This window comes from Cavia porcellus, unplaced genomic scaffold (assembly GCF_034190915.1).
Source record: "Cavia porcellus strain 051 isolate PalLab524CR breed Dunkin Hartley unplaced genomic scaffold, mCavPor4.1 scaffold_11, whole genome shotgun sequence".
Taxonomy (NCBI): Eukaryota; Metazoa; Chordata; class Mammalia; order Rodentia; family Caviidae; genus Cavia; species Cavia porcellus.
The window spans coordinates 59,767,858-59,839,946 of NW_026947494.1; the positions used below are offsets into that span (position 1 = coordinate 59,767,858).

The window sequence follows — 72,089 nt, forward strand, 5'->3', positions numbered from 1 at the left end:
CAGTGATGTCTGTAGATATTCCTGCACACACTACAACAGACCTCAGCATGCCAGATTTCAAGGTATATTACAAAGCTTCCTGGACAGAAAGAGCATGGTAGTGTCATTAGAACAGATCTGTGAATCATTGGAACAGAATAGAAAGTGTAGAAATGACCCCACAGGGCCTTGGCACTCAGGAAGCAGGAGGATCCCCACAAGCTCGAGGCCAGCCTGGCCTACACAGTCAGGTCAAGGCCAGCCTGAACTGCACAGTGAGAGCCTGTCTCAAACAAACAAACATACACACACACAAACAAACAAAAATAAAAAACAACTCCAGACACCTTCAGCCATCTGATGTTTGACAAAGGGGCCAAAAACATTCTGGAGGAAGACAGAGTCTTTAGCAAATGGTTCTAGGAAAACTGGCTGTCCATGTGCAGAACATTGAGCCTAGACTTGTGTACATCACCAGGTACTAAACTAAAATCAAAACACATCAGGTACATAAATATTAAGGCAGAATCACTTAACATGCTAGAGGACAAAATATGTACAACTCTTGAAGTCAGGGTTGTAGGCAAGGACTTGTTGAACAGAACCTAATGACATGAGAAATGACATCAAGAATTCACAAATGGGATCACATCAAATTAAAAAGCTTCTTCACACCCAAACAAACAACCAGCAGAGTGCTGAGATAGCCTACAGGATGGCAAAAATAATTCTGCCACCTATGTTTCCAATAGATGACCCATACCTGACATATGTAAACTAAGAAAGAAATTAGATCTCCCAAAATCAAAGATCAAATATGGGCAACTGACAGGAATACACACATCCCCGAAGAAGAAAGAAACCCAAAGTATACATCAATTAAAGAGCAAAAGAAAAGATAAAAGACAGGAAACAGGAATAGAGACTTTTTGCAAACGAGAAGAGGGCCAAGAAGGGAGGCGAAGGCGAGAGGAGCAGGGAGGCAAAGAGAATCAAGATGTGTCCCGCACAGGTACCATCGACCCATGATGGACACAATCATTATGTATCAAAAACACACATTACTTCCTTAAAAGGTATCTGTATTTTGCTTCCAACCTGTCCAGGACCTGAGCGGCACCTGTGCTTTCATTCTTAAAGATCTTTTCGCTGGTCCTCCTGAGGAAAGAGCAGGTTTATCAACCAAATCGTCATCTTTGGCAGGAGCTGCAGAGCCTGGCTGCCAGGGTTAGCAGTTACCCTTGTGTAGACTTAGGGTACTTTTAGGCCCCATCCCCTCGGATGAGCCAGGGAAGGGAAGAGGCTGTCCTGAAGTGTCTGTGCCACTAACCTCAACTCTCAAGCTAAGAAGACCACGAGGTACACAGTGCTCAGCCTGAGCTCCCGCCTCTGCTCACGCCAGGTCACTGCATGTCCTGTGGGCACCTCAGTTACTGATGCTTCCACCACAGGCCGGGCCTGCCCTTCTCCTGTCCAGTGCATGCCCATTCCTTGCTCACATGTTGCAAAGATACACCACACAAGCAGGCCATAGCATCTGTCTCCTAGCTGGCAACCAAAACAGAACGCTTACATACAAATTCTCTATGCCAAACATCAGAGCTTACTTTGTATTAATTTAAACTACCTTGTTATAGAGTTCAGATTTCATTGGCGCCTTCAGCTTCACTGTTAAACTTGGCAGGCTAAAGGCCCACGTGCTAAAGGTCAACCCAGGGCGGTGCCAGGGGGAGGGGTACAACCTTGAAGAGGTGTGGCGTAGTGAGAGATTTTGACTTCTTTCCATGTGTGGGGTGGTTTCTCTCTGCCACATAGGCCCACCATGCTGTGCTGTTTTCCAAGGGCCAAAGCAGTAAGAACAACAATGTAATGAACCCTGGACTGGAACCTTGCAAACTGAGTCAGTGGATATCATTACTGTATAACATCATTATCCTACACATTTGCTATAGTAGAAAAAACCTAATAGGGTAACCAATACACATTTCTACAATTAAACAGAAAATGAATTGAGAAGGGAACCAAACTGATCCACCACAAAACAAAACAAAACAAAGACACGGGCAATAATGGAGGAAATGAACAAAACTAATAAAGACATAAAATGTGAGAAGCAAAGGTCACAGTAAATAAAAATTAATGGAATAAAATATGAAAGTCAAAGTCAGAGACTGAAGAATGGTGACAAAGTAGGATCCAACTCTATGCTGTCACTGTGCAGGTTAGAGTCTAAACTAGGAATAAGTGGAAAGTGAAAGGACAGAAAATACTGAAGAACACGCCATTGAACAATTCTAGGAGAGTTCTATCCTGAAATTTCAATCATAAATATATTAAGCAGCAAGCAGAGCAATAAAAAAGAACTGGAATAAAACTCTAAAGTGGTTAGACCTCAGAGTTATCTACTGTGCACCATTCAGGAGCCCTAACACAGTGTTTTGTCCCAATTTTACATGAAACATTCCCTAAGTCCCATATGTGAGGTCATGCTCAGGATATTGTGAAAATCCCAAAGTATCATACAAAGTATCTTCTCTGACCACAGGGGATGAACCTGGAGTCCAGGACCCAGAAGTTGCACAGTGTTTGAAAGCTTTGACTTCACAGGAAGTATCTTCTCTAAGCAGGAAGAATGACAGGAGATGTTTGTAACCAAGAACCAAGAGGAAAATAAAAGAACTGTGTTGAAACTAAGTTGGGCTCCTGGGCTCCTGGGCTCCTGGGCTCCTGGGCTCCTGGGCTCCTGGGCTCCTGGGCTCCTGGGCTCCTGGGCTCCTGGGCTCCTGGGCTCCTGGGCTCCTGGGCTCCTGGGCTCCTGGGCTCCTGGGCTCCTGGGCTCCTGGGCTCCTGGGCTCCTGGGCTCCTGGGCTCCTGGGCTCCTGGGCTCCTGGGCTCCTGGGCTCCTGGGCTCCTGGGCTCCTGGGCTCCTGGGCTCCTGGGCTCCTGGGCTCCTGGGCTCCTGGGCTCCTGGGCTCCTGGGCTCCTGGGCTCCTGGGCTCCTGGGCTCCTGGGCTCCTGGGCTCCTGGGCTCCTGGGCTCCTGGGCTCCTGGGCTCCTGGGCTCCTGGGCTCCTGGGCTCCTGGGCTCCTGGGCTCCTGGGCTCCTGGGCTCCTGGGCTCCTGGGCTCCTGGGCTCCTGGGCTCCTGGGCTCCTGGGCTCCTGGGCTCCTGGGCTCCTGGGCTCCTGGGCTCCTGGGCTCCTGGGCTCCTGGGCTCCTGGGCTCCTGGGCTCCTGGGCTCCTGGGCTCCTGGGCTCCTGGGCTCCTGGGCTCCTGGGCTCCTGGGCTCCTGGGCTCCTGGGCTCCTGGGCTCCTGGGCTCCTGGGCTCCTGGGCTCCTGGGCTCCTGGGCTCCTGGGCTCCTGGGCTCCTGGGCTCCTGGGCTCCTGGGCTCCTGGGCTCCTGGGCTCCTGGGCTCCTGGGCTCCTGGGCTCCTGGGCTCCTGGGCTCCTGGGCTCCTGGGCTCCTGGGCTCCTGGGCTCCTGGGCTCCTGGGCTCCTGGGCTCCTGGGCTCCTGGGCTCCTGGGCTCCTGGGCTCCTGGGCTCCTGGGCTCCTACCATCACTGACGCTGACACTGACAGTAGCCCAGGAGCCCTGAAACCCAGGAGCCCAGAAACCCAGGAGCCCAGGAGCCCAGGAGCCCAGGAGCTCAGAAACCCAGGAGCCCAGGAGCCCAGGAGCCCAGGAACCCAGGAGCCCAGGAGCCCATGAACCCAGGAGCCCAGGAGCCCAGGAGCCCAGGCATGACTTTGTACTTGGCAAGTCTACACTGCAGAGGAAAGTCTTCGTATTCCCTTGTACCACTAGACTGTGCTTTCTTGGCTTGTGCCTCAGAGGTGAGGAGTGTTCCCTGGGCTGAATCACGTAGTCAGAGGTGGCTGGATCCTAATAGCTGCCCTTCCCTGGTGAGGATGGAGACAGCCAGTGCTGGTTTGTCTGGGCATTAGCATTTGGAGGAAACTTAGATATTTGTACATAGCTTGTTTATATTTACATCTCTTTTCCCTACTTTGTCAATTTATTCTATAATTTTAATTATATCGATATGGACTCACGAGTTTTTGTGGTATTGATCTGGAGGCTCACTGAGCAGCAGTGTGTGCAGAGGCCTTGAAGGCCAGCTTCCTCCTAACTTTGCCCCCTTGAGAAGCAGGAAGGCCAGGGTTAGAGGCCGGCTTGGGTGGGTGGTTTGAGACAGCCTTGCTTCTCACATCCCTGGTTCCCCATGGTCCTGTCTCCTCACATTGAAGACATGCTCAGTACCCTAACTGTGGCTGTAAGTTCTGGGTGCACCCATAGCTTCCCTTGGCTTGGCCCCTTGTTGAACCGGAAGCTGTCACCATCACTAAACCTGAGCTCTAGCCAGGCTTTACCTTAGATAAGGGCTGAGCTTTACCTTGGAGAAAGGCCATCTGCTGTGCCAGACTTGGGTCGGAGCACTGGGCATGTAGGTGGCTGTGGCAGAGGCAGCTGCGATTGAAGTTCCAGAAGGGAAAAGACACGGGTGACATTAGAAGCTGCCTGGGAGCTGTCCAAGATGCCTGAGGTCCTGTTTGTGAGAAGGATCCCCAAAGGCTGCCTGTGCTGGGCTCCAGGAGGCTGGCTGACCTGAAACAGAGGGTGGGGCCAGGCCTAGAGCTGGAGCTGCCAGGGCCCAGAAACGGAGACCATGGGTAGAGGTGGCTGCTCCGTGCTGCTGCCCATCAGCGGCCCCCAGGGTGGGCAGGGTGCTGGAGGAACACTAAGAGCGCCGTTTATGTGGGGGCGCACCAACGCTCAAGCTCTGTCCTAGCCAGGAAGAGGCTGCCCTCTTGCTGCCCCTGGTCCGTGCCACATTCAGCTGTGCAGATGGGAAGGAGATCCCACTGGTGCCAGGGGGAGGCGCTGGAAAAAGAGAATTGTGTGGGGCTGCCACATATGCGGAGGTCGGCCCCAAGGTGGGCCCCACCTGGAGACCAGAGCCCATGGCTATGGCTATGCTGCCACTGGGCGGTGCCACAGTCATCTGCACAGATGGGAAGGAGTTCCCACTGGTGCCAGCCGGAGCCCCCTGGGAAAGAAGATCAGGTGGAGGTGTGGTATCCATAGGCTCTACACCAGTGTCAGTCCCTGACTGGGGAGCAGAGGATGTGCCTGTGGCTGTACTGCCACTGGGTGGTGCCATAGACATCTGTGCAGATGAAAAGGAGTTCCCACTGGTGCCAGTGGGTGCACCCTGGGGAAGAGGATCAGGTGGAGGTGTGGTATCCATTGGTTCTACACCAATGTCAGTCCCTGTCTGCAGAGCAGAGGATGTGCCTGTGGCTGTGCTGCCCCTGGGTGGTGCCATAGACATCTGTACAGATGGAAAGGAGTTCCCACTGGTGCCAGCCGGAGCCCCCTGGGAAAGAGGATCAGGTGGAGGTGTGGTATCCATAGGTTCTACTCCGGTGTCAGTCCCTGTCTGGGGAGCAGAGGATGTGCCTGTGGCTGTGCTGCCCCTGGGTGGTGCCACAGTCACCTGTGCAGAGGGGAAGGAGTTCCCATTGGTGCCAGTGGGAGGCCCAGGAATAAGAGAATTGTGTGGGGGTGTAATATATATAGGTGTTGCCCCAAAGCTGTGCCCCATCTGGGGCCCAGAGCCCATGGCTATAGCTGTACTGCCACTGGGCGGTGCCACAGTCATCTGTGTAGATGGGAAGGAGTTCCCACTGGTGCCAGAGGGAGGCCCCGGAAGAGGAGCATTGTGTGGAGGTATGACATATATGGAGGACGGCCCAAAGCTGGGACCCACCTGGGGACCAGAGCCCATGGCTATGGATGTACTGCCACTGGGCGGTGCCACAGTCATCTGTGTAGATGGGAAGGAGTTCCCACTGGTGCCAATGGGAGGCCCCGGAGGAGGAGCATTGTGTGGGGGTGTGACGTATATAGAGGACGGCCCAAAGCTGGGCACCACCTGGGGACCAGAACCCATGGCTATAGCTGTACTGCCACTGGGCAGTGCCACAGTCATCTGTGGAGATGGGAAGGAGTTCCCACTGGTGCCAGTGGGAGGCCCCGGAGGAGGAGCATTGTGTGGAGTTATGACATATATGGAGGACGGCCCAAAGCTGGGCACCACCTGGGGACCAGAGCCCATGGCTATGGATGTACTGCCACTGTGCGGTGCCACAGTCATCTGTGTAGATGGGAAGGAGTTCCCACTGGTGTTAGTGGGAGGCCCCGGAAGAGGAGCATTGTGTGGAGTTATGACATATATGGAGGACGGCCCAAAGCTAGGCATCACCTGGGGACCCGATCCCATGGCTATGACTGTACTGCCACTGTGCGGTGCCACACTAATCTGTGTAGATGGGAAGGAGTTCCCACTGGTGCCAGTGGGAGGCCCCGGAGGAGGAGCATTGTGTGGGGGTGTGACGTATATAGAGGACGGCCCAAAGCTGGGCCCCACCTGGGGACCAGATCCCATGGCTATAGCTGTACTGCCACTGGGCGGTGCCACAGTCACCTGTGTAGATGGAAAGGAGATCCCACTGGTGTGAGCGGGAGCCCCCTGGGAAAGAGGATCAGGTGGAGGTGTGGTATCCATAGGTTCTACACCAGTGTCAGCCCCTGGCTGGGGAGCAGAGGGTGTGCCTGTGGCTGTGCTGCCACTGGATGGTGCCATACTCATCTGTGCAGATGGGAAGGAGCTCCCATTGGTGCCAGCGCGTGTACCCCGGGGAAGAGGATCAGGTGGGGGTGTCGTATCCATATGTTCTACACCACTGTCAGTTCCTGACTGGGGACCGGAGCCCATGGCTATGGCTGTGCTGCCAAGGGGCAGTGTCACAGTTGGCTGTGCAGAGAGGAGGGAGCTGCCCCTGGTGTCAGGGGCTAGAGGCCCAGAAAGGAAAGGATCAGGTGGAGGTGTGATGTCCATTGGAAGCTCTATTTTTTTAGTGTCTGTGTGTACAGCAGAGGCTGTAGCTGTGGCTGGAGATGTCAGTGTCTTCCCAGAGCCCAGGAAGGGCTTCTCCTTTCTGTTCTTACTCTTCCCTGCAGGCACAGTGGATGGAGGTCCAGTCCCTGGGGCAGCCATGGGAGCAGAGCCCAAAGGCTCCATGCATTTGTTACCTTTGGGGGCCTTCTTTCTGTTCTTACCTTTCCCTGCTGGAATGGTGTCTGGAGGAGCAGTCCCTGGGGCAGCCACGGGAGCAGAGCCTAAAGGCTCCCTGCTTTTCTTATCTTTGGGGGCCTTCTTTCTGTTCTTAGGTTTCCCTGCTGGAATGGTGTCTGGAGGAGCAGTCCCTGGGGCAGCCAGGGGAGCAGGAGAGAAAAGCCCTGAGAGGTCAAAGACCTCAGGGGACTTGTCCCTTTTGTTCTTAACCTTCCCCACTGGATTGGTGTCTGGAAGGTCAGTCTCTGAGGAAGCCAGAGGAGCAGAACAGAAAAGCCCTGAGAGGTCAAAGACCTCAGGGGACTTGTCCCTTTTGTTCTTAACCTTCCCAACTGAATTGGTGTCTGGAAGATCAGTCTCTGAGGAAGCCAGGGGAGCACAGCAGAAAAGCCCTGAGAGGTCAAAGACCTCAGGGGACTTGTTCCTTTTGATCTTAACCTTCTCCACTGGATTGGTGTGTGGAAGATCAGTCCCTGGGGCAGCCAGGGGAGCAGAGCAGGAAAGTTGTGTGGGGTCCAAGACCTCAGGGGCCTTCTCCCTTTTCTTCTTACCCTTCCCTGTTGGAATGGTGTCTGGAGGAGCAGTCCCTGGAGTAGCCAGGGGAGCAGAGCAGAAAAGCTGTGTGGGGTCCAAGACCTCAGGGGCCTTCTCCCTTTGTTTCTTACTCTTCCGTGTTGGAATAGTGTCGGGAGGAGCAGTCCCTGGGGCAGCCAGGGGAGCAGAGCAGAAAAGCTGTGTGGGGGCCAAGACCTCAGGGGCCTTCTCCCTTTTCTTCTTACCTGTCATAACCTTCCCTGTTGGAATGGTGTCTGGAGGAGCAGTCCCTGGGGCAGCCAGGGGAGCAGAGCAGAAAAGCTGTGTGGGGTCCAAGACCTCAGGGGCCTTCTCCCTTTTGTTCTTACCCTTCCCTGTTGGAATGGTGTCTGGAGGAGCTGTCCCTGAGGCAGCCAGGGGAGCAGAGCAGAAAAGCTGTGTGGGGTCAAAGACCTCAGGGGCCTTCTCCCTTTTCTTCTTACCCTTCCCTGTTGGAATGGTGTCTGGAGGAGCAGTCCCTGGGGCAGCCAGGGGAGCAGAGCACAAAAGCTGTGTGTGGTCAAAGACCTCAGGGGCCTTCTCCCTTTTGTTCTTACCCTTCCCTGTTGGAATGGTGTCTGGAGGAGCTGTCCCTGAGGCAGCCAGGGGAGCAGAGCAGAAAAGCTGTGTGGGGTCAAAGACCTCAGGGGCCTTCTCCCTTTTCTTCTTACCCTTCCCTGTTGGAATGGTATCTGGAGGAGCTGTCCCTGGAGTAGCCAGGGGAGCAGAGCAGAAAAGCCATGTGGGGTCCAAGACCTCAGGGGCCTTCTCCCTTTTATTCTTAACCTTCCATGTTGGAATGGTGTGTGGAGAAGCAGTCCCTGGGACAGCCAGGGGAGCAGAGCAGGAAGGCTCTGTGGCATCAAAGATCTTAGGGGCCCTTTCTATTCTTAGGGCCCTCTTTCTGTTCTTACCTTTCCCTGCAGGGATCATGGGTGGATCAATACCTGGCAGAGGCTGGGAAGCAGAGCAGGAAGGCTGAGGGCTACTGGTGAGGCTGGAGTCCTGCTGCTTTCTGTTGTTACTCTCCCCCGCAGAGATCAAGGGTTCAGGAGCAGTACCTGTGGCAGGCAGGGGAGGAGGGCAGACAGGCTGTGTGGTGCTGCTGATGTCTAGGGCCTGCAACTTACCCATCAGCCTGGCATTCAGAAGTTGGAATGCTGCCTCCTTCTCCTGATCGATGTGCTCCGCGGTGATCTTATAGCTTAGTTCCGGAGGTGGTGGCAGCCTGAGGGGTGGCCCTTGGCGACGCCTCTGGAGAGGGATCTTTCTTCTTCCTAGGCCAGCACCCTCTGGTGTCATCTCGTGGTCCTTTCTGGTTTCTTCCTGTCTGGATGGTGTGTCTGCCACCACCTCGTTCCCGGTCTTGCGGGGAACTTGGGGGCCCGAACAGGGTTGCTGGAGGCTGTCCTGCCTGGCCGCCTTCAGATCTTTGGTGGAGCCCGGGGGCGGCCTGGGGTGCGAGGGGGCTGCAGCCCTCCTGCGCTGTCCTGGCAGCCCCCCTGTGGAGCTGTAGGAGCTGCTGATGGCATCTCGCTTGGTGGAGCTCACACAGGAGGGCTGGGGGGAGGGGGCAGCTGGAGCTCTGGCCCTCTGCCTGCGGTGGTCTGTGCTCAGAGGCCCAGGCCTGGGGACATAAGGCACCTGGCCTCGCCGGCCTACCACGGGCCTGAAGGCGGACGGGGGCCTCGCAGCCTCCTGGGCGGCCCTCCTCTGCTGAGCCTCCTGCCTCAAGAGCCAAATGCCCGAGCACTCCCTGCGGGAGGACCTACGGCTGCTGCTGCGGCGTGTCTGAAAATCCTCTGCGGGAAGCACTGGCCTCCCCAGAAGAGAGCCTACCTGTTGGCCCATGGGCCCCAAGGGCCGCAAGGGCCTCAAGGGCCTCAAGGGCCAAAAGGGCCTGCAGGTAGGGGAACAGTGCTCCGGACACTCTTGCCCAGAGCACTGAGGTCAAGCCCGGGATGCCTGATGCCTGATGCCAGACGTCAGGACCGGATCCGCGGGCACACTGGCTAAGCGGGATGCGCCCACCCAGGGCTCTGGGCAGGTGCCGAGAGGGGCCCACAAAGGTGGGCCCTGGGGGCAAGTTCCTGCCCCCGCGGGCAGGGAGCAGGGCTGCGGGGCAAAGCTAGCCCCGCCGCACTGCTCCCCGGAACTATTGGGGAACGGGGGTACTTCTATCCCAGACCTTGGCAGAGCGCACTGCTTGAAGCAGCCAACTGCTCTGCCGCCTGAACCGCAATGCTTTGTTGCCAGGACGCGGCTTCGCAGCTCGAGACCAAAACCCGCCCCGCAGGCGGGTGCTCGAGCCCGCGTGCCCGCGTGCACAAACGGTCAAAAGCCACGCGGCGCGTTTGCAACATTTTGTAACTTTCCCGGGAGGGCGGTCCCTCTGCCTCTCTGCAGCAAGATGGGGACAGGAGCCTGCGACCCTAAGGGATTGCCATTGTTTGCAAACAGGCTGCAGGTTTCCCGCCCTCGTACCAGGGCTGAGGGGGACAGCTAAGGGGAAATGAGCTGCTGCAGTCCCTTGAGGGCCCTGATGCAGAGCCCTGGGGCTGTCACCCGTGGGCCCTGATCCTAGGAGGAGGGACTAGGGGAGCAGGGTTCCTGCCTGAGCCCCGCCTGGGACACTTGAAAGCTTTGGCATCAGGCTTTTGCATCTTCCTGCTCTTGCCCTGTGTGTGAACTGAAGAGGAGAGTAACCAGCCTCTGGTATCCAAACAGGTAGCATTCCTTTCCTCCTCTTTGATTCCTGAAGTTACACCCTGCCTGTTCCTGTCTTTTACCCTCAACCTGAAGAAAATCCCTTCGTGTGTTTCTGTAGCAAGCTTTCAAGTAATAAATTATCTCTAGTTTTTTGTTTACCTCCCTCCTTTAACCTTTGTATTTATTTTTGTATATTATTTGATATATATTATTTGTATATTATTTGATATATATTATTTTTCATGACCCTTGGCATACTAGGAAGGAAACTGATTAACAGTTTGGTCACACTGGCTAAAATAGTACAATTATCAATGACAATAGCAAGAAAAATCCTAAAAAATGATAAATTCTGGTTACTATTAATTTGCCATCTTTAACTGTATGAACTAGACTTGTGGTTATGTAACAAAATCTAATGTGAGCCAGAAAACTGTATGCAGTAAACAAGTCCTCTATATGGTGATTTTACGCTCCGGAGAAAATTCAAAAGGAGTTGGGAAAAACAGATAAATAAGAGAAGAGGAAAAGATTAGAAGCAAGGCTTGAAAGCAAAGAAAGATCAGGCAAAACTTTGGAAACTGGTGAAGAATACAGGAGGAAAGGAGAGCAGGAAGAAATAACAGAACAACAAAATTAGAAACCATGTTTACACTCATATAAAAACAATAATTATCAAAACACACACAGAGAGAGAGACAGAAGAAGAAGAAGAAAAATGTCCATTCAAGGCATGTCTCTGCTGTCACTAGTAGAGGATGTGGGCAGACAGAGCCCAGATCTGAGTTGATTAATCCCAGAAAACCAGCTGTAGCTTTAGGGTGGGGTAGTGAATAATACAGCAAGCCTGCAACTTTAGGTCTACTGAAGTTCAGGCTGGTTTCTGACTTTGAGGCTGGAACCAGATTTTTTTCCATCCTGCAACAATCTGTGCACCTCCTGCCAGCTTTAACTCAGCTCCTTGACCTTCTGCTGACTTGAACTTGGATGCCCAACTCTGTCAGTGAAGGCCACTAGATGGAATGCACAGCTACTCTGAGTTCTGAGCTCAGTTGGACCCTCTCTAAGATGCTACCGGCCAGCCAATTGCCCTCTCCTGGGGGACATTTGAACCTGAATAACTCACCACTGCATTCCGCTGTGTCAACTGCTCTGTTTCTCCACAGGTTTATGGTGCATTTCTCCATGGAGGCATTTGAGGGCACCAGTAGTCACTGTGCATCTGCAGGTGGGAGCCACCCAGTCCACATAGTGAGCTCAGGCTCAGGGAGAAAGTGCTGCCTGCACCTCCTTCTTCTTCTTCATTGAAGTCTCTCTCTTTATGCTTTCCACCGACTTCAGGTATCCCTTCAGATCTCTTATCAGTCCTAGAGACCCACTTCTCTCTTTTTTCTCTTCCTCACATTGCTACATTCCAGTGTGTGGACACTAAATCTCAGGAAGGCTCTTTCTCTGCTGCTCATCACCCTGCATCTTCCTGAAAGTCCTCCAGAAATATTTTTTGAATGCCAATATGTGTACATCCCTGTGCTAGTACTGGGAATATAATGATAACTAAGACCCTCAAGAGTGTCCATTTACCGTCCTCCCAGAAATTTAAATCCTTTTTTCTCTCAGGAAATCTAATAATGAAGAAAGTACCTTTAAAGAGGATATGTGCACATGAGGGCATGCACTTTAACCAACAGTGGTAGATCCAAAATGTCTCCACTCCATTTTAGCCTTGCCATTCTTTGAGTCTGTTTGAGTGAGAGAGAAAAGATAGAGAAACTCACAGGTAGGTGGAGGATTTGGGTTATTAGGGTAGCATATTTGATGGGCACATGAAGGCCTGTCCAGGAAGGTAGGCCAATCTGACTACATCTACAATCCTCCTTAATCTCTCTCCTTTTGTTTAAATTGTAATTAATGTTACATGCCAAGATGATACTACAGACAATAAGGTAACAGTATAAAAGAGCCTTTTATACTGTGGGGGAAGAATTAGTGAGTGTGCCTCCACTGACAGTGATTCACGGGAGACATTTCCTCCAAGGGCATTCTTCACAATGCCTGCTCCACCATAGATGTACTAAATCCAAATGCCAGAAAAGGAGCCCAAGAATCCAGACCTTCCACAAGTTTCCAGGGTGGATTTTATCATTGATAATGTCTGAAAAAGACTAGACTAAATGACCTTTCAGGTTCTTTCAGCATTTATAGTCTGATATTTCCATTAGTTTAATAGCTCCTCCAGTTGAGGATCTAGAATAAACTTACTTTTCCTTTAGTGGGTTCTTACAATGTCTGTGTGGAGGATATATTGCTGTAGTCTTTTAGTCCCAGGAAAAATCTCGATTTCCTTTTCTTTCCTTTTTTTTTTTTTTTTTTTTTTTTTTTGGTACAACTTAATGCTAACAGCACTGTTCATATTTATTTTTTTATAATTGCTGAGGGCTTTGTTTTTCAGTTATTAAATATTTTAGATAAAAAGGAAAAACAAAGAAAATAACATTCTAATAACATTTTGCTATATTTATATAACTCTCTTTTTTAAAATAATGAAGTAAATAATACAAATATAACTAAAATCCCTAACTTAAACTGTGTCTCTCCCTGTTTCCCTCCCTGCTTCCCACTGTACAGGTAACCATTATAAGGTAGTTGGAATCATTCTCATGCGTTTTAAATATTTATACTATATAGACCTAACCTTATAAAATATACACTGTTTTATATTTCAAGTTTTCCCTAAAAGTGACATCATATACATATTTTTAACTTTCTTTTAATCAAAGAGTGTTTGCATTTTATACATCAGTCCCCGTTTGTTCTTATTGCTTCCGGTTATTCTACCATAATGAGAAATCTAGTCTATTCAGCTATTCCCCTACTGAAAGATCATTTCCACTGCTTTTCTGCACAAACATTTCTCCACTGAACAGCCAGGCATTTGTTTCCATACACACGTGCACATCAGTTTCTCTGGAGTAGATATCCCACAGTAGAACTACCATATTGTGTGGATATACTAAACATCGCTAAGATTTCCAATAAAGTTATTGTCCAAAGTGATTGTGGCAATTTACACTTATACTTGCAATAAAAATTAATAACAATAATAATAATAATAATTTCCTTGCCATCATTTGGTGTTAGCAGAGTAATCATAGTTTGTGAAGATAGTATGTACAAAATAATTTCCATAATTTAGACTTTTATTTCCTTCATTACTGCTGAAATTGAGGTTCTTTTTATGTTTTTTTTTTAACTTTTGAGAGTTTCCTCTTCTAGGAATCAACTGACCATATAATTTGCCTATTTATCTTATGAGTTACCATTTTTAAACTTTCTTAACAAGAGTTTTTAATACATTCTAAATACTAATTCTAGATTAATTACATGCTTTGCAAATGTCTTCTCCCTGGCTGTGGCTTATCATTTAATTTTGTTACAGTGTATTTCTTCATAGTTTTCAGTCTAATATCAACAAGTAGGTCAATCATTTCCTCTATGACTTGTGATTTTTTATCATGGTTGCAACCTTTTCCTTGATTTCAAATTTCTAAAAAATATTCAGCTAAGTTTCTAAATCCTCTTTATTTATGGTTACAATCCTAAGATTGGTATAGTCCATAATATTAGAGTTTGGAAAGGATTGTTATAGGGAATATATAAAAACACTCAACAAAACCTCCCAGATTTAAAGATCCAATACAAAAATGGGCATTTGAGATGAATATAGACTTCTCAGATGAAGAAATACAAACAGCAAATAAAAATGTGAAAAATATTCAATCTCACTGGTCATTTGAGAGATGCAAAATAAAACAGAAAGGCGTGATGCTGACATCCTGAGAAGGAAATTACATCTTGTTAAAAGATAAAAAAGATTTGGCCTTTCAATTAAAATTTAGAGTTTTTAGGAGAAAGAAAATTTGAAGAAGAAATGAAAAAACTGAAGAAGGAACTGTGTGCAACTTTAGAAATTTGATATATGGGAAAAGGGATAATAATCCCATAGAGCTTCATTTATATAGTTGGAAGGAAGCAAAGGTCATGGTATTTGAGAGCTGAAAAATATGCAACAAGAGAAAAACAGAATGTTATAATCCATGGCTAGAGCTGCTAGGAATAGTAGAATTTATAAAGGAATATAGATGTATGAGGAGGGAAGAGTCACACGAAGTACTTTCCAATCAGCGACACTGAAACAGCAGAGAGCAGTTCTCCAAGAGACGATGAGCTTAATTTTCAATTGGAAGAGTTTAGGATACACATTAGAAAATTTCCTGAGCATAAATGTTATGAGAAAGATGTGGAAACTATCTCTGAGAATATTAAGAAATCATAAAGATGACCACCCTCGTTTAGCAATGGCTTAGGGCTAATCCAGATGGCAGGAGATGACCATTCATAAACTGTTTCTGTGTTAAATTTCCTCCAAACTGATTCCCTCTTCATGATACTGCAATAGCGAAAGATTTTCTTAGAAGTCTTTGGTATTTACTGAGTTTATCTGTCCTAAGTCTGATTCTTAAATCTACTCCACCTTCTGGACCAGCATCCCAAATTCTCTTTAACAGTGGCTTCCATAACTCTTAAAGAGCAAGATTTCGTTATTTTTCTCTTAAGTCCCTGGTCAGCCCTAAGCTGGTATGCACTGATAAACAGTCTCTCAATAATGTTTTCCTATGAGAAGTAAAGAAACCCAATGCAATAGGATAAAGTAAGGGTCACACAAATGTCAATAATGACAAAGAAAAGAATTCCCACCTGTTTCATAGGCAGTTAAGACTCCTCATTATTCATGTTGATTTTGTGTCCATCTGAAATCTGAGAAAACCTTATGTCTGAGTGTCTGTGTGAGTGTTTCTAAAAGAGAGAAGCATTTGAGTCAGTACACTGAGTAAAGACGATCCTGCCTCTCCAAGGCAGATGGATATCATTCAATCCCTCAAGGGCAAAAATAGAACAAAGAGGAGGAAGAGTGGATTCACTCTACCTCTGAGCTGGGCACTCATCATCTGCCCTCAGACTCCAGAGCTTACACCAATGTTTCAACCCCAAACTACATCCTCCCTAAGCCCTCCAACCTTTCCCACTCCAAGTCTCAGCTCTTCAGACTCAAACTGAGAGTAATGCTTTCTGCTCCCCCCAGTTCTCTGACCTTCAGATTACAGATGAAATCTCATCACTGGCTTTTCTGTTTCTCCAGCTTGCAAACAGTGATTTGTGGGACCTCCCAGTCTCATAATTGCATGGGATAGCATGCATATAATATGTGACTGAATTGGACAAAATTTATTTATTTATTTATTTATGGTAACTAACATAGTCACCTAATTCATCCCCCAGTGGTACAAAATTCTGCTCAGGGTTACAGCTCAACTTATAGCCCAAGCTGTTCTCAACCTTTTCCTTTTACCTCCAAGATATGCATAAATGTAATTCACAGGCCAGCACCAACATATGTGAGTGTTTAAAAATGGTCTACTCCATCTTTTGTTTTTCATGGAAGTATTTTAGACTGCATTGGGTAAACATGATTTTAAAGATAACTCCAAATCATTAATTTGAGAAGAAAAATATCTTCCTTACAGAGATATTAAAAGGTCAAAATTAAACAATGAAATATGAAGTAAGGTGCTTAGCTTAATAGTCACTAATTTGTTCCTATTTTGTTTACATGAATTACCAATCTTGATTTTTTTCTCTCTGTTAAGGAAATATGATTCCATCACTTACGATTATGTGTCTGAGGACCTGGCCACCTCCCACACCAACAGGAGCTGCTCAAACAAGAAGGTGGTCAACTCCTCCAAAGAACACCTTCTCTCAGCCTTCTGGACATTATTTTTCTATTAATTCAATTTGATTAATTCATGAACACTTTCTGAAGCAATTCTAAAAGTCCTCTCTTGTAAATGTCTTTAGTAGTACTATTGCAGCTGCCTTGATATCTTATATTGATTCAAAACATTTTCCCTTCATGGTCATTTTGACTCTGAGAAAATCAGAAGTTCCATAGTGCCAGATCCTATGAATGAGATAGATGAAGACACACTGTAATGTTTTTATGAGCCTGCCTCCTCCATTGAATTGTACACAGTATTTCATAGCACTTGTAAAGACACTCATGAAAGAGTTCCAGAACTGCTTCAGAAAGTAGCAAGAATAATGAGATGTGTTTGAAGCAAAGGAAAGTTATATAATAAGACCTAAGACAAATCAGAAAATTACATACAGTAAGTATCTACTCATTAAGGGAGAAAATTTAAAATGGATAAGGAAAAATAAATAAATAGGGAGGAGCAAAGATGGCGGATAGATAACAACTGGCTACAGAGGCTCCCTGAGATAGTCAACTTAGAATTCAACATAATACAAGGTGGGGAGCCCTAAACATAGGGAGATGAATTCTCTCATCTCAAGAAGAAATTAAGGTGATTTGCCAACACTCTGAGGTCCCACCGCAACTGGCCGCTGCTGTGACTTGCCAGGGTCCCACCGTGACTTACTGAGGTCCCACCACGACTTGCTGGGGTCCTGACATGACTTGCTGGGGTCCTGCCATGACTTTCCAAACAATCCAAGGTCCTGCCGCTTTGACTCACTGGAGGCGCAGTTAAATTAAGTTGGGGGTCAGCGAGCCAAATGGAGAGCTGAGTTGGCAGGGAGTCTACATCAACCTGTGGTGTGTGATGGGAGTGGAGCCATTCCATAAATAGGGGGGCTCTGGCAGATGATATTCTGGGACCAGGCAGGACTGGCAAGTACAAGGGGCAGCAGTGACTTCAGTCAGTTGTTCCCTTCCCAAACAGGATTGGGGGCGTGAGCTAGGCCTGAGTCACGTGACCCAGCTGAGGCCCAATAGGTTATCCAAGTTCAAGTCCCTGCAGCAGTGGCACACACTAACCACACTGGCCCAGTGGGGCCTCGGAGATTTGGTTGGTCTGAAGGGAGGCTGCACAAAGTAATACAGTAGTGCAGGCCACAGCAGGTTAACTGATCTGGAAGGGAGGGACCAGCATACACTGTCCTTGTCTGCAGCTCACTAGCTCACTGCACTATGAAGGGTCACCTAACCAGCATGCTTCAGAAAAATTGTAACCAACAAAGAAAGAAACTGGGGCCTCCTGGAAGAAGCAAAAAAGATGGGAAGAGGAAGCAACAACGAAAAGTCCCCAGGCCCCAACCTTGAGAACATTGACCCATGACAGGTAAATACAAAAGAGAATGAGAACAGCAAACATGCAATACCAGACACAGTGCCAGTGGACATAAAGAGATATATTTGGGACCTCATGGACAAGTTCAAAAGTGAAATATTTAGCCAAATAAAGCAAGATATAAGATGATTAATAAAAGAGATACTAAGCACTCCTCAAGCAGACACAGACAGAAGAAGGGAGGAACTCTACACAGGACAGAACCATTTGGTGAAGACTATAAAAAAATATAGAATACATAAAGCAGATTCAAAGAGATCACCAGGAAATTAAAAACTCTATGGAAAGATGGCAAATCAGCTTGAAAGAAACTAAGGATAGATTATCCAAACCAGAGGACAGTTTGGCAATGTGGGAGTACGAAAAGGAAAACTTTTTAAAAATAACAAGGAAACAAGCAGTAACAATACAAAGGCTAGAAGATGACAAAAGGATCTATAACTTGAGAATAAAGAATGTAAATGAAGAAGCTGGGATACAAACAAGGGAACTACAAAGGTTATTCACAGAAATTAAGGAAAACTTCCCAAACATAGGAAAAGGAAATGATATTCTGATATATGAGGCATACAGAACTCCAACCACCTACAGCCAAAACAGAGCTACCCCCAGGCATATAGTAATCAAGATCCCAGAAATTCAATATAAGTACAGAATATTAAAAGCTGTTAGACAGAAAAAAAGGCGAGAATTGTTTGATGGAGAAAATAGAGAAAACATAGAATACGTGAAGCAGGTTCAAAGAGATTACCAGGAAAATAAAAACTCTTATTGAAAGCTGGCATAACAGCTTGAAAGAAACTAAGGATAGATTATCAGAACTGGAGGACAGAATTGTAAGGTGGGAGCATGAAATGAAAAACTTCTTAAAAATAACAAGAAAACAAACAGCAATAATACAAAGGCTAGAAGATGATAAGAGGATCTAACATAAGAATTAAGAACATAAAAGAAGAAGTAGGGACACAAACATATGAACTGCAAAGGCTATTCACAGAAATAATCCAGGAGAATTTCCCTAATTTAGCAAAAGGTAAAGATACTCACATGTATGAGGCATACAGGACCCCAGCCACCTACAACCCAAACAGAGCTACACCCAGGCATATAATAATCAAAATTCCAGAAATCCAATATAAGAACAGAATATTAAAAGCCATCAGAGACAAGAAACAGATCACTTACAAGGGAACACCCATCAGAATTACAGCAGACTTCTCAGCACAAGCCATCAAATCACGAAGAGTGTGGGGGGAAATAATTCGAGCTTTGAATGATAATAACCTCCAGCCAAGATTGATATATCCTGCACAACTGTCCCTAGAAATTGATGGAAAAGCAAGGTGCTTCCAGGATAAAGAGGAACTAGGGGAATTTACAACCACCAATTCAACTCTACCGAGATTACTGCAAGATATTCTAAAAAGGAAAAATACCAAGATTCCAGAAACAGTGGCAGAGAGTCCACAATGAATGGAGCAGAAAGCAAAATGAAGACAAACTGATAGTGACAGAAAAAGAGCTCAACAGAAATGAGGCAGAGAAGGTTGGATGGTAGAAACAGCCATTTTGGAGAAAACAAGACATCATAATAGCTAGTGCTGATTTAATATCCTCTTCTTTTGAAGTCCCATCAAGCTTTTGTTCTTCTGTCTCCATCGGTTTTAATCTGTTGTATCTTATTGGATTTTATTATATATGATAATATAAACAAAAACTTTTATACACAAGGAGATTATACAGAAACCATTGTTCATTTTCTGTTAGTTGATTCTAAATACACTGTAGTACTGTCATTCTCTTGAATGGTTTTACATTGTCTTGATATGTTTGATGCTACAGTATACGAAGTTATACCCAAAGATTTTAAGGAAAGAGACACTATGGTAACTACTTTTATGTCGAGATTATCTTGTGGTGAAACATTATTTTGCTTAAATGGCTATGTTTTGACCTGCGCTGTTTTGTTGTTATGCACTCTTTTTTATCTCAATCTCCTTTTCATTATCTACTTTTTCATTTTACCCTATTAAGGGAAAAATAAATAAAAATAGCAGGATATATTATAGTAACCCACTTTGATTTCCTATTAACTTGATTCGAAACCCTGTATTGCTCTCACCATCTTGTTTTGACTGATTTTCCTCTATTCTGTTATGCTTGATAGTACCGAGTTTAAAAGTATAGGCAACAACTATGAAGACAATCAGATTCATTATGACGCCCATTCTGGTTGACTATTATCTTCTTTTGAAGTCCTCTAATGTCTCCAATGTTTTGGTTTTATTGGTCTTATTCTTTACTGTTTTGTTCAATTTTATTATAACTGATGGTATGGGCAATTCTTTTTAAGATAACAAGAGGCATTATGGTAACCATTGTTGATCACCTAGTATTTTGTTTTTACATTATGTATTATGTCCATCCTTTTGATTTGACTGACTCTATTTTGTTATGTCGCATTTGGTTTTACTTTCTTCAAAAAAAAGTAATAAGAACTGTGGGAGTAATAAAACCCAAAATGTGTAATTGTCAGTGTACAAAAGAAAGGAAAAGAAAGTGCTCTAAAGGATGTAACTGCATATATATTTAAGTGTATAAGATAACCATATTACTGAGTTTTGTTGGATCATTGAACAAAACTGTTTGCAGTCTCACTGTTTGAAAGTTCCCTCTATATGCTTTAATTTTGTAACTATAACAATTATTTCTAAGATGACAATATGTAATTAACTAGTGATTTCCTACTGTTTATTTTTTCTGAAATTCTGTATAACTTGTACCCTTTTTCTTTTTTTTTTTTTTTTCTTTTTTCTCCTTAAATAAAAAAAAGGCTGTTAGAGACAGATAACCTACAGAAGAAGGCCCATTAGAATAACGGCAGACTTCTCAACACAAACCATCAAGTCAAGAAGAACATGGAGCGAAATATTCCAATCCCTGGAAGAAAATAATCTCCATTCCAAATTGATGTACCCTGCTAAACTGTCTCTAGAAATTAAATTTTTGTACAGTGGTCTTATATGTCTTTTTTGTTTCAAGTGTTTATAGGAATATGTTTTGTTTTGCCTTGCTTTGTTTTGTTTCTCCCTCTAATATAGAAAGGATAGAAATACATGTTAAGACTCATGCATGTGTAGAATCTATAAACAATTTATGAGAACTGATCATATGACATATGATGAAATGAACAGATACTTTGAAGAAAAAGAGACACTAAAATACCCAGTGCTGATCCTGGAGTGTCATCCTGTGAAACCCAGCAATAGTATTATTCTTTGTTCAGAGTGATATTAGCCTGCTTGGTGTTATTCAGTCTCAACATAATTGAAGATATGGTTAACTGCACATATGTTTAAGTGTATAGGATTGATAACCATATTTCTAAGTTTTTGTTGGATAGTTGAACTGGTTGCAATTTCACTGTTTGAATCCCTACTTTATAAGCTCCACTTTAGTATTGTAAATAACTATTTGTAAGAAGACAATCTGTAATCATCAACTAGTGATTTCTTACTGTTTAGCTTTTCTTTGAAATTATGTATTATTTCTACCCATTTTGTTTTATTTAGTCTTTCTTTAAATTAAATTTTAAAAAAAACAGACACCACAGTACCCAGTGCTGATCACATAGTATCATGATGTGAAATCCAACAATACTATTATTCTTTGTTCAGAATGATTTTAACCTGCTTTAGTTTGTTTAATGTAAACACAAATGAAGATATGGATAACTGCATGTATGTTTAAGTGCATAGGATTGACAACCATGTTACTAAGTTTTTGTTGGACAGTTGAACAGAACTGTTTGAGCTCTCACTGTTTGAATTCCCACTTTACATGTTCCACTTTTGTATCTTGAACAACTATTTGTAAAACGACAATATGTAAACATCAACTAGTGATTTCTTACTGTTTATGTTTTTCTTCTCTGAAAGTATGTATTATTTCTATTTTCTGTTTTGTTTAGTCTTTAAATAAAATTTTAAAAAAAGAAAAATAAAGATTAAAAGCAAAGCTGAAGGACAAAGGAGGATTACTCAAGCCTTGGGAAACTGAAGACAGGAGGGGAAGAAAAGGAAAAAATGAAACAAGAAGAAATCTAAATGTTCACACTCACAAAAAACAAAAACGAACAATCAAAAAACTCACCAAAACCAACAGCAGAGACAAAGAAAGAATTTCTCTGTGATTTCAAGCCTATCATGGCTTGTCTCACTCAGAGCACAGCTGTGCTGTCTCTGGTAGCAGAGTCAAGATCTGTGCTGGATGACCCAGCAAGCCTGCCACAGAGTTAGGGCAGGGTGCCAGTTTTGGTACTTTCAGACCCACAGAAGTTTGGCTAATCATGGTGTCTGGTTGTGGTACTGGGGCCTGAGTCAGTCAGCCGACAATTCTCTGGGTGTCCTTAGCAAGCCTGGCCTTCACTCCCTGACCCTGGACATCTCCTGAAGTTGTCTCTTCACTCAGTCATTATGGGATTTCAACACTGGGTGCCCTGAGATGAAGCTAACCCCTGGCTGCTCTGAGCTCCAGGTCCAGCTGGCCTCTTCCTCACATGGTACCTGTCCTCTTCAGGGGATACAGCAGTCTCTTGGCCTGGAGTCACTCGCCTGCCGCTGTAGCTCACAGCATCCACTGCTCTGTTCCACTGGTGGGTTCCTCCCTGGAATCACCACCCTCACTGTGTCCCTGCGGATTTGATCCTCTTCTCTCCAGACACAAGCTGAGAGCCAGGTAAAAAGTACAGATTGCCTCCTCCTCTTTTCTGCGGTGGGTCAGTCTTTTCATTTTCTCTGTGGGCTCCAATTTTCCCTTCAGATCCTTCCTGCATCCCAGAGATACATCATCCTCTTTTTCTTCCCCAAATTGTTTTACAGTGTCTGAATTCTCAATCTTGGAAAGGTCAGTTTGCCGTTGTTTACTGCTTTGCCAACTTTTCAGTTGAATTGAAAAGAAGCCATTTGTCTTGGTTATTTTTCTCTCATTGCTGAGACAAAATACCTGGGGCCCAAAATGAAGGAAGGAAAGGTTTATTTAGCTTGTAATTTTTGGAGGTTGTAGTCCATACTCAGCTGGCTCCAAGGCAGGGTGGTGTGGCTAAGGGGCAGCTGTTCATGGCAGCTACAAGTGACAAGAGGGAACAGGGTGAAAAGGGCAAAGCAGGCTTCCCTCTCTTACATGGTATTCCACCTACCTGTTCCTGGGCAGCACTCACACCACCAATCCCAGCGCTAGACAGACAACCAATCACAAATGCTAGATTCAGCCGCCTCCATGACTGGCTGAGGCTTGGGGGCCATCCAAACATAAATCAAACACCATTGTATATGGGGTACCTACTCCCTTTGTGTTGGACACACTGCCTTTCCTGATGGGTATCTTGCCATCCTTTGGACATAGCTTGAAAACATTTTTTTAAAACTTTTGTTTAAAATCTCAGCTCTACTAAGCAGTTATACTTTTTGACAATGCATAGAGGCAAGTTTTAAAAGAAACCCAAGTAGACCTTACAAAAAGTTGAAAAGTACTAAACTAACCATTTATTTCCAACCCACTTTTAAAAATTAGGCATTCTAAATATATATATGCCTGGCTCATGAGTTGCCCTTCTTTGTGCTCTCATCTTTCTGCACATAACAACATTTTAATAACACAGTGCATATATTAAATAGCACAATCATTTAATGGGATGTTTCTTTGACATCTCCCTCACTAAACTGGCATCCAGCAGACCAGTTCACCCATCTGGGGTTATTGATGCATTCAATGTGCTGAATTAGGCCTGCTTTTCAAAATTGTTTGTTGAACAAACAAATTGTCATTTTCAACTCCGGGCTTGGTCCTCAGTCTAATGAGGTAATTTTTAATTCATAGCACTAGTCCTTAATCAGATCAAATCTTCTCAGACCCACTTTTACTAAAAGAAATAGAAATAAAAACCCTGCTGGGATACTCAGTTTTCAGTCACATCCTTGCCAGTGGTCATGTAAACTAACATGATTTTGATGGAAGGCACTTTGGCAATGTTTATCAAAATTCCAGATTCTGGGAATTTCTCTCGCAGAATTCTTCAGGCTTCAAAGATATGTGTAAGAACTTTCACTGTGGTGTTGTGTGAGTAGCCAAAGACTGGGAATGGCCTGTGTGCCCACTCTGAGGGACCAGTTCAGGAAATCATATATTCATACAGAAAAGTCCAGAGGAAAAAGCATTACACAGCTTGGTATGTATCCGTAAAACATATTAAGAAAAATTATATTCAAGACTGCATGCCTGCAATCCCAGCACCTGGGAGACTGAGGCAGAAGGTTGGCTGCATGTTTCAGACCAGCCTGAACAATATAGTGAGTTCAAAGCCAGTGTGAATTATAGGAGATGCTGTCTCAAAAAACAAAACTGTATACTGGCCAAGTATGGTAGTGTACACCTGTAATCCTAGCTGCTCAGAGGCTGAGGCAAGAGGATGGCATGTTTGAGACTAGCCTGGTCAATTTACCAAGACTGTGTCTTAAAACTAAAATTTAAAATAGCTCTATGTAGCTCCATGCATAAGTGCTTGCCTAGGGTGTGTGAGGCCCTGGGTTCAATCCCCAGTGTTACAAGGAATGTTTGGGGACACCATCATATATTATTACAAGATGAAGACAGGGACACACTAGTGTGCACTTGCACGGCCAGCTCTGAATGGATTTACAGAACACTCGAATTCTGCTTCAGGGAGCAGCCCGGATAGGTGAAGGGAGCTTCTATCGCTCCCAAACAGAAAGTGCCCTGCAGCTCACCATTTTCTTGCTGATCCTAGGATGAATCTGAGGTTCTCATGGTGCCTATGAGGTGTTTGGTGACAGAATCTTCCTGCTTCCCAGCGTTGGGTTCAGCCTCTGGGTTCCTAGTTGCCTTTAGTTCTGGGAAGACTACAGCCCATTGCATCTCCTCTGGAGACCCTCCCCGCAGCATCCTCTCACTTAGCCCTTCATCAGGTGACCTTTCCCTGCTACCAGGTGAGACCTTCCTCCCCCACACGACTTCTCTGGGGAACCGCACTTCCTGACTGTTCCACTCAGAGGCGCCCCAATGACTAAGCAGCAAGCCATGCCCAGTGTGGATATTCTGTGCCCTGGGCCTGGCACAAAGCATTTCCTCCCTGCACACAGTGGGAGAAGAGGGGAAAGGGAAGAGATCAGGGGAGAAGAAAAGCAGCAGGAGCCAAGTACCTGGGGCCAGCAGTGCAGCAGTACATTACTCCTCATCAGGAACCAGGATAAGGGCTCAGCATCTGTCATCTACTTGAACCTTCTACTGTGAGCTCGGTGGCCTTAGAATCTATAATTTTTCTTCTTTTTTGAGACAAGGCTTTGCAATACAGTTCCAGCTGGCCTTGGACTCACTGTGTGGCCCAGGCTGTCCTCTAACTCCAGACAATCCTCTTGCCTCAGCCTCCCAAGTGCTGGGATTACAGGCATGCAATACCACACTCAGTTCTAGATTTTATAATTTCTAGAAATTGTATATTTTGGTTCAATTAATGAACACATTTGTCAAAGCCACTGAATATTTTTTTCTTTTGTCAAGGACTGTTATCTGAATGTCTCTTTTCTCTTTTCCCTTAACACCTGAACAGCAATAGCTTTTCACATAAAAAGCAATGATTTCAATCTCTTATGAGTAGGACAGTATTTCAATATATACACATTAGGACTTTAGCTTTTGTTGTTGTTGTTGTTGTTTGTACTGGGAGTTGTACCCAGAGCTATTTCTCCAGCCTCTTTCTGTTTTGAGATAAGTTCTCTCCATAACTCACTGAGTTGCCCATGCTGAGCTTAAACTTATGCCTTTCCTGCCTCAGCCTCCCAGAGTGCTGGGGTTACAGGTGCGTGCCACCCTGCCTGGCTATTTTTAATATTATTTTTAAAAGCTATATCAATGCTATCTTTAAACATAAATCAGATGGTCATGTGTTGCATTTAGGGTAAGAAGCAAGTTCCTTACCCCGCCTCCAAATCCCAGAGGGAGAAGCCACCACCTGCCTCCTGCGCTGCCCCTCGGGCCTTCTGCCAAGCTGTCCTTATCCCTGAGAGCTGTCACTCCACAGCACTCCCTGGAATGCTGTCCTCTTTGGGGCAGCAGCCAGGAAAGCCTTTCTTTTTTTTTTTTGTCTTTTTCCTTTTTATTGGTACCAGGGATCGAACCCACGACTGCCTGCTTGCAAGGCAGGCGCTTATGCCGCTGAGCTAAATCCCCAGCCCCTAGGAAAGCCTTTCTAATCCCTCTGGGGCAAGGGGCTCTGTGGATCCCAGGAGCTCCAGGCTGCTGGCTATCTGGTGTAGGGGCTGCACTTGCAGCTGGGCCTGAAAGCCAGGCTGGACTTCAGACTCCAGACACAGCAGTGTTCAAAGGACCCCGTGCCCTTGGCCTCTGAGTCATTATAGTGCAAAGCCATGGCTGCTCACGCCTTTCCATGCCATCGGGTTTTGAAGTGATAAATTTAAGTATTTGTAAAGCATATAATGTTTAATCTTCTAAAAAGCTAAACATATTCATTGGAAATAAAATACCAACTCAATCTGATTCCTGCCTTTGTCCTTTAAAAAATATGTTCAAGGGCTGGGGATATAGCTCAGCAGCACAGTGCCTGTCCAACAAGCTCAAGGTAATAAATTCAATTCCTGGGACCAAAAAAAAAAAAAACAAAAAAAAAAAAAAACTTCATGAGTCCATTAACAGTGGGAAATAGTGCAGTGTTTATTTTTCTCTCAAAAATCTATATTTTTATTCCATCCTTTTCCCTCCTCCCAATGTCTTATACTTTTACTTTCAAAAGTCTGCTATTAGTAGACCTGTTGTCTTTCTGCACCAAAATATGTATGCACATTTTAATTAAATTTTCAACATTTCTTGTGATTTCAATTCTCAAATTGTTAAAGTTTCTATAATTGTAATTAGTTATTATAATTATCAGTAGTACACAGCAAGAAGTAGTAGCACATGCCTGTAATCCCAGTACTCAGAAGGCTGAAGCAGGAGGCTTACTATGAATTCAAGGCCACTTTGGGCTACATAGGAAGTTTAAAACCAGTCTCGATTACATAGCAAAACCCTGCCTCAAAAGAAAAAATAAAAGCCAGGCATGGTGGTGCACACCTGTAATCCTAGCATTTGGGAGGCTGAGGCAGGAGGATCACTGGAAGTTCAAGGCTGGTCTGAGCTACAAAATGAGTTCAAGGCCAGCCTGAACTGCATAGTGAAACTCTGTCTCAAAAAATAAACAAATAAAAAAGTAGTACAGCTGATTAGAAATATAAATGATGGTGGCCAGATATGGTGGTACATACCTGCAATCCCAGCACTTGGGAGGCTGATGCAAGAGGACTGCCAAGAGTCTGAGGTCAGCTGGGCTACATGGTGAGTTCAGGTCCAGCTCTTTTGGAGACCCTGTCTCAAAAACCAACCAAAAAGAAAGAGAAAAAGAAAGAAAAAAGGGGAGAGAAAAAAAACTGTGGTATTGGGCATTAAATCCAGGGTATTCTATCACTGAGCTACAGCTGAAGAATCTTCCTGCCTCAGCCTCTCAAGTAGCTAAGATTACAGGCCTACAGCATGATGCCCAGTGAAACAGTTCTCCAAGTTAGATATATGGGGGCTGGGGATTTAGCTCAGCAGCATAAGCGCTTGCCTTGCAAGCAGGCAGTCGTGAGTTCGATCCCTGGTACCGATAAAAACAAAAAAGACAAAAAAAAATTTAACCAAGTTAGATATATGGAACTATGTTTTCAGTTGGTTTCTGCATGTTTGAATATTTATTGTCAGAATGACAGTTTAGAATTGGTTCTATGCCTATTTGGTTATAGATGTAAGTCTGAGAGATTTTTTTCATCCAGATAAGTAAATAGGGAAAAATATGTTGTTATAGCAGCATTATTCAATTCTCTAAACTTCCACATTTTACATCAGAAATCACGAAACAATGTATCACTAAAAATCATTATTAATGCTCTACTTATATGTCTTAATCCAATCATATTGATATAAAATCACTGGGAACTACTTGACTTGCAAAAAATTAATCAGTCATTAAAGTCCACTATTTAGGGAGTCTTCCTGGTGTTTAATGTCCTGGTGGTCTTTACATTCAAGAAGGTGCAGATTTTATATTCACACCACAGAAAAATTTGGGAGGAGTGGAACGCATTCATCCTGACTTTCTTAAATGGTGGGGTGACTTTCTGTTTTACCTTTCTTTGTTTCTCTAGACAGGATTTCACTATGTGGTCAGGCCAACCTAGAACCTGGAATTCTCCTGCCTCAGCCTCCCAAGTACTGGGGTTACACCAATATGTTCTGCCCTCAAGGACAGATGATTAGAGGAAAGGTCAGCAGGGAACCCACTCAACCCCTGGACCAAGAACAAATCTTCAAGCAGCAGAAGGTAGGAAACAGCACGGTTCTTTCTCCCTTCTGCTCCATGGAGCTGTAGGTCTGTCAAAAAGCTATATATTCAAATACTTCTCCACCTCTCCTGTTTACAGAGTTTGTGGTCTGTGAACTATTGTAAACTCCTGTCAGATTATACAAAATAGTACTAGGAAATCCAAAGGTGTTGTATCCAGTGGGTCTGGTATCTCGGGGTCCTAAAGCAGTCACCCTAGCTGGGCCTGATACTCTCTCCCACATAGAAAGAGGAAAGGGGTGTGGAAAAGAGAATCAGCACAAGACCAAAGCTTCATGGCAGGAATACACAGTACAAAGCCACTCTGGAGGAGGACAGGCCTGGAGCTGGTCATCACTAAGCACCACCAGCCAGTGGTCCTATTTTATGGGGTAGAGGTCCCGTGTCCTCCCTTGGAGGGTCACAACTTGACTGGTTACTGGACTTTTTGCTGGGGGGCTAGGTTTGGGGTTACAGGGGGATTCTGAGGGCAAAGGGAACCTACCCAGAGGAGCTCAATGGCTCAGTGCTGGCTGTGCAGAAGCAGACATTAAAACACAGGCTGTCAGTTCAGCTGCTTGTTGAGCCACAGAAACTGTTTTCTTTCTACTTCTTAGAGGATCCTGGCTCCCTAAACTAACCCCCGTGAGGAAGGTGTCTGTCCCTACAAAGGTTTCCTACGAACACCACAATCCGGTAGGAAAAGCTGAGACTCGAGGGGCAGCGGGAAGCCAAGGCATCAGGGTCTCTTTCAGATGAGACCTGGCGGGACCCTGAAGGATGTGTTCTTGTGAGAACATTCTCTTCCATCATTTGGGGTGCTGATGGGGCAGTCCTCCTTTCTAGGCCTCTCTGCTGATTCCGGGCAAGGATGACGCTCAGAGCGATGCTGGGAGTGCGAGCAGTATGAGGAGAGCAGTGTGGCTGAGTCCATGTCCCATCAGTCCACACCACACCCAGGCTCTTGGCCTGTGCACTTTCCCTGGATCCTGACCCTGTTCCCTGATCTTAGTCTTTAACCAGGGTGCTGTCTTGGTGGAATCTGGGAATCTGGGACCTTCTCTAGAGGCTTTACCCATTAATCACTCTACCTGGCTCCCCAAATGCAGTCCTGAACATGCTTGAGGAAGTTTCGTTAGTGCTTGAGTTTCCTTTGAAATAAATGTCATTGTTCCTAATTACACTTACCCGCATACGGAGAACCATATTCTGCAGTGTCCACTAGTCCCTGAGGTGAGGTTGCTCCCGCCCGTCTTCACATCAGCTCAGCTCCTGAAGTGCACACACAGTGGCAGGGAGGAGTCCAGAGTTGGTTTTCTTCTCGATCCTGCCCAGGCTCACCCCTTGCTCATGCATCCCGGCTCAGCGAGTATATTTGCACTTCAGCTCAACCCAAGGGCTTGAGAGCTTTCCGGGAAGAGTCTGCCCTCCTTTCCAGATGAAGACAGACCAACAGAATTAGGGTTTCTTTTCCACACCTTTAGATTTTTCTTTTTCCTGCCATTGCTTTTCTCAGCATGATTTTTAGCTTTTTTGACCTTCCCCCACATCCCTGCAGATATTACCCCTATATCATCGCTTTGTCTAGCTAGCAGTCCGCCAATGTGTTGTTCTGGCATCCTGTAATTCTGAGGATTTCTGAGGCCCCAGGAGGTAAATACCAAAGCCATGAAATCTACAGACACAATATGGTCCTTTCAGGAGAGAGGACGTGTTTACTGGCAAGGAATACGCTCACCTGGCTGAAGGGCAGCATCTCTCAGCTTCTTATGCTTTGTTTTGCTCCATTTATTTTCCACAACCACAGCAACCCTGAGCCTTTCAAAAGCTAAACAATTTCCACTCTGGGATGTTGAGGCAGGAGGGTCATGAGCTTATCCCCAGCAATTCAGTAATTTAATTGGAGATCCTGCCTCAAAACAGGAGATTAGCAGATGGGGATTTAGCTCAGTGGCACAGCGCCTACCTGAGTTTGATTCCCAGTACCAAAAAAAAAAAAAAAAAAAAAAAAAAAGCAATGGGGAGGGATTAGCCAGGCATGGAGGCTCATGTTTGTAATCCCAGCATTCAGGAGGCTGAGGCAGGAGGATGGCCATGAGATGGAGTTCAAGGCCAACTGGGTTACATAGTGAATTTAAGACCAACTTGAACCAGATAGTGAGACGCTGTTTCAAAAAGAAAAAAAGGGCGGGGGGAGCTGGGGACATATGGGGATGGCCCTGGGTTCAATCCCCACTACCGTAAAAACAAACCCTTAGCATCCTCTGGTTTCCCAGTCTCTGGTTGGGAAGAAAGCAACCTCTTGGGCCATTAATCGGGCTCATTGCCGGTCGACCTGTCTCTGCCTGACTGCCTCATTCTGGTAGCTTCTTGGCAGACACTCATGCTTGAAGCCTCCTCCAACCACAGGACTGGACCAGGAATCAACCTGCTAGCCAGACTCATTCCCCAGAACCTGACTCCCGTGAGAATTTAAATTTCACACTTGATTCAAGTCACCCCCCAAACTTCCCTCAGCACACACTAGGTCTGTGGCCCCTGCTAAGTCCCACTGTACCGTACCCTAGTGCAGTGTTCATCTTCACTCAGTGCTCACGCTGGGAGGCCCCTTCCTGCAGGACAGCTGCAGCAGGGTTGCTCCAGGTTGGGCCTCTGGGCTCAGTGGCAGGAGCATGGGAAGGAAGGTGCCTGAGAGAAAGTGGCAGAGCAATGTGGCTCGACTCACTGAGTGGCCCCATCTCGGCTGCACAGGAGACCCCGGGGAGTCCCAGAGTGCCCAGGTGACTGGAATGGCACAGTCATTCTGAGTGGTAGAAGTTTGCCAAAGGCTTCAAACCGCCATTGCACCTGAGAAAGGGAAGTGAGGCCAGGTGGGCTCAAAAGACAGGAAGAGTAGAAGGGCAAGGTGTGAGGCCCTGCACAGCTCAAGCTCAGGGAGCCCTGGGGGCACCGGGTGTTGCCTCTGAGTGGGAGACAGACCTGTGGTGATGGGGGTGGGAATGCCCCTGGCACGAGGACCAGAGAACAAGGAGGTCAGAAGAGGCAGCGTGGCAGAAGAGGAAAGGACAGGAACAGGAAGATGATTGGTAGTGATGGTCTCAGCTTCAAAGGAGAAAGGAGTGAGGACGCAGGGACAGGAGGTCGCCGATGGCTGTGAGCAGCTGCATCCAGTCTTTACTCTCACAAGGAGTTTTGGGGAAGGTAGGAAGTGAGCAACCTGCTAAAAGCTGCAGATGCAGTTGGGTCCTGGAAAGAGAAGTCACCCTCAGTAGCTTTGAGGTCTGGTATCCCAAGGGCCCAGGATTTCTGTGTAAAGTTTGCCAAACAGGGTGACAAGATAAATAAGGACCTGGAACTTAACCTGTGCTGCATTAATTACAGATTTAATGCAACCCCAATCAGAATACCAAGAGAATTCTTCACAGAACTAGAGAAAGCAATCTTAATGTAACAGAACGCCCCTGTCATCAGCCAGTATACTTCAGTTTCTTAGTTGCACAGGTAACAGTTTCTGTTCCAGTCCCAATCGCTTCTGATCTCTTAGAAACAGCTGGTCACTCTGAAACACAGTTCGTCACTATGATACACATGATAAGAATTAATCCCCAGTCCACAAGCCATTCTGCCTCTGTACTTCCTTCTTGTTTATCCCATACAAGCCCTAGACCACTAGAGATCAGGGCCTGATATTTTGGGAATGATCCTGACCAGTGCCCATTGATGTAAATAAAACTACCTCCAAATCCTGGTGGTGTTGCAATGTTTCTGCTTGCTGTTGTACCTGATGCATCGGCTGAGAAGGCCGACCATGCTGATCTCTTTGGTCACTGGACATGGCCCTGGAGGATAAAACAAGGATCTCTCCAGTTCTCAATGGGAAGGTGAGCTATCAAGTTTTCTCCAGTGCCTTCAGCGGTCTTGGAGGAGGATTCCTAGCTCCCTGCTGGAGCAGCTTACAGAGAACCCTGAAGGGAGGAAGACACAATCTGTCTGCCTGCCTGCCTGATTCCAGTAAGACTCCTAGGGGCACCCATGTTAGTCAGTCTGTCAGTCCTCAATTCAAGCACAAAAAGAGCTTGATTAACTCTTGCTAGTTAAGGGCACCCTCAAGGGAAGGAGGTTGGAATGTTTAACCTCTGAGTGCCTGCTGAATGAATGAATGTGTGAGTGAAATGAACAGCATATGCAATAGACTGCTCTGTCCGTGCACCAAGACTAGGAAGCACTGGTCTCAGTGGCTGATTGGACACTCATCTGCAGTTCTGTGCCGATTTAAAATGTAACAGCAAGCCTCACACCCTCCTTAGCTAAGTTGCACCTGTGTCCCATGAAGGGTGCAGCCAGGTGGGCATCTAAATGATCTCTATCCGGGGGCATCCACCCTTTGTCTGTTGTGCAATCATGCAAGGGTGCAAAACATATACTGCAGGGAGATAGAATGGTAAGTAATTATTAAAACTCACAGTCCCTGACTGCAGGAAAAGGGGCTTTTACAGAGTTAAAAATGAAACCAAACTGTTCCCTGCATCTCAAGGGAAAAAAAAAAAAAAAGGAAAAAGAGGCCCATTCTTCCCGACAGTTCTGCCGTGGCATACTCGTCAGCTATTGAAGTTGCTGCCAACACCTATAGCTTCACTCGCCACTCCTGACTCATCTACTTCCAGCCAACTGAACTGGTTCCACTAGCTGTTGCCTGAATTCAGCCACAGAAACCCTCCCTCCAGAGCCTTCTATTTACATGCCTACCTGGTCAGGCAACATCATCTAATGCCCATCCAAGATGACCGTCAACAATTCCTTGTGAGGTTTTATATTTTGACTGAGGAAAAATTGCCCTGTAAGCCCTGACAAATGAGTTGCACCCTGTTGGGACTGAATAGACAGGACAGACTGAGCTCTATCAAATTGGGCTCCTGAGAGTCTTCAATCATTGCAAAAGTTGGGGACAAACCTGTGACTTTCCTGGTGGACAATGGAACAGAACTCTCAGCCTTCAAACGTTATGTCAGCCTGAGACAGAGAACTGCAATCCTGAAGTTCTAAGAACTCTCCTCCAAGAGGTAAACTGGGAAACTTCTGAGATAACAGTCCAGCTCACTTGGACTCAATTGCCATAAGAGATTAAAAACTCTCCCACCTTGGCTCCATGGCTATGTCATCAAAACAAACCTGTAAGACCATCTGAGAAGCTCTCAGATTCAGCCCAAGCCAGAAAAGCTTTATCCTGTTCTTCCCAAAGACCTTGAATCTGACCTGCCTCCTCCTTAAGGTCATTGACCCTAAGCTACTCAGCCAGCCACACTGCTGCCACCATCAGTTCTGTCTCTTCCACCACAACCTTCTGCTCTACTGTCTGCAACTCCTGACTCTGTTTAATACTGAGGAATGCCACCATATTTTAGATGGGGTCCAAGCTTGGTTAAAATTCAAAACTCCCTGCCACAGCAGTTGACCCTGATGCTTGAGTGGAAATAGTCCTTCCACCAGTACAACCATCTGGGGTTGTAATGCAACAGGGGATCATGAAGCCTTAGATCAAAACTGCACTGCTCTCCTGGCAGACCTCAAAGAGAAATGCAAGAAGCCAATAAACATGTCCTGAAAAGTTACCCACTGGAGCTCTGGAAATGCATTCTGCCAAAGCAGATCCTGTGAGACCGATGGACACTTTATCAAACATCAATTCCTGTACATGCTTGAGTGCCCTACATCTCTCCTGGGATGTGATCAGCCTCCCTCACACTCAGGTCCTCTGTCCCAGACTTATTATTGACTGGTTATACCTCCAAAGGAAGACACTGGTACCTACATCAGCCTGAAATGTCTGATAATCATAACCCTAACATTTTGAGAGACTCATTTCTAGAAGTATGGACAACAGACTTACTCCAGAGCTTGCTATCAGTCATGCCCCTTTGATGATCCAGCTCTGTCCCAAGGCAACCCCCACCTGCTTCAAACAGTACACTTCTCCTGCCAGCTCAAGTTCTCTGGCTCCTTTAAAGCCAGCTCAGGTTCTCTGAGCTGCCAATACCACCACGATCGCCTTCCATGTATGTTGCCTTGGTCTTCTGCCACCTGCAGCCTGCTGGTATGTGCCTGGACCTAAGAGTGCCGTCGGTCTTTGGTTGGCTCCTATCAGCCAGCCTCTTTTTCAACTGACCTGTACTCAACCTCTCATAAGTTCAAAAACCTGTTTACACTCTTTGGAGAGGCCCTCACAGCTGACCTCCTTGGTTTCTCAGAATGACATCCAAGTTGTTGGAAAGACACAAAAGCTCTGCTACTGTATCTGGAAGAAACTGGTTACAAAAACCCTACAAATTTCTTGCTGGCTTCTACAAAATCTGGATCCTTGAGTTCACAAAAACAACGATGCTTACGCAGATTCTTAGCCCCTGTTAGTGCTCTACCTGTGCAAATACTTGGCCACTGTTCTGATCAAAAAAGCTGACAAGCTCACCGTAGGCAAAGACCTAACTGTCTAGGTGCCACATGCTGTGTGCCATACCCCACTCTGTACCATGGACTCTTATACAAAAATTCTTACCTGACTCTTGTGGTGATAAAACCACTCAATTTTGCCACATACTTGCTCACAGAACTGGGTGCCAAAGACCATGACTCCCTGACACTGTCTGATAAACTGTTCTCAAGGTGATCAGAATTTTTAAAAATAAATAAATAACCCCCCCCCCCGACAGAGCTGAATACACCTATTTATGGATGGAAGTAGCTCTCATAGGGCAGGCTAGATATGCCGTAGTCACCTTGGACAGTTATTTTGACCAAAGCTATCCTGCTACTGCTTCCTGCTGCTGTTTGGAAGCCTCCCACCAACAATGCAGAACCAGACTTGCTCCCACTATGTGTTCTGCAAGCTGAAATCACTGTCCTGGCACCTGTACCCCTGCAGCCAGCTCAAGCTTCAGCACCTGTGTCACTGGCCCCAACCTCCCATTCCCTACCCATACTGAGAAGATAATGAAAGTTTGTGGGGTCCCATGGTAAAAAGTCATCCCAGATATGACCTACTCTTAATCACTGGCAGCAACAACAGGCCTGCATTTAGAGCAGAGGTAACTCAAAACCTAGATTAAGTAGAAACTACACATAGCTTTTAACCAGTTAAAAGATCAGTGATGTCTGTAGATATTCCTGCACACACTACAACAGACCTCAGCATGCCAGATTTCAAGGTATATTACAAAGCTTCCTGGACAGAAAGAGCATGGTAGTGTCATTAGAACAGATCTGTGAATCATTGGAACAGAATAGAAAGTGTAGAAATGACCCCACAGGGCCTTGGCACTCAGGAAGCAGGAGGATCCCCACAAGCTCGAGGCCAGCCTGGCCTACACAGTCAGGTCAAGGCCAGCCTGAACTGCACAGTGAGAGCCTGTCTCAAACAAACAAACATACACACACACAAACAAACAAAAATAAAAAACAACTCCAGACACCTTCAGCCATCTGATGTTTGACAAAGGGGCCAAAAACATTCTGGAGGAAGACAGAGTCTTTAGCAAATGGTTCTAGGAAAACTGGCTGTCCATGTGCAGAACATTGAGCCTAGACTTGTGTACATCACCAGGTACTAAACTAAAATCAAAACACATCAGGTACATAAATATTAAGGCAGAATCACTTAACATGCTAGAGGACAAAATATGTACAACTCTTGAAGTCAGGGTTGTAGGCAAGGACTTGTTGAACAGAACCTAATGACATGAGAAATGACATCAAGAATTCACAAATGGGATCACATCAAATTAAAAAGCTTCTTCACACCCAAACAAACAACCAGCAGAGTGCTGAGATAGCCTACAGGATGGCAAAAATAATTCTGCCACCTATGTTTCCAATAGATGACCCATACCTGACATATGTAAACTAAGAAAGAAATTAGATCTCCCAAAATCAAAGATCAAATATGGGCAACTGACAGGAATACACACATCCCCGAAGAAGAAAGAAACCCAAAGTATACATCAATTAAAGAGCAAAAGAAAAGATAAAAGACAGGAAACAGGAATAGAGACTTTTTGCAAACGAGAAGAGGGCCAAGAAGGGAGGCGAAGGCGAGAGGAGCAGGGAGGCAAAGAGAATCAAGATGTGTCCCGCACAGGTACCATCGACCCATGATGGACACAATCATTATGTATCAAAAACACACATTACTTCCTTAAAAGGTATCTGTATTTTGCTTCCAACCTGTCCAGGACCTGAGCGGCACCTGTGCTTTCATTCTTAAAGATCTTTTCGCTGGTCCTCCTGAGGAAAGAGCAGGTTTATCAACCAAATCGTCATCTTTGGCAGGAGCTGCAGAGCCTGGCTGCCAGGGTTAGCAGTTACCCTTGTGTAGACTTAGGGTACTTTTAGGCCCCATCCCCTCGGATGAGCCAGGGAAGGGAAGAGGCTGTCCTGAAGTGTCTGTGCCACTAACCTCAACTCTCAAGCTAAGAAGACCACGAGGTACACAGTGCTCAGCCTGAGCTCCCGCCTCTGCTCACGCCAGGTCACTGCATGTCCTGTGGGCACCTCAGTTACTGATGCTTCCACCACAGGCCGGGCCTGCCCTTCTCCTGTCCAGTGCATGCCCATTCCTTGCTCACATGTTGCAAAGATACACCACACAAGCAGGCCATAGCATCTGTCTCCTAGCTGGCAACCAAAACAGAACGCTTACATACAAATTCTCTATGCCAAACATCAGAGCTTACTTTGTATTAATTTAAACTACCTTGTTATAGAGTTCAGATTTCATTGGCGCCTTCAGCTTCACTGTTAAACTTGGCAGGCTAAAGGCCCACGTGCTAAAGGTCAACCCAGGGCGGTGCCAGGGGGAGGGGTACAACCTTGAAGAGGTGTGGCGTAGTGAGAGATTTTGACTTCTTTCCATGTGTGGGGTGGTTTCTCTCTGCCACATAGGCCCACCATGCTGTGCTGTTTTCCAAGGGCCAAAGCAGTAAGAACAACAATGTAATGAACCCTGGACTGGAACCTTGCAAACTGAGTCAGTGGATATCATTACTGTATAACATCATTATCCTACACATTTGCTATAGTAGAAAAAACCTAATAGGGTAACCAATACACATTTCTACAATTAAACAGAAAATGAATTGAGAAGGGAACCAAACTGATCCACCACAAAACAAAACAAAACAAAGACACGGGCAATAATGGAGGAAATGAACAAAACTAATAAAGACATAAAATGTGAGAAGCAAAGGTCACAGTAAATAAAAATTAATGGAATAAAATATGAAAGTCAAAGTCAGAGACTGAAGAATGGTGACAAAGTAGGATCCAACTCTATGCTGTCACTGTGCAGGTTAGAGTCTAAACTAGGAATAAGTGGAAAGTGAAAGGACAGAAAATACTGAAGAACACGCCATTGAACAATTCTAGGAGAGTTCTATCCTGAAATTTCAATCATAAATATATTAAGCAGCAAGCAGAGCAATAAAAAAGAACTGGAATAAAACTCTAAAGTGGTTAGACCTCAGAGTTATCTACTGTGCACCATTCAGGAGCCCTAACACAGTGTTTTGTCCCAATTTTACATGAAACATTCCCTAAGTCCCATATGTGAGGTCATGCTCAGGATATTGTGAAAATCCCAAAGTATCATACAAAGTATCTTCTCTGACCACAGGGGATGAACCTGGAGTCCAGGACCCAGAAGTTGCACAGTGTTTGAAAGCTTTGACTTCACAGGAAGTATCTTCTCTAAGCAGGAAGAATGACAGGAGATGTTTGTAACCAAGAACCAAGAGGAAAATAAAAGAACTGTGTTGAAACTAAGTTGGGCTCCTGGGCTCCTGGGCTCCTGGGCTCCTGGGCTCCTGGGCTCCTGGGCTCCTGGGCTCCTGGGCTCCTGGGCTCCTGGGCTCCTGGGCTCCTGGGCTCCTGGGCTCCTGGGCTCCTGGGCTCCTGGGCTCCTGGGCTCCTGGGCTCCTGGGCTCCTGGGCTCCTGGGCTCCTGGGCTCCTGGGCTCCTGGGCTCCTGGGCTCCTGGGCTCCTGGGCTCCTGGGCTCCTGGGCTCCTGGGCTCCTGGGCTCCTGGGCTCCTGGGCTCCTGGGCTCCTGGGCTCCTGGGCTCCTGGGCTCCTGGGCTCCTGGGCTCCTGGGCTCCTGGGCTCCTGGGCTCCTGGGCTCCTGGGCTCCTGGGCTCCTGGGCTCCTGGGCTCCTGGGCTCCTGGGCTCCTGGGCTCCTGGGCTCCTGGGCTCCTGGGCTCCTGGGCTCCTGGGCTCCTGGGCTCCTGGGCTCCTGGGCTCCTGGGCTCCTGGGCTCCTGGGCTCCTACCATCACTGACGCTGACACTGACAGTAGCCCAGGAGCCCTGAAACCCAGGAGCCCAGAAACCCAGGAGCCCAGGAGCCCAGGAGCCCAGGAGCTCAGAAACCCAGGAGCCCAGGAGCCCAGGAGCCCAGGAACCCAGGAGCCCAGGAGCCCATGAACCCAGGAGCCCAGGAGCCCAGGAGCCCAGGCATGACTTTGTACTTGGCAAGTCTACACTGCAGAGGAAAGTCTTCGTATTCCCTTGTACCACTAGACTGTGCTTTCTTGGCTTGTGCCTCAGAGGTGAGGAGTGTTCCCTGGGCTGAATCACGTAGTCAGAGGTGGCTGGATCCTAATAGCTGCCCTTCCCTGGTGAGGATGGAGACAGCCAGTGCTGGTTTGTCTGGGCATTAGCATTTGGAGGAAACTTAGATATTTGTACATAGCTTGTTTATATTTACATCTCTTTTCCCTACTTTGTCAATTTATTCTATAATTTTAATTATATCGATATGGACTCACGAGTTTTTGTGGTATTGATCTGGAGGCTCACTGAGCAGCAGTGTGTGCAGAGGCCTTGAAGGCCAGCTTCCTCCTAACTTTGCCCCCTTGAGAAGCAGGAAGGCCAAGGTTAGAGGCCGGCTTGGGTGGGTGGTTTGAGACAGCCTTGCTTCTCACATCCCTGGTTCCCCATGGTCCTGTCTCCTCACATTGAAGACATGCTCAGTACCCTAACTGTGGCTGTAAGTTCTGGGTGCACCCATAGCTTCCCTTGGCTTGGCCCCTTGTTGAACCGGAAGCTGTCACCATCACTAAACCTGAGCTCTAGCCAGGCTTTACCTTAGATAAGGGCTGAGCTTTACCTTGGAGAAAGGCCATCTGCTGTGCCAGACTTGGGTCGGAGCACTGGGCATGTAGGTGGCTGTGGCAGAGGCAGCTGCGATTGAAGTTCCAGAAGGGAAAAGACACGGGTGACATTAGAAGCTGCCTGGGAGCTGTCCAAGATGCCTGAGGTCCTGTTTGTGAGAAGGATCCCCAAAGGCTGCCTGTGCTGGGCTCCAGGAGGCTGGCTGACCTGAAACAGAGGGTGGGGCCAGGCCTAGAGCTGGAGCTGCCAGGGCCCAGAAACGGAGACCATGGGTAGAGGTGGCTGCTCCGTGCTGCTGCCCATCAGCGGCCCCCAGGGTGGGCAGGGTGCTGGAGGAACACTAAGAGCGCCGTTTATGTGGGGGCGCACCAACGCTCAAGCTCTGTCCTAGCCAGGAAGAGGCTGCCCTCTTGCTGCCCCTGGTCCGTGCCACATTCAGCTGTGCAGATGGGAAGGAGATCCCACTGGTGCCAGGGGGAGGCGCTGGAAAAAGAGAATTGTGTGGGGCTGCCACATATGCGGAGGTCGGCCCCAAGGTGGGCCCCACCTGGAGACCAGAGCCCATGGCTATGGCTATGCTGCCACTGGGCGGTGCCACAGTCATCTGCACAGATGGGAAGGAGTTCCCACTGGTGCCAGCCGGAGCCCCCTGGGAAAGAAGATCAGGTGGAGGTGTGGTATCCATAGGCTCTACACCAGTGTCAGTCCCTGACTGGGGAGCAGAGGATGTGCCTGTGGCTGTACTGCCACTGGGTGGTGCCATAGACATCTGTGCAGATGAAAAGGAGTTCCCACTGGTGCCAGTGGGTGCACCCTGGGGAAGAGGATCAGGTGGAGGTGTGGTATCCATTGGTTCTACACCAGTGTCAGTCCCTGTCTGCAGAGCAGAGGATGTGCCTGTGGCTGTGCTGCCCCTGGGTGGTGCCATAGACATCTGTACAGATGGAAAGGAGTTCCCACTGGTGCCAGCCGGAGCCCCCTGGGAAAGAGGATCAGGTGGAGGTGTGGTATCCATAGGTTCTACTCCGGTGTCAGTCCCTGTCTGGGGAGCAGAGGATGTGCCTGTGGCTGTGCTGCCCCTGGGTGGTGCCACAGTCACCTGTGCAGAGGGGAAGGAGTTCCCATTGGTGCCAGTGGGAGGCCCAGGAATAAGAGAATTGTGTGGGGGTGTAATATATATAGGTGTTGCCCCAAAGCTGTGCCCCATCTGGGGCCCAGAGCCCATGGCTATAGCTGTACTGCCACTGGGCGGTGCCACAGTCATCTGTGTAGATGGGAAGGAGTTCCCACTGGTGCCAGAGGGAGGCCCCGGAAGAGGAGCATTGTGTGGAGGTATGACATATATGGAGGACGGCCCAAAGCTGGGACCCACCTGGGGACCAGAGCCCATGGCTATGGATGTACTGCCACTGGGCGGTGCCACAGTCATCTGTGTAGATGGGAAGGAGTTCCCACTGGTGCCAATGGGAGGCCCCGGAGGAGGAGCATTGTGTGGGGGTGTGACGTATATAGAGGACGGCCCAAAGCTGGGCACCACCTGGGGACCAGAACCCATGGCTATAGCTGTACTGCCACTGGGCAGTGCCACAGTCATCTGTGGAGATGGGAAGGAGTTCCCACTGGTGCCAGTGGGAGGCCCCGGAGGAGGAGCATTGTGTGGAGTTATGACATATATGGAGGACGGCCCAAAGCTGGGCACCACCTGGGGACCAGAGCCCATGGCTATGGATGTACTGCCACTGTGCGGTGCCACAGTCATCTGTGTAGATGGGAAGGAGTTCCCACTGGTGTTAGTGGGAGGCCCCGGAAGAGGAGCATTGTGTGGAGTTATGACATATATGGAGGACGGCCCAAAGCTAGGCATCACCTGGGGACCCGATCCCATGGCTATGACTGTACTGCCACTGTGCGGTGCCACACTAATCTGTGTAGATGGGAAGGAGTTCCCACTGGTGCCAGTGGGAGGCCCCGGAGGAGGAGCATTGTGTGGGGGTGTGACGTATATAGAGGACGGCCCAAAGCTGGGCCCCACCTGGGGACCAGATCCCATGGCTATAGCTGTACTGCCACTGGGCGGTGCCACAGTCACCTGTGTAGATGGAAAGGAGATCCCACTGGTGTGAGCGGGAGCCCCCTGGGAAAGAGGATCAGGTGGAGGTGTGGTATCCATAGGTTCTACACCAGTGTCAGCCCCTGACTGGGGAGCAGAGGGTGTGCCTGTGGCTGTGCTGCCACTGGATGGTGCCATACTCATCTGTGCAGATGGGAAGGAGCTCCCATTGGTGCCAGCGCGTGTACCCCGGGGAAGAGGATCAGGTGGGGGTGTCGTATCCATATGTTCTACACCACTGTCAGTTCCTGACTGGGGACCGGAGCCCATGGCTATGGCTGTGCTGCCAAGGGGCAGTGTCACAGTTGGCTGTGCAGAGAGGAGGGAGCTGCCCCTGGTGTCAGGGGCTAGAGGCCCAGAAAGGAAAGGATCAGGTGGAGGTGTGATGTCCATTGGAAGCTCTATTTTTTTAGTGTCTGTGTGTACAGCAGAGGCTGTAGCTGTGGCTGGAGATGTCAGTGTCTTCCCAGAGCCCAGGAAGGGCTTCTCCTTTCTGTTCTTACTCTTCCCTGCAGGCACAGTGGATGGAGGTCCAGTCCCTGGGGCAGCCATGGGAGCAGAGCCCAAAGGCTCCATGCATTTGTTACCTTTGGGGGCCTTCTTTCTGTTCTTACCTTTCCCTGCTGGAATGGTGTCTGGAGGAGCAGTCCCTGGGGCAGCCACGGGAGCAGAGCCTAAAGGCTCCCTGCTTTTCTTATCTTTGGGGGCCTTCTTTCTGTTCTTAGGTTTCCCTGCTGGAATGGTGTCTGGAGGAGCAGTCCCTGGGGCAGCCAGGGGAGCAGGAGAGAAAAGCCCTGAGAGGTCAAAGACCTCAGGGGACTTGTCCCTTTTGTTCTTAACCTTCCCCACTGGATTGGTGTCTGGAAGGTCAGTCTCTGAGGAAGCCAGAGGAGCAGAACAGAAAAGCCCTGAGAGGTCAAAGACCTCAGGGGACTTGTCCCTTTTGTTCTTAACCTTCCCAACTGAATTGGTGTCTGGAAGATCAGTCTCTGAGGAAGCCAGGGGAGCACAGCAGAAAAGCCCTGAGAGGTCAAAGACCTCAGGGGACTTGTTCCTTTTGATCTTAACCTTCTCCACTGGATTGGTGTGTGGAAGATCAGTCCCTGGGGCAGCCAGGGGAGCAGAGCAGGAAAGTTGTGTGGGGTCCAAGACCTCAGGGGCCTTCTCCCTTTTCTTCTTACCCTTCCCTGTTGGAATGGTGTCGGGAGGAGCAGTCCCTGGGGCAGCCAGGGGAGCAGAGCAGAAAAGCTGTGTGGGGGCCAAGACCTCAGGGGCCTTCTCCCTTTTCTTCTTACCTGTCATAACCTTCCCTGTTGGAATGGTGTCTGGAGGAGCAGTCCCTGGGGCAGCCAGGGGAGCAGAGCAGAAAAGCTGTGTGGGGTCCAAGACCTCAGGGGCCTTCTCCCTTTTGTTCTTACCCTTCCCTGTTGGAATGGTGTCTGGAGGAGCTGTCCCTGAGGCAGCCAGGGGAGCAGAGCAGAAAAGCTGTGTGGGGTCAAAGACCTCAGGGGCCTTCTCCCTTTTCTTCTTACCCTTCCCTGTTGGAATGGTGTCTGGAGGAGCAGTCCCTGGGGCAGCCAGGGGAGCAGAGCACAAAAGCTGTGTGTGGTCAAAGACCTCAGGGGCCTTCTCCCTTTTGTTCTTACCCTTCCCTGTTGGAATGGTGTCTGGAGGAGCTGTCCCTGAGGCAGCCAGGGGAGCAGAGCAGAAAAGCTGTGTGGGGTCAAAGACCTCAGGGGCCTTCTCCCTTTTCTTCTTACCCTTCCCTGTTGGAATGGTATCTGGAGGAGCTGTCCCTGGAGTAGCCAGGGGAGCAGAGCAGAAAAGCCATGTGGGGTCCAAGACCTCAGGGGCCTTCTCCCTTTTATTCTTAACCTTCCATGTTGGAATGGTGTGTGGAGAAGCAGTCCCTGGGACAGCCAGGGGAGCAGAGCAGGAAGGCTCTGTGGCATCAAAGATCTTAGGGGCCCTTTCTATTCTTAGGGCCCTCTTTCTGTTCTTACCTTTCCCTGCAGGGATCATGGGTGGATCAATACCTGGCAGAGGCTGGGAAGCAGAGCAGGAAGGCTGAGGGCTACTGGTGAGGCTGGAGTCCTGCTGCTTTCTGTTGTTACTCTCCCCCGCAGAGATCAAGGGTTCAGGAGCAGTACCTGTGGCAGGCAGGGGAGGAGGGCAGACAGGCTGTGTGGTGCTGCTGATGTCTAGGGCCTGCAACTTACCCATCAGCCAGGCATTCACAAGCTGGAATGCTGCCTCCTTCTCCTGATCGATGTGCTCCGCGGTGATCTTATAGCTTAGTTCCGGAGGTGGTGGCAGCCTGAGGGGTGGCCCTTGGCGACGCCTCTGGAGAGGGATCTTTCTTCTTCCTAGGCCAGCACCCTCTGGTGTCATCTCGTGGTCCTTTCTGGTTTCTTCGTGTCTGGATGGTGTGTCTGCCACCACCTCGTTCCCGGTCTTGCGGGGAACTTGGGGGCCCGAACAGGGTTGCTGGAGGCTGTCCTGCCTGGCCGCCTTCAGATCTTTGGTGGAGCCCGGGGGCGGCCTGGTGTGCGAGGGGGCTGCAGCCCTCCTGCGCTGTCCTGGCAGCCCCCCGGTGGAGCTGTAGGAGCTGCTGATGGCATCTCGCTTGGTGGAGCTCACACAGGAGGGCTGGGGGGAGGGGGCAGCTGGAGCTCTGGCGCTCTGCCTGCGGTGGTCTGTGCTCAGAGGCCCAGGCCTGGGGACATAAGGCACCTGGCCTCGCCGGCCTACCACGGGCCTGAAAGCGGACGGGGGCCTCGCAGCCTCCTGGGCGGCCCTCCTCTGCTGAGCCTCCTGCCTCAAGAGCCAAATGCCCGAGCACTCCCTGCGGGAGGACCTACGGCTGCTGCTGCGGCGTGTCTGAAAATCCTCTGCGGGAAGCACTGGCCTCCCCAGAAGAGAGCCTACCTGTTGGCCCATGGGCCCCAAGGGCCGCAAGGGCCTCAAGGGCCTCAAGGGCCAAAAGGGCCTGCAGGTAGGGGAACAGTGCTCCGGGCACTCTTGCCCAGAGCACTGAGGTCAAGCCCGGGATGCCTGATGCCTGATGCCAGACGTCAGGACCGGATCCGCGGGCACACTGGCTAAGCGGGATGCGCCCACCCAGGGCTCTGGGCAGGTGCCGAGAGGGGCCCACAAAGGTGGGCCCTGGGGGCAAGTTCCTGCCCCCGCGGGCAGGGAGCAGGGCTGCGGGGCAAAGCTAGCCCCGCCGCACTGCTCCCCGGAACTATTGGGGAACGGGGGTACTTCTATCCCAGACCTTGGCAGAGCGCACTGCTTGAAGCAGCCAACTGCTCTGTGGCCTGAACCGCAATGCTTTGTTGCCAGGACGCGGCTTCGCAGCTCGAGACCAAAACCCGCCCCGCAGGCGGGTGCTCGAGCCCGCGTGCCCGCGTGCACAAACGGTCAAAAGCCACGCGGCGCGTTTGCAACATTTTGTAATTTCCCCGGGAGGGCGGTCCCTCTGCCTCTCTGCAGCAAGATGGGGACAGGAGCCCGCGACCCTGAGGGATTGCCATTGTTTGCAAACAGGCTGCAGGTTTCCCGCCCTCGTACCAGGGCTGAGGGGGACAGCTAAGGGGAAATGAGCTGCTGCAGTCCCTTGAGGGCCCTGATGCAGAGCCCTGGGGCTGTCACCCGTGGGCCCTGATCCTAGGAGGAGGGACTAGGGGAGCAGGGTTCCTGCCTGAGCCCCGCCTGGGACACTTGAAAGCTTTGGCATCAGGCTTTTGCATCTTCCTGCTCTTGCCCTGTGTGTGAACTGAAGAGGAGAGTAACCAGCCTCTGGTATCCAAACAGGTAGCATTCCTTTCCTCCTCTTTGATTCCTGAAGTTACACCCTGCCTGTTCCTGTCTTTTACCCTCAACCTGAAGAAAATCCCTTCGTGTGTTTCTGTAGCAAGCTTTCAAGTAATAAATTATCTCTAGTTTTTTGTTTACCTCCCTCCTTTAACCTTTGTATTTATTTTTGTATATTATTTGATATATATTATTTGTATATTATTTGATATATATTATTTTTCATGACCCTTGGCATACTAGGAAGGAAACTGATTAACAGTTTGGTCACACTGGCTAAAATAGTACAATTATCAATGACAATAGCAAGAAAAATCCTAAAAAATGATAAATTCTGGTTACTATTAATTTGCCATCTTTAACTGTATGAACTAGACTTGTGGTTATGTAACAAAATCTAATGTGAGCCAGAAAACTGTATGCAGTAAACAAGTCCTCTATATGGTGATTTTACGCTCCGGAGAAAATTCAAAAGGAGTTGGGAAAAACAGATAAATAAGAGAAGAGGAAAAGATTAGAAGCAAGGCTTGAAAGCAAAGAAAGATCAGGCAAAACTTTGGAAACTGGTGAAGAATACAGGAGGAAAGGAGAGCAGGAAGAAATAACAGAACAACAAAATTAGAAACCATGTTTACACTCATATAAAAACAATAATTATCAAAACACACACAGAGAGAGAGACAGAAGAAGAAGAAGAAAAATGTCCATTCAAGGCATGTCTCTGCTGTCACTAGTAGAGGATGTGGGCAGACAGAGCCCAGATCTGAGTTGATTAATCCCAGAAAACCAGCTGTAGCTTTAGGGTGGGGTAGTGAATAATACAGCAAGCCTGCAACTTTAGGTCTACTGAAGTTCAGGCTGGTTTCTGACTTTGAGGCTGGAACCAGATTTTTTTCCATCCTGCAACAATCTGTGCACCTCCTGCCAGCTTTAACTCAGCTCCTTGACCTTCTGCTGACTTGAACTTGGATGCCCAACTCTGTCAGTGAAGGCCACTAGATGGAATGCACAGCTACTCTGAGTTCTGAGCTCAGTTGGACCCTCTCTAAGATGCTACCGGCCAGCCAATTGCCCTCTCCTGGGGGACATTTGAACCTGAATAACTCACCACTGCATTCCGCTGTGTCAACTGCTCTGTTTCTCCACAGGTTTATGGTGCATTTCTCCATGGAGGCATTTGAGGGCACCAGTAGTCACTGTGCATCTGCAGGTGGGAGCCACCCAGTCCACATAGTGAGCTCAGGCTCAGGGAGAAAGTGCTGCCTGCACCTCCTTCTTCTTCTTCATTGAAGTCTCTCTCTTTATGCTTTCCACCGACTTCAGGTATCCCTTCAGATCTCTTATCAGTCCTAGAGACCCACTTCTCTCTTTTTTCTCTTCCTCACATTGCTACATTCCAGTGTGTGGACACTAAATCTCAGGAAGGCTCTTTCTCTGCTGCTCATCACCCTGCATCTTCCTGAAAGTCCTCCAGAAATATTTTTTGAATGCCAATATGTGTACATCCCTGTGCTAGTACTGGGAATATAATGATAACTAAGACCCTCAAGAGTGTCCATTTACCGTCCTCCCAGAAATTTAAATCCTTTTTTCTCTCAGGAAATCTAATAATGAAGAAAGTACCTTTAAAGAGGATATGTGCACATGAGGGCATGCACTTTAACCAACAGTGGTAGATCCAAAATGTCTCCACTCCATTTTAGCCTTGCCATTCTTTGAGTCTGTTTGAGTGAGAGAGAAAAGATAGAGAAACTCACAGGTAGGTGGAGGATTTGGGTTATTAGGGTAGCATATTTGATGGGCACATGAAGGCCTGTCCAGGAAGGTAGGCCAATCTGACTACATCTACAATCCTCCTTAATCTCTCTCCTTTTGTTTAAATTGTAATTAATGTTACATGCCAAGATGATACTACAGACAATAAGGTAACAGTATAAAAGAGCCTTTTATACTGTGGGGGAAGAATTAGTGAGTGTGCCTCCACTGACAGTGATTCACGGGAGACATTTCCTCCAAGGGCATTCTTCACAATGCCTGCTCCACCATAGATGTACTAAATCCAAATGCCAGAAAAGGAGCCCAAGAATCCAGACCTTCCACAAGTTTCCAGGGTGGATTTTATCATTGATAATGTCTGAAAAAGACTAGACTAAATGACCTTTCAGGTTCTTTCAGCATTTATAGTCTGATATTTCCATTAGTTTAATAGCTCCTCCAGTTGAGGATCTAGAATAAACTTACTTTTCCTTTAGTGGGTTCTTACAATGTCTGTGTGGAGGATATATTGCTGTAGTCTTTTAGTCCCAGGAAAAATCTCGATTTCCTTTTCTTTCCTTTTTTTTTTTTTTTTTTTTTTTTTTTTGGTACAACTTAATGCTAACAGCACTGTTCATATTTATTTTTTTATAATTGCTGAGGGCTTTGTTTTTCAGTTATTAAATATTTTAGATAAAAAGGAAAAACAAAGAAAATAACATTCTAATAACATTTTGCTATATTTATATAACTCTCTTTTTTAAAATAATGAAGTAAATAATACAAATATAACTAAAATCCCTAACTTAAACTGTGTCTCTCCCTGTTTCCCTCCCTGCTTCCCACTGTACAGGTAACCATTATAAGGTAGTTGGAATCATTCTCATGCGTTTTAAATATTTATACTATATAGACCTAACCTTATAAAATATACACTGTTTTATATTTCAAGTTTTCCCTAAAAGTGACATCATATACATATTTTTAACTTTCTTTTAATCAAAGAGTGTTTGCATTTTATACATCAGTCCCCGTTTGTTCTTATTGCTTCCGGTTATTCTACCATAATGAGAAATCTAGTCTATTCAGCTATTCCCCTACTGAAAGATCATTTCCACTGCTTTTCTGCACAAACATTTCTCCACTGAACAGCCAGGCATTTGTTTCCATACACACGTGCACATCAGTTTCTCTGGAGTAGATATCCCACAGTAGAACTACCATATTGTGTGGATATACTAAACATCGCTAAGATTTCCAATAAAGTTATTGTCCAAAGTGATTGTGGCAATTTACACTTATACTTGCAATAAAAATTAATAACAATAATAATAATAATAATTTCCTTGCCATCATTTGGTGTTAGCAGAGTAATCATAGTTTGTGAAGATAGTATGTACAAAATAATTTCCATAATTTAGACTTTTATTTCCTTCATTACTGCTGAAATTGAGGTTCTTTTTATGTTTTTTTTTTTAACTTTTGAGAGTTTCCTCTTCTAGGAATCAACTGACCATATAATTTGCCTATTTATCTTATGAGTTACCATTTTTAAACTTTCTTAACAAGAGTTTTTAATACATTCTAAATACTAATTCTAGATTAATTACATGCTTTGCAAATGTCTTCTCCCTGGCTGTGGCTTATCATTTAATTTTGTTACAGTGTATTTCTTCATAGTTTTCAGTCTAATATCAACAAGTAGGTCAATCATTTCCTCTATGACTTGTGATTTTTTTTATCATGGTTGCAACCTTTTCCTTGATTTCAAGTTTCTAAAAAATATTCAGCTAAGTTTCTAAATCAACTTTACTTATGGTTACAATCCTAAGATGAGTATAGTCCATAATATTAGAGTTTGGAAAGGATTATTATAGGGAATATATAAAAAAAACTTAACAAAACCTCCCAGATTTAAAGATCCAATACAAAAATGGGCATTTGAGATGAATATAGACTTCTCAGATGAAGAAATACAAACAGCAAATAAATATGTGAAAAATATTCAATCTCACTGGTCATTTGAGAAATGCAAATTAAAACAACACTGAGATTCCACCTCACCCCAGAAAGAATGGGATTTCTTGATACTAGTATCAAGAAATCAAGCAATAACAGATGCTGGAGGAGGTATAAAGAAAAAGGAACCCTTCTCCACTGCTGGTGAGAATGCAGACTGGTGCAACCACTGTGGAAATCAGTGTGGATATTCCTCAAAAAACTAGGACTAGTGGTCCCATTCAACCCAGCTATTCCCCTTCTGGGTATCTTCCCAAAAGAATTAAAAACATCATACCACAGTGATATATGTGTACAAATGGTTATAGCAGCACAGTCTGTAATAGCCAGATCTTGGAAACAATCTAAACACCCATGGACTGAGGAATGGGTAAAAAAAGATGTGGTGTTTTTATACAATGCAGTACTACTCAGCCATAAAGAAGGGTAAACTGGAGACTTTTATAGGTAAATTGATGCAACATGAGAACATATTCATTAGTGAAATAAGAAAACAGGCAAACATTGCATTGTTTCATTAGTGTGAGAATGAAAGAAATAACATGTATATAAAAGAAATAGTTAAGGGGCTGGGGATTTAGCTCAGCAGCATAAGCACCGGCCTTCCAGCATGTGGTCGTGAGTTCGATCCCTGGTACTGATAAAAAAAAAAAAAGAAAGAAAGAAATAGTTAAGATAGTTATACTGCTGATTTCTCTAAGTTCACTAAAGAGAAGGTGTTGTTTAGATAATTGAATGCAGATGTCTTGTGCTCTGGGTGAATGATTTGGGGATGACAATGCACAATGTATGTATCATTGTTGCCCCCTGATTGACGTGCTTTGAAATTTTGTTGTAATTTTTTTCTTTTACTTCTTTTTCTCTTTATCCTTGAAATAAAATAGATTTGTAAAAAAAAATATATATATATGAGTTTGGGTTAGAAAAGCAGGAGAACAATCACATTTCTCTTGACCCAATCCCTCAACCTGCTCTGGAAACTATGTATCTTGCACAACCCACACTGGCTCTTATGATTCCCTTCAGTCCATGTCTCCCAGATTTCTGGTCTCAGATTCATGGCCATTAAAAAAAAACCCCCGGCAACATCTATGAGTTGATGCGCACTGGAATGGAACATCCCAAGTTCTTGTAAGAATCAGGACCTGCAGAGGGACAGGAGGAGTCTGTGCAATGAACACCACTACGTCCATTCGAGTTCACTGAGGCTAAAAACATAGCAAAGGCTTTGATTCCAGCAGCATAATTCAGCATAAAGAAACCTGGGTGCAGGCTCAGTTTTGCCTACTACATTGCTGCTGAGGTGTGCATCTTTGAAGTAAGGAGCTTAATTTCTCTGAGTTCTTTAAAGAAGTAGGGTTAATCGGCTTACGCCAAAGCATTGCAATGAAAGAAACAGTGTTTTATAGCCTTCGGTTCTTCAAGATGACTAGATTATCAGCAGGCAAGACAAAATGCCATGAAGATGAGACATTTTTTTAAACCAACACTGTGAAAGAGCCATACCATTATTTCAGAGTCTTCAGTTACATCATAACCAGCTTCTTCTGCACAGCTGTGAGAAAACAAGCCCTGCTAAGAAGACCTGGTACCCAAAGACACTTGTAAGCAATACATTCTTACACAGGAGAGAGGACACGGGACCTCACTGGAGAGCTTGATGAGGCCTGCTGCACAGTAGGCTGCTATTCTTTTCATTTATAAACAGCTAATATTTTAGAAAGTCCTCCGCAATGTAATCATGCATGATGATGTCAGGGGACATCATGTGCCCTGGACTTGCACCTCCAGTGCGCATCCCAAAGCAAGAAGCCTCGCTCAGTCTCCCATTTCATTGAGAAGTCTTGAGCAATATAGCTTTGTCCAGAGAAGTCAGAGAGTCAAGGAAGCCTAGAGAGCCTGCAGTGTAATGGAGGCTGGTTCTAAGGTTAAGCCCTGCAAAGACCCTGGAAACTAGCCTAGGTATGAATATCTTCAGACTGAGCTCCTGAGAGATTTGTATTCTTTTACTGGCCCATGGAGACAATGGATCTAGATATTTTGATTTTACTAAATTCAGAAACTCTGGGATGTTCTTCTTCTAGCATGACCAAGGCCAGACTTTATTATTTTACTTAGAATGAGGACTAATTCTGTGTGCTTCCAAGTAAGTTTCTTTAAGTCTCTGTATCTCATTCAGCTATGTTACAAGGGATACAATTGTCTTATTATGCTTATCAGCCTCTAATTCTGGACTGTCTACCATATTTGTCTTTCTAGTTCCTTTCCTGCAAACCAACTTAAAAGGGTATCACAGGGAAATTGAAGGAAAATATGGCTTTAAAATCTTATTAGGATTCTCTGATTGTTAGGGCCCTTCTTTAAATCCTTTTCTGCCAATTTAGAATCAATCATCCTTTCCCTCCAGGTAAAGTCTGATTTTTCCTCTGACTTGTCTGGAATGAAAAGCATGTGATGACTGCCAGAACGTTCTCCCTTCCTGAGAGGAGAAATGATCCCTCCTTCATACGTGCAGCAGCCTCAGGGGATCCTACTGAAGGTAAAGGGAGAGAAGTGTATTCCGGAGATTGCTTAAAATCCTGAAACCGTATCATTGCCATTGACAACTCCTTCTCCTCTCTAGTAGTCTAGAGCCTATGTCATGGGGTGGTTGTGAGATCCAAGGTGCTCCATGGAAAGTGTCAGAATGGTGCCGCAGACTCAGTGATTAGCAAATGTCAGCATCCTACTCGAGCCTACCTTCTCCTTGGCCTGGAATATTAAGCCAGCCTTAGTGATCCTTCTACAGATGAACCCTTCTTCCCTTCCTATCACCTCCAATTTAGGTCTCTCTGCCTCTCTGAGAAACTACAAGGCTAGGCTTTCTGATCTTATGCCTGCTTCTAATTCCTCCTGCACCTGGCACCAAACTGATTCTCCAAAAACATCACTTTGAGCTAAATACATGCTTCAAATTCCCAGTGATCCTCAAATACCCATAGAATAATTTTAATACCCTAAACTGTAAGTTGAGGCAGTTAATAAATTGTATCTACCATACCTTTCCATCTAGCCCTCTCACCTGCAATCCCTCTTCTCTCACTCAGCAAGACAATTTCCCTGAGTTCTGGGATGGTTTGTGATTTCATGCCTCTATTGTGAGTCATTCTTTCCCTTGTGCTTAGTTACCCTCACTTTGGGGCCAACAGTAGGAGGCAGTATAGTACCGTAGTTATGAGCTCCAGCACGGGTACATGATAGGTGTATGTCCTGGCTCCTCCACATCTTCCCAAGCTTCTGACCTTGAGCAACTTATATACCAATTCTGCGTGTCCAGTAAGGGCACTCAATGTAGCAAGAGAAAAATATTTTACATTACACTTTACATTCATTTACAATAAGCTTATCAAGGGACTTTAATTGTTCTTCAGTTAATTAATGTTTTAGTGTAAAAACATGAGCCTGCCTTCAAAGCAAAATTAAAATTTTTCTCTCTGTGGTCCCAACACATTTTCTGTTCTTTGCTAAAACCAACAAACCAACAGCAGGGACTTCATCAGCAATTGACAACCTTCTGCTTACAGTCAAGGCTAATTCCTTTATTATGTCTTACTGTACATAAAGCTAATCTAATTCCTCTCCTCTTCTCTCTCTCTCTCCCTTTCTCTCTCTCTCTCTCTTTCTCCCCTCCTCCTCCTCCTCTTCCTCCTCCTCCTAAGAACAGTGACCCAGCTTTCAGATTAGCCGAAGCAGGACAGGTGATTCTGGTATGGGAGGGAGATGGCGCTGTGCTCCTGAGGTTTGGAGAGCTGGTCTTAGGCCCTCGGCAAAAAAGCAGGTCAAGTCAAAGGCCAGAAGATGTCAACCAATCAGGAATGAAGATTTGCTTTGTTTCACTCACCTTCAAACATGGAAATAACAAACAGGTCAGAGCTAAACTGGCCTCCATAGCAAGGAGAACCACAGCCTAGTGCTACTCCCCCAGTTCCTCTAGATTTCTTCCTTGCCAAACATGCGAAGACTGCATCAATCAGACGTCCCAAAACAAGTTTACATCAAAGTCAGCCCCTCTCCTCCAGAGCCTATGATCAGACTTACCTCTCACTGACCCCCTCTTCACGTTGGATCCTTTCCCCCTCCCCCTACTCTTCCTTCCCCTCTTACAATTCTCCAATTCTTTTAAATATCTGTCTATCTTTCTTGAGCCATTATCACTTTAAAACATATGTGGAACTTAAAAACAAAATACAAAAACTGAACCTTGCCCCTAACTGGGTCAGGGGTCCAGTTCGGTGTGGTTTGTTGTGGTTGCTTGTTTTAATCTCCCTTAGTGACCACAGGCTGAGAAACAGCTGCCTCAACTGGCACCTGGATTCTCCTGATGCTACTCTTGCCTCTTTCTCTGGAGATGAACTGCCCTCCCTCACCCTTGTAGTACCAGACCCACAGGGGCAGTCAGGCTTGATCCACACTACCTCTTCCAGATCCTGGCTCTCCTATTCTCATGCAAAAACAAAAACTGTCCTTCACTGCAAATACCTTATTCACATACCCCATAGCCCTCTCCTACCACCACCAGCCCTGTCTGCCTAAACAATTTCTATGCCCTTCAAGTTGCAAGTAAGACTTTACCGCCTCCTAGCAGATTGCCCTGGCACACTGAACAAGTAAGTGTGACTCTTTCTTCTACCTTACATTCAGTGGCTGCCTCTGAAGGTAGGAAAAATGAGCCAGAGAAGGAAATCAGATGAAGAGGAGGAAAAAGAAATCTCTTTTTATTGTCACCCTCCAGCTTTCCAAGGATAAAATGTCTTACTACGCCTATATTTGGAATTGTAATGCAGGGATATAGCAGAAAAAGTAAAAACCTAGAACAACTCTCCATTTTATAGAAAAAAATAAATTTCAAGTTCATATATAGAAAGCATTTTCAAAATATATTTCTAGTTATCTGTTAAGGACAACCCTCGGAATTCCTTCATTTTAGCCCAGAAAGACCACTGGAAGATAGTAAATTTGTGTTAAGGCCAGATTTGTGGTGATTTGTTATAACAGCAATAAGAAACTAACACGCACACACACACGAAGAAACTAACACAGCAGCCATAAAAACTATTCCCAGGGCACACTCAGACCTGCCAGGGCATGTTTTCTGTTTTAAATTCATGTCACCTCCGGTAGTTATAATAATGTGAAATAATAATTGTTAGTCTTAATGGCTTTGAATCATTACAAGTTCCTGAATCAAAAAGAAAAAAAAAAAAAAGCAATTGGAACTCCAGTGCTTTACTCAGTCTTAGAGGGGGATACTATTTGTTCCAAGTTGAGTGCAGAACCAGAGTGTGAGTGTGTGGAAAAATGCATGAAGGGCCCTTGACGTTGGACTGTAGCTTACACGTGAACAGGTTGCAGACCCATGACCTTTGGTACACTGGTCATTAGGTTTTTTTCAGTCTGTTGTGTCTCTACTAAGGTTTGAAACAGGAGAGAAGTCCTTGAAGTTTCTGTCACAGCAGCAATGGATCCAAAATAATCAGCAATATTGTCTGGGTTACTAATTCAATGGACATCTGTTTTAAAATGTTTACTAATGGTTGTGATACATAATAAATACATTCATCATAGGGTATTGGACATGTACATATCATATCTTGAGTCTTCTTAGTTTCTCTTTCCCTTCTTTCCCTCCCATCTCCCCCCACCCCCAGATCCCTCTCCTATCTCTATGAAGTCTGTCTTCCCTGTTTCATATCATTTTTCTATTATTTTTTCTCCAAAATATTTATAATTTGGGTGTCTTATATAAGAGAAACCATGCAATATCTAACCTTCTATGTCTGATTTATTTCACTTAGCATTATAGATTCAAAATACATCCATCTTCCAATACTATAAATAACTCAAATTTATCCTTCTTCATGGCTTCAGATTGTCTAGAGGAGAATGAAGAAAGGAAAAGAAAGAATAGCACATCAGTACTGAACTCATACATTTTAAAGGATTCATTGAATGTTAAAAAGGAATCTGGGTTAGCCCAGAATTAGCCAGAAATTTTACAGAATTGATATTCTTCATTTTCTGAGCCTCTGGTCAATTAGCATTTTAGCATACAGTTTATTATTTGGGGCTTTAGCCACTGTGATGTATTCCTTTTTCCTGCCCTTGCAAAGAACCAAGTAAGAGCCAAGGGAACCCAGAAAGATGGAGACCAAAGGTAAGCTGCCTTACTGACCAGCTACTTGAAGGACAGCTTTTAGGTGGAGGGCAACAATAGGCTTCCTAATGTTGCAAGAAAGAATTTAGCAGAATGACCTACTGGGCCACTGAGAACTAGCAAACAGTGATCTATTCCATAGGATGGAGCTGCCCAGGACCAGATCTGAATGAGAATCCAGAGAGGGCTGAGGTTGGCATGGGTGGCTTGTCTCTACCTCCCCAATCAAGTAAAGTCAGTCATTCCTTGCAGAAAGGAGTGGGAGGTGGGAGAGATCAGCAGTGCAACTCTCATGAAAACCCTTAGCCATGGGAGACGAGGAGGGAATAAAATTTTTCCACCTCATAGTTACTTCCAAATGATAGCAAATAAAGCTATGCTTTAATCAAGCCAACTAAGTAATTATATCTCAAGCATGCCAGAAGCAAAATTAGCAACAGCTGAGTAAAGATCTGTTGCTTCTAAAGCATAGTGAAAGCAGCAGCCTCCATCTCCCTGTGATGAAACAGAGGCTGAAGCGTGTCCCTGCGTAGCAGTACTGTGTGGACATTAACAAACGGTAACTCTGTGCCTAGACACTAGAGCTGGTTCAAAGCCACCTCCTTTTCTTTCTTTCTTTTTTGTCTTTTTGAGACAGGATTTCACTACGCAGTTCAGGCTGTCCTTCAGGCTCTCACTTTGTGGTCCAGGTTGGTCTCGAACTCACAAGGATCCTCCTGCCTCAGCCTCCCAAGTGCTAGGATTACAGGTGTGCATCACCTCACCCGGCACCTCATTTCAGTCTTGAATGTGAGAAATGGGGCAGAAATTTCAGAGAGCATTCTAGAAATCACACATAGCTCAGCTTGAGTTTTCTCTCAAGAGCTCATAGTGACAGATGCTGAACAATGGCAGTAATAGTTTTAGTTTCTTTGAAAGTTACTTTTTTTTAACTCAAATTTGATTAAGAAAGCAGATGAACTATGTAAGCAGCATATCAGCATGACAAATGGACAAGAATGACCCTGCAAAGATCTGTTTAATGCCAGAACTGGAATATAAAGTAAAAGCAGGCCATGCAGTGAGCTCATGAAATTTGCAAGACAAGCTGAATGCAGTGGTGGACAACTGTAATCCCAGCATTTTGGGAAGTGGAGGCAAGAGGACTGCAAGTTTGAGCCTCGCCCGGGCAACTTAACAAGACCCTGTCTCAAAATTAAAAAAAAAAATCGAAGGGGTCTGAGAATATAGCTCGGTGGAAAGGTTCAGTCTCCTGTACCACCAAAAATAAGAAATTTCTAAGGACGATATTGAGGGGGCCAGGGATATATAGTTAGCAGCATATTGCCTTCTTGGCAAGCGTGAGGTCCTGAGTTTGGTAACTAGTACCCCCCCCAAAAAAAGATACTGAGTTTAAAATGTTAATTAGTACAATCTATACATCATAATTTAAATAATAGGGGAGTTTTGTTTTATTTTACAGGTGTATATATATCTTCTGAGGAGTTAGCAGCTTGGGAAAAAATTAGACTGAAAGTGAAAAACAAAGGTCACAATTTTTGAAACCGTGTTAGCTATATCTATCATTATTAGAAAAGAATCATTTTGAGATTTTAAATGACTTAATCTCCTTTTCTTATAAATTAATTTATATATGCTTTTATAAACACAATGACCTCCATAAAAGGCCAATGACTGGTTATCCTCTGCTGTTCTGTAACCCCCAAATTTGATGACGTCTTGTTCAATTCTGAATATATTGTATAGGATGGTTCCAAATTGTTAAGAATCAAAGTAGAAAAAAAAAAAAGAGCACTCCTCTTTTCTGTGGAGGTTGGCCTCAGCTCTGCCACTCTCTCTGTACCTTTTTAGGAAGTGTTAGGTGGTCCAAGAATAAGATCTGCCCTCAACAACACATCAGTGCCAGGGTTGCTAGGTGATTATGACATTAAGAAAAGCAACCACCAATCAGAGAGAAGACCCAGCAACCTACTGTGACACATCACTATAAAAAAGAGAACACCGTGCTATGCACCTCCTCACCATTCGTAAGTGATAAAGGGGACACTATCCACCACTCCCACAATGGTCAAATCCGTCATCAAACCACGCAGGTACTTTAGAGGACGTCCAACATCAATCTCCAGTAAGAAGTCATGTCTCAGCAGCAGTTCTGGCTACAGAAATTACTCACTCTATGTAAGCAGGGTACTAAAGGAAGTTGTTCCTGAGAGGGCCATATCATCATGTACCGTGAACATCATGAACACCCTGATTGATGACATCTTTGAACGCATTTCTGAGGAAGCCCATCACCTGATGTGTTCCCAAAAGCGCTGTACCCTCACCCCAAAGGACATCCAAAAGGCAGTGTATTTGCTGTTACCTAGAAAACTCGCTAAGTATGCAGTGGCTTTCGGAGATGGAGCAGTCGACAGATATGTTCACTCTTAAACTCCACATAGCAACGTCACCGAATCTTGAGGGAAGTAAATCAAATGTAACCTGAACGATTGCCTTATTGTTAAATTCCTTTCTTCTATAACACAGCAGGAGTTCCTGATATTTTCCTATTGTCCTATCTTCAGACATGAATTTCCTTGCTATTTGAACTTTTAACTCTTTGACTATTTAAATTTTTCTGACACCTGCCCAGGCTCCAGTTAGAAATTATTTTTTTCTGTGGATGTGAAAGCTCATTATATAAATTCAAATGTTTATTGTATCTTTAAAATTGTTAATTATCTGCAGGATTGGTCCAGCTATTCTGTCGAACAGGATACACTATTTTAAATTGAGACAACTTTACTCAAGTACTATACCAGCAATTTTAATCAAAAAGTATTCTCTAGAGCAAACTACATTTGACCAGTTTCATTAATGAATGTTTTTGTAGAACATGTTAACATTTTCCTTGTTGTTTTAATTCTTATTTCCTGCATTTCAGCCAGTTCAGTTAATGTCCAAGTATGGTATATTTTAAAAATTTTGTTCACTGAAGTTGTTTTTTTCAAGAAAATAAAACCAAACAATAAAGCCAATCAAAACAAAATAGTGAAAGGGGTACAGGACGTCAAAACAAGATAATAGGAAATCAACAGTGGCTGCCATAATGCCTTTTGGTATTTACAAAATAGCTGCCCATACCATCAGACATGATAAAATCAAACAAAACCAATCAAAACAAAACAATGAAAGCAATACAGGACTTCAAAGCAAGATAATAGGAAATCAACAATGACTACCATATATATCTTATTATTTTTTTTAAGTAGAACTGAAAAAAAGATACCAATGATCTAGAATTTCAAAAAATAGAGGAAATTAACATTGGTTAATATATTGCATATTGGGGCTGGGGATTTAGCTCAGCGGCATAAGCGCCTGCCTTGCAAGCAGACAGTCGTGACTTCAATCCCTGGTACCGATAAAAAGGAAAAAGTAAAAAAATATATATATCGCATATTGTTATCTTAGAAGTAGTTGTTCAGGTTATAAGATCTAGTCACAAAAATAATCAAACAATTACATCACAAACTTCTTTTTGACAAAGTAACAGATTAGTATAGCTAGCTATCTTGCAGACATATATATACATACATTTATAAATGTATACCTACATACATATAATCTTTTCCTTTCTCCCTTTTCTCCTTTACCCTGTCCCAGTTGTTCTCTCCTTTTAAGCACTTTCTTTCCCTTTCATTATTACAATACCTTTTGTACATTTTGGACCTTATTACTTTTTCAGTTTTTTATTTTTATTATTTTCTTACACCAGGGAGACAATATATTTATAAATGTGAGTTTGATTTATTTAACTTATAAGTATAGTCTCAAGTTGCCTCAATTTACCTTTAAAAGCCTCAAGATTATCCTTTTTATAGCTGAGTAATATTCCATTGTATAAAAACACCAGCTCTTTTTTAGAAGATGCAGACACAACTACAAAGACACTCAGCCTACTTATCTTTGACAAATGGGCTAAACATGTTCACTGGAAGAAAGGCAGCCTCCTTAATAAATACTGCTGGGTTGGCTTTCCACATGTGAAGACTGAAACTAGACACATGTGTATCACCATGCACTAAAGTCAAAATGGATCAAAGATCTAAATATTAAAACAGAACATTAAATCTACTATATCTTATCTTTGAAATAGCTGCCCATGCCATCAGGTATAATAAAATCAAACAAAACAAAAAAATAATGAAAATTATACAGGACTTAAAGCAAGATAAGAGGGAATTAACAATGGCTACCACCTTCAGAAGGAGATCCCCCAAGTGTTGCTATATTGTATATTGTTATCCTTTAAATTGATACTCAGACTACTAGTTTTAGGCCTACCAAGTCAATCAAACACTACAAGCATTAAGTTATTACTTCAGTAGCTATCATCTCAGCCTATTTCTCCAGGTCAGCCAGCTGCTTGGGATGTGGGGGTGCTCAGCTCTTCTTGTCTCCCAGCCCATGCACCGTCTGGCTTATGGAAAGGAACTGGCGTCTTATTTCTGCTCCTAGCCCACATGGCTGCCACTGGCTCACAGGAAGGGGTTAGCTTTTTGGTTCTTCTCCCAGCCTGGATGGCTGCCACTGGCTTGCAGGAAGGGGTTGGCTTCTTCTAGGTTAATTGTTAATAATATAAGAACACTCATAAACTTATCACCCAATTTTTAAACTTTAAAACTTCCCAAAGTTTGCTAAAAATCTTTCCCAATGCCCTCTTGTCTACCATTCTAAGTTTTCCTTCTGTTCCATCCCATTGTTTTTCTTTGTCCTTTTCCCACCTATATATGTGTCTGAGTATGTACACTTTGTATATGGGGTTAATTTTGCTTATGTGACATGACATCATAGTATATGTGTTCTTCCACATCTGCAGTTTCCTGTTTAATGTGGGTATACAAACACTTCATGTTTCCAAGCCCCAGTACCTGTGTTAGCACCCCTCATTCCTCTGCTGTGTGGGATTCCATAGTTTGAATATGTCACACTTTATTACCCAACCTCTGTTGGTGGAGGTGTGGGTTGTTTCTGTTTTTTACTATTATGAATGCTGCTGCTATAGTGAGAGTTACAACGATGCCAAGACATGTATTACTTGACATATGCCCGGAGCTCTACATATATACACTCATTTAATCACAGTAGCCTTGTGAGGATTAAATTATCCCTACTCCACAGATGATGAAAATGGGGCCTTTGTCTGAGGTCCCACAACTATGAAAGTGGCAGGGCTGAGATTTGATCAGGTCAACAGTGTCAGCTGCAGGCAATTGGCTGCATACAATGAACAATCTTGTACAAATCTTCTGGTGCACACAAGAATTTCTTTAGGCAGATTCTCCCAGAGTGAAATTGCTGGGTCACTGATAACCCACATTTAACTTTACTAGGTGTTTCCAGGTCCTTCCTAAGTCTTCCAAAATGTTTGCATCAGTTTACTTTTGTAATTGATAAGAGTAAGTTAATTTTTCTATTAGAAGGAACACATAAATTTCCTCGAGAGAGTGTTTTATTTTGTACATATTCTGGCCTTGGAACTGAGGCTGTGCCAGGGAAAGAGCTTCCTGGAGGAAGGTTTCTTCAGTTATCACTTAGGACTCACTTTGTTTCTCCGGGGGTTGATCATTTCTAAATCTTCCTTGTAAGATTTTTAGGAAATAGACTTGACAGATTCCACTCATGCTGCATGCGTTAGGCCTGGACAGAGGTTACTGGCTACCCTCAAATTTAGCTCATCTTACTTAGATACCCACATCTGGCTATGAGCTGCAGCTTGGTTTAAAAAAAAAAGGGTTTCATAGTCTACCAAGAATCTGCAAATTACAGCTCGTAAACCAAATATGGCTTAAGGGAAGGGAAGTAAAAAGGATTAAGATGAAATATGTATATGTAGACTCCCCACCAATAAATGTATTCATTATATATATCACAGACATATTCATAGAAGACAAAAATAACAGGCTTTTTGGTACACCTCCAAAGATAAGAATTTTTATGTTTTTGTAAGGTTGCTTAAAGACAAGAAAAATATTCAATAGGCCTAATGTGCCCCACAAAGCCCAAAATGTAGATGCACACATAGAAATTTTTCTAGTAAATGACAAGACACATTTGTGGCGGTCTCATAAGGTTACAGTGGAGCTGAGAAAGTCCTATCACCTAATATTTTAATCTACCTTTTCTATATTTAGCTCTTTTTAGATACACAGACATTTACCATTTTGTTACAGCTGGGTCCAGGGTTCAATCCAGTACACACTGTACAAGTTCATGACCTAGAAGCAATAGGCTAAAGAGAGTTCTCTGAAGTGTACCTGGGCTGTACTGTCTGTGTTTGTGTGGCCACACACTATAATGTTTGCACAACAATGAATCACCTGATGACAAAGTCACCTGGCAGCACCTTTCTCAGAGCAGTTATACAGCATTTTCATCTGGCTGTCTGCAGGAAAAGTTTGCCAACGTCTGTTTTGCTCAGCGACCTCCTTTTGTGGGGTGTGTAATAGGCACATGTTCTAAGGCTTTGCCAGTTCAGCTCAGTCCACAAGTAGAAAAAGTTTGTAGTTAAATTTCAAATCATTGGAATAAGAGAGGAAAACACAAATATTATTCAATAATTAGAACAATGGCTTAGTTACCCTCAAAACATGTGCAGTTCAGTGGCATTCAGCACAATCACACTGTGCAGTCACCATCACCATCCATCTCTAGAGCCCTTTCCCAACTCAAAACTGCACGCATCAAACAGTAATTTCGCATTCCTTCCCCTCCCAGCCCCTGGAAATCATCCTGCTGTCAGTGTTTATGAATTTGACTCCCCTAGGAACTCATACAAGTGGGAACACAGTATTTATTTTTTTGTGACTGGTTTATTTCATTTAGTAAAATGTCTTCAGGATTCATCTACGTGGGAACATGTATCAGACTTTCCTTCTTGTTAAGGCTGAATGAGATTTGTTTGTCTCTATGTGCCATTTTGTTTAGCCATTCATATATTGATGGACACTTGGATTGCTCTCACGTTTTGGTTACTGTGAACAGCACTGCTATGAACATGATACAAATACCTATTTAAGCTTTGCTTTCAGTACATGAATATGCTCAAAAGCAGAATCATGGGATAATTCTATTTTTAACTTTTGGGGGGGGATTGCCATCCTGTTTTTCAAATCAGCAATGCACAAGTATTCCAGTTTCTTCATATCCTTGACAACACTTTCTTTAAAAAAAAATAATGTCAACCCATTGATGAACGTAAAGTGGCATATTTTGTGGTGCTTTTGTATGGCTTTTTTGTTTGTTTGGTTGGTTGATCTTTTTGAGACAGGCTCTTTCTGAGTAGTTCAGGCTTGCATTGAATTCTCTATGTATCCCAGGCTGGCTTTGAACTGGAGGTCCTCCTGCGTCAACCACCCAAGTGGTGGAATGACAACCATGTACCTTGGCCCTTCTTGGAGTTTTTGATTTTCATTTCTTTAATGATTAGTGACGCTAAACATTCCTACCTAAGATCACTGGCCATTTGTGTACTAACTTTACAGAAAGGTTTACTCAAGTCATTTGCCCATTCTAAAACTCAGGTTATTTGGGAGTTTCCATTGGTGAATTATAGATCTTGGTATTATTTCCTTCTCAGATATGTGATATACAAATATCTTTCTCCCATTGCTTGGGTGGCCTTTTTTCTACGTTGATAATGTTCTTTGAGAAACAAAAGCTTATAATTTGTCTGTTTTGTAGTTTGTTGCCTGTGCCCTTGGTGTTGCATGCCATTTTATTACTTTTTCATGAGACAGTTATTTGCAATATTAATAATTTTTGAATATTTTTACCTCAATTCATAGAATCAATATAGCTTCTAAAATTTGAAGAGAGTTTCACACTAGCTAACACTCTAATTTTGACCCTTCAGAAATGCATATTTCTTACATCAGAAAGGCCATTTTACCAAACCTTTTTTTTTCAGCCATGGACCCCACTGGTCTGTGACAGGTAAATGGCAGAGACCAAGCAGTACACATCGGTAGTCATCTTCTCATATGCATTCACTTCCTCTTCTCAGAACCAAGGTCTCCAGTTTTCTAACTGAACATATAACAGCACAGGACAAAGACCACAATGCTAAGTCTTCCTTTGGACTAGGTGTATATATCCCTATGACCAAGTTCTAATGATTGGGAAGGTATATGAAACTTTCAGGAAATACCCTTAAACAGCATCAGAATGTTCCTTTCCCTTGTCTTTGGGCTGGCTGTGCTAAATGTATGAAGGCTGGAGCTGGAACTTCTGTTTTAAAGTAGGAGTCAAAACCTGCATACAAGGATGGCATTGAGCAGCAAGACTGAGAGCGCTTGTGATGACTGCACTGCCTTTCTGATCCAGTACTGCCTGTGTTTATATAAAAGAAATAAAATTTAACTTATTTAAGCCACTGTCATTTTGAGTTTCTATTATTCACAGATCTAATTCTAATATAGACATGCAGAAGATTATTGACTTCTACACAATGCAGTTAGTCTCAAAATGATTATATACTTATTAAATAAAAATGTATTAATCTAGAAATGGAGGATGATGAATGCCATACATATTTGTCAAATGATGTTTCTGTAAAATCAAATCTCATGTCATTTATCAGCCTTTTCTCGGGGATATACAATGCAGATGGCAAGAGCTCGCTTGTTATTAGTCTATTGGATGCATGACGTGATTTTAAAACTATATATAACAAAGATGTATGATATATTGAAAGAAGGCAAAAAAATAGAATTTTCAATTCTGCCAACTACAAGAGCAATATATGAATTCTGTGTTCATTTGAAACTAGAGATGCACAACAGCATAAGAGATGTTCCATGTCAACAAGCAAGAGTAGGACTGGTTCTGTAATACAAATTACTCAAACAATACAATTCTAATTTGGGTAATGTCATGGTTTATGTCTGTGTCCCCCAGGCCTCATGAGTTTGAATTGTGCATTTGTTATTCGTTCATTGTCTAGTGCTTAGATTGATGGTGTCAGGGCTCCACCCACAAAGGGGTGGAGCCAGGATGTGATGTAATGGCAGGAAGAAGGTATGTTTTTGCGGCTGCCATGAACTGCGACCCAGCCATGCCCACCTGTCTTGGAGCCAACTGAGTGTGGACTGAAACCTCCAAAAACTGTAAGAAAAAAACCTTTCCTTGCCCAACTTGGGCATCAGGTATTTTGTCTCAGCGACGAGTAAAAAGTAACTAAGACAGGTAATCTTTTTCTAAGTCTAGAAAATTGTCTTTGAAAATACATAATGCAGTCTTTTACATAATACATGTGCTGTCATTACCATGTCATTTAAAGACTAGCTATGCACACTGTAGTTCTGGTATGAACTAGTATCAGAAAGCAGTGGAGAATAGGAAGCCACCCCTTTGTCTAATAGTACCTTATGCAAGGTGTTCATACTTTACTCATGCATTCAGAGAAAATTCAATGCCTTCTTTGCATTAGCTGCTGAAAAAACAAAGAGGAGCCCATTTCTTTAAAAGCTTAGAATAGTATGGGACAACAAACTGAAAATAAATAAATTATTAGCATCAAACTGACATGCACTGAGTGTTCACACTAAGCTAACCTTATTCTAATTTCTCCATATGTGTTTCTTCAATATAAATCCAAGGTAATCCCTGGAGACAGGCGTTACCATTTTACTCAGGACAACAGATGCATTAGAAAAGCAAAGAAATTTGCACATTATAATTCAAGAAACATGATTTCATCCCGTATTCTCTAGCTTCAGAACCCACAATTTACGCCACACTGTAATACTGAATCTCACAAAACAGAGACATAAATGATGCATGGAAAGGGCAAGTAACCCAGGTATCTTCAAGGTCTCAAAGACTAAAATGCACATAAGGTAGAAGGAACATCTGCAAATAATCATATTAGTCTTAGAACTACAAAAATTACATTTATAATATCAAACCTAAAAAATATATCTTGGACTTCCAAGTTCTAGTCCAGAATTTGTAAGGATCTTGGAAGTGGCCACTCTTCTCTAACAAAAAGTTGATCAAAATGAAAAATCAGTAACTCATCTTAGGTCCTTAATAGAAATGAGGTCAAAGGGCAAAGAAAGAAAAAAGAACTATAACTTACCAGAGCAGAAATTCATGAGGAAAAGACTGTGTGGATGCTGCAGTAGGAAACTCTGAACAGGCATAGTCAAATTGCTGGAGGCTCAGTGTGTTGCAAGTCTGATTGATAAAAATTCCAAGGAGACCCAGGCTTCCGTCAAGGAGGGGTTTGGTGTGGTATACTTCTGGGAGTTCTATCCACCTCCAGAATCTACTGGGTTTACTGTGACTACACAGGGGAAATGCTTTTGGGTTTCCTGATTGGGGAAAGGTGGTGGGGGCAGGAAGTCATTTTTTAATAATCGTGGGTAAAAATTAATCAGAGTCTACCCTGCTGAGGTTAGACTGGGAGAAACTAACCTAGGAGGGAAAAAAAATAATAAGCTCCAGCTGGATCTAGCGACCCTGCTCCACTGAAGGGGGAAAATATGAGGGAGCATGGACTAAGTTCACTGTCCAGAGGTGCAGGCTCACTAAACCCTGAGGCCTGATCATCGGGCTATAGAATGCTTCTTCATCCCAGACCTCACCACCACAGAATCAAAAGCTGTTTACAGACATTCTCTTTAATCTGTATCATGTCCTACCATCAAGAAAAAATTACAAGGCACACTGCAAGACAAAAAATGCAGTTTAAAGAAACACAGCAACGATCAAAACCACACTCGAATATGGTGAGGATCCTAGAATGTATTAAAAAAAACTATGATTAATGTGCAAAGAGCTATAATGCATGAAGTAGACAGTATGCAAGAGTTGAATGGGCATTGTTAGCAGACAGTTGAAAATTCTAATAAGCGAAAAGGAATGTCTAAGATCAAAAACACTGTAACAGAAGTAAGACTTTCTGTGGACTTATTTATAGCCTGGATATAGCTGAAAAGGAAACTCTGATCCTGAGAATATCTCTTTAGAAGCTGCCAACACTGAAAACTAAGACTAGGGAAAAAGCAGAACAGAATATCTAAAAACTATGTAACAATTGTAATAGGTATAATGTATAATGGGGACACTAGATACAGCAGAAAGAAAAAAGTGTATTTTTATATATTTGAATCATTACTTACATTAGGGAAACTATTCGGTATTCACACATGCGAGATTGATTTATTTCACTCATGAGTATGGTCTCAAGCTGCGCCCATTTATTGATAAATATCTCAATGTGATCCTTCTTTATAGCTGAATAATACCCCATTGTATAGAAATACCACAACTTTTTTATCCATTCCTCAGTTGATGGACACTTGGGTTGTTTCCAAGATCTGGCGATTACAAATTGTGCTGCTATAAACATAGGTGCACATATATCCCTGTGGTATGATGCTTTCAGTTCTTCTGGGAATATGCCTAGAAGTGGAATAGCTGGAATAAATGGGATTTCCAGTCCCAACTTTTTGAGAAACCTCCAGACAGACCTCCACAAAGGCTGTACCAGTCTACACTCCCACCAACAGTGCAGGAGAGTTCCTTTTTCCCCACAGCCTCTCCAGCATTTGTTGTTGTTGGTTTTCTTGATCCTGGCCATTCTTTCAGGAGTGAGATGGTATCTCAGTGTGGTTTTAATTTGCATTTCTCTAATGACCAATGATGATGAGCATTTTTTCATGTATTTATTTGCCATTTGCATTTCTTCATCTGAGAATTGCGTATTCATCTCAGATGCCCATTTTTGGATTGGATCTTTGAATTTCGGAGGTCTGAGTTTTTTTAATTCTTTATATGTTTTAGACAAGAGTCCCTTGTCTGAGAGAGAGTTCACTAAAATCTTTTCCCAGTTTGTGGGTTTTCTTTTCACTATGCTGGAGATTTCTTTTGACATGCAGAAACTTTTTAATAAGAAGTGGTCCCAGTTATTGATTCTGGGAAGTATACTCCCACGATCTTGTTTTGACTGATTAGACTCTGTTCCATTCTGTGCGATAGTAGCAAGTCTGAGGGTATAGGCAACTAATTTGAAGGCAATAAGATTCACAAAGATGCCCATTCTGGTTTGACTATTGTCTCCTTTGGAAGTCCTGTAATGTTCACAATGCCTAAGTTTTATTGGTCTTGTTCTCCACTGTTTTGTCCAACTTTGTAATATCTAATGAGATAGACAATTCCTTTTAAGGAAACAAGAGACAACGTTGATAACCATTGTTGATAACCTTGTACTCTGTTCTACATCATGTGCTATGTCTATCCTTGGTTTTGACTGACAGCTTTGTTTTGCCATATTTGACTTTATTCTCTCCCCCCCCCCAAAAAAGTAATAAGAACTAAGGAGTAATAAAATCCAAAATGTGTAAATTTTGTTGTAAAAAAGAGAAGGAGGAAAAAAAAAAGAGCTCTAACGGATATAACAGCAAGTGTGTTTAGGGGTGTTAAATAGCTGACTATATTAATGTTTTTGGATCATTGAACACAGCTGTTTGCAGTCTCTCTGTTTGAATGTCTACTTTGTATTTTTTGATACTGTGATTTGAGCAAATATTTCCAAGATGATAATATGTAATCTATTAACAGGTGGTTTCTTACTGTTATGTTTTTTTTTTTGTAGTTCTGTATTATGTGTAACCTTACACTGCTTTGTTTTGTTTTGTGTTTTTCTCTTTTTCCTCTTAAATAAAAAAAAAAGAAAAGAAAAAAGTGTATCAGATATTGAAAACAATGGGAATTTTCTCCAAATTAATGTCAGACTCTAAACTACAGATTCAGAAAGCTCAAAGAATGTTACCCGGAGAGGGCAGGGGATATAACTCAGTGGCACAGTGCCTGCCTGGCAAGTGCAAGGTTGTGAGTTTGGTCCTCAAAACCAAAAGAAAAAAAAAAGTTACTCAGGGAAAACAAAACTAGGTATACTGCAATTCAAACTATAGACAACTGAAGATTACCAAAAACATTATTTTTGAAAGACAGAGGGGGAAATAGTATTTCCTATAGAGAACTAAGAGCAAAAATTTTATTGAATTTCTCAGGTACCAGGAAAGCAAGCAGAGAGTAGAAAAAGATATTTAACGCTGAGAGACAAAAAAAACAAAATCTGGAGTTCTGTAGCCTATATAATAATAAATATATGATGCACAATTACTATTTAATAAATATGTAATAAGAAAACATTATTTTCACAAATTAAGAAGAAATAAAAACTTTCTCAAACAAAAACTGAGAAAGTTGGTTGCCAATAAATTTGCCCTGCAAGAAATGTTATAAGAAATTCTTTAGTAAAAGGGAGAAAATGTCAAAAACTCAGATTTACATGAAGAAAGGAAGATCAGCTGGGTATTGTGGCACTTTCCTGTAATCCCAGCACTTGGGAGATGAGGCAGGAGGATCACTGTAGGTTTGAGGCTAGCCTGGGCTACATGAGTTCATGAACCCTGTCTCAAAATGACAAAAGAAAAAAAAAAAGGAAGATCACCCAAGAAGGAATAAATAAAGGTAAAATTAAAAACTTCATTATTCTTATTTTAATTCATTTAAACATAACAGTTTAATCAAAATTATAGCAACAGTGTTTGACTATGTATGCTTGTGTGTGTGCGTGTGTGTGTTCATGTGTATATGTGTATGTTTGGGTAGGTTTATGTACAAGTGAGAGGAATGAAAGCAAGGATACAAGGATGAGAGAAAAGAGTTAGAATTACCTTTTAATCCTAAAACACTTGTACTTCCTGTAAAGCCATATATTTGAATGTTAAAGGATACTGCAACTACAAAAAGAAGAAAGAAAATATTTTCTTGTGCAGTTGATCTGCTAAAAGAAAAAAGGAAATCATATAAAATGCTTTAAAAACAGAAGATAGAAGAAGAATGAAAGACAAAAAAGAGCAAAGAACAAGATTAGCAAATAGAAAACAGGAACAAATATGATACATAATAACCTAACTATATGAATAATCACTTTGAATATTATGATCTAAGTGCCCTAATTATAGACAATCAGATTGGATTAAAAAGCACATGACTAAATGTTGTCTATAAGAAACCTATTTTAAATACAAATATACTAGAGATCAAAAATTAATGAATAGAGATATGCCATACTAACACTAATAAAAAAAAAGAAGTGCCTATATTAGTTTCAAAAATAGTACATCTCAAAGTAATAAAAGTTATCAGGAATAAAGAGGGCAATTATGCTCCATAGTTATAAAGGTCCCAATTCTCCAAGAACACACAACAATTCATCACATATGTGAACTAAACAAGTGAGCCTCAAAAAACATAAGATGAAAACTAATGGAGCAACAGGAGAAATGGGTGAATCCAATATTACACTTAGTGACTACAATGCCCTTCTATCTTACATGGACAGATTTGGCTGGCAGAAAATCAGAAGAGTTAAACTTAACGGCACCATCAATCAGTTAGATAGAATTGACAAAAATATACACACAGCTATTTATAGTGCATTATTCATAATTACCAAAAACTTAGGAGCAACTAAGATGCCTACAGTGGATGAATGGATAAACTGTAGCATGTCCAGACAAATGAATATGATTCAGTGCTAAAAAAATCATGAAAAGACATGATACTTAAATCCATGTTACGGAGTGAACAAAGTCAATCTGAATAAGCTACATACTATCCTGATTATATAATATTCTAGAAAAAAGTCCAGACTATGGAGGAAAAGTCAGTAGTTACCAAAGTCTAGGGAGGAGGAAAAGATGAATACACAGGGCAGAGAGGATTTTCAAAGCAGGGAAACTGCTCTCTATAAAACCATTACAGTGCATATGTGTCATATATGTTTGTTTAAACTCAAAGAACATGCAATGCCAAGAGTGAAAGGTGATGTAAACTCTGAGTGATAATGATATGTTAGTGAAGCTTCATCATGTGTAACAAGAGTCCACTCTGAAGAGGAAAGTCGGTAATGAGCAAGGACATCTATGCAAGAGAGCAAGCAGGACATATGAAAATCTCTGTATCTTCTACTTAATTTCTCTGAGATCCTAAAACTGCTCTTAAAAAACTATTTTTCAAAGAAATAAAGGAAGGAATGAGAGTAGGAGAAAGGGAAAGAGCCTGTCATGGTTTATGTCTGTGTCCCCCAGGCTTCATGAGTTTGAATTGTGCATTTGTTATTCGTTCATTGTCTAGTGCTTGGATTGATGGTGTCAGTGCTCCACCCACAAAGGGGTGGAGCCAGGATGTGATGTAATGGCAGGAAGAAGGTGTGTCTTGCTTTTTGCTAGTTCCTGTTTGCTATTTGCAGCCGCTGTGAACTACGACCTAGCCATCCCCGCCTGCCTTGGAGCCAACTGAGTATGGACTAAAACCTCCAAAAACTGTAAGAAATAAACCTTTCCTTTCCCAACTTTGGGCTTCAGGTAGTTTGTCTCAGCAACGAGTAAAAAGTAACTAAGACAGAGCCTCATGATTTTACTCCAGAGTTCAATCTACAGTGAACACCTATTTCACACATCTCTTTCAGAGAAGCAAGAACACTCCCCCAAAGACCTGCCCTGTACTTCCTGTGGAGATGTATTTTTCTTTCCAGTGTCTCAGACTGAACTACTCCTTGAAACTATGTCCTTGTGTGCTCTTGGTGAAAGGCAGAAAGGACCTGATCTCATGAAAGGCAGGTGATGGACTAGGCACATCCGTGAAGCACCAAGGCCCTGTCAAAGAGCTAGGACTAAGAGTTGGCAAAAGGACTGACAGTCCCACACGAGAGATGATCCAGTGTCACTTTGGCTCCTAAAGAATTTATATTCAGGAGAAATGTATATTTGGCAAAGACTTTGACATTCTCAGGACAGGCACAGATAGCACAAGGCAAAGTAGGAGTTGTGGATACAGACTCAGTGAAGTGGGTATAAAAGGACCACAAGGCAGTATTATATGATGCTCGTTCCTGATGGGCTGAGTCGTGGGCACAGGTTAAGTCAGGGCCTCTTGGAGAATCACAGAAACTTCTGTGCAAGCATTTACAGAAGGATGGGTTATAAAGACTTTGAGTTACTAAAGTTTTAACTGAAAAGAACTTAAGGTGAAATCCTAACCCCATGACTCTTTCCAGTGGGCATCTCTTCTTACTTTTTGTCACTTTTTCTGATCTCTCCAGAAAAGGAAGAAGAAAAGTCGTTTAAATCAGTGTCCTCAGTGATCTCTAGTCAGGCCAGCCTTTGAGAATGTTGTTGCTAAACAAAACACATTTTTTATCCTAGCATCGTACAGTTGCATTTGGGTTACTCCACAGTTAAAAGGGTTTTAAGAAAAATAACCAGCAGTATTGAATATGGCAGCTAGCCTGGAGATGGCTCCACCCTCCCATTATTTATGTCCACACTTGTATAGTCCATCCCCACAAGCTACTGGAGTTGGTCCACATGACCAGTAGAATACAGTGGGAGTGATGGGTGTGTCTTTCAAAGCTACTTCATTAAGAAACATTGCCATTTCCTTCTGATTTCCTCTTGGGTCCCTCACTTTGAGGAAACCAGCTGCTGATAATGATGTACCAAATCAGCCCTATAGAAAGACTGGAGAGGAACTGAGGCTGTCTCCAAGAGCCTACACCACCTTGCTAAGAAAATGAAAGAACTGCCTCAGAAATGGACTGTCCCACCCCGGTCCTGCTTCCCAAGGTCTGCAGTCCTGGGCAACATTGGAGCCGCAATCTCATGAAAGACCAGGAGAGAAGTACCAGCTGAGCTACTCCTGAGTTAATGACCTTCAGAAACTTTGTTAAATTGTGAATCAGTATTTTTGGTGTAAGTTCTGAGGTAAGTTGTCAAGCTGTAATGTTTAAAAGAATATGCTTGATTTGTATCTGCATGAACCAAATAATATCCAAATGAATAAAAATAGTGCCCCACAACAGGTGTTATCTTCTGGCACTTTTCAAATTCAGTTACATTCTTGTCCTCACCTAAAGATAATCACATTCAGGAATATTAA

General features: G+C 44.3%; 1 long non-coding RNA gene across 1 annotated transcript; it reads right to left on the reverse strand.

Annotated features, from left to right (window-relative positions):
• Positions 1 to 21,381: 21,381 nt before the first annotated feature.
• Positions 21,382 to 32,548, reverse strand: LOC134478124 (uncharacterized). Its single transcript, XR_010050557.1, has 3 exons — positions 29,229 to 32,548; positions 26,947 to 27,046; positions 21,382 to 22,615 (listed from the first exon to the last, which is right to left on the reverse strand). It is a non-coding gene; the product is annotated as an uncharacterized LOC134478124 (long non-coding RNA).
• Between the last annotated feature and the right edge of the window lie 39,541 nt (positions 32,549 to 72,089).